We start from the raw sequence: 72,089 nt of genomic DNA, 5'->3' as shown, positions 1-72,089 counted from the left end.
TGATTATTTTATCAGGTACAGCAAGTTTCTACTGACAAAAGTGCAATTTCTGTCATCTTCAAAACCAAACTGTATTTTCAGAGAAAAAATTGCTTGTTCGTCCAAATCAACATCCTCATAATCATGTTAGGGCAGAATAGCACCAGTGAAAACTTATTTGATATCATTGATCCCCAATCCCCACCCCCCCACAAAAAAGTGTGTAATTATTTCAGTTGTCTCCTCCGAAATTGTTAGAACATCTGCACATTTATGCTTTTATTGGGGAGATGCTGCCATTTAAATGCAAAAAATGTTGCATTTTGAACTTTGAATACTACAATATAAAATAAAGAACGTGATGTTTTACTGAACTTGTTTTGCAGTTTTATTCCCATTATATATGAGATATTCTGTTCTTAAGCTAGCTATCATTGTTGAATATGTTTGTTAGAATGTTAAAACTTTTGTTACTGCATTGCTTTGGGCTTTTTATTGAAAATAGAAATAAATAGTTAAATTATTGCTTAAAAATCTGGTTTTTATTTTTTTAAACATAATCAAATAAGCTGTTACATTTTATAGTGGGGTATAGGAACAGGTGGAGACCATTCAGACCCTCGAGACTCTTCTTCAATTCAATAAGGTCAGGGCTGTTCTATACCTCAACTCTACCCAGCTTTGATTCATATCCCTTGATATCCTCACCTAACAAAAACCCATCAATCTTTGTCTTCAAAATATGAATTAATGTAAACTTTCCAGGAAAACTGTTCCAGATTTTCAATGAACTATTGGAGAAATTTTACCTCCTTATTTCCTAAATGTTGTAGCTTTAATTTTTTGCCCCTTATTCTTGATTCCTGCATGAGAAGAAGTATTTTCCATATGTCTACACTCTAGATCACTCCTCAAAGTTACAGGGCTTTAAACTGGTTTGTGCCATTTGTCGGGAGCGAGAGTTATAATTCACCTGTCCATGCCAGTTCTAATGGAGGTAGGTAACAAAGAAAATTGCTGCTGCCACCTCATTTATTTGATTGCACTGCAGAACCAAGCATTTCCATGCAACTGGTTGCTTCTGCACTCAACAGGGAGCCAAGCAGTATGGGTGAATTGCAGTGGTGAAGCCAGTTTCTTCTCTTAAAGGCAGTCTGTCCCTCTTAAAGGGAAGTTGCACTGAATTATAGGTAGCTGCTGGTATTATTTTGATTCTTGTAATGGTGTCGGTTAAAGAAGATGTTTGTTAAGGAAGTCTTTGTAGTCTTCTCTATGTTAACAGTAAGTCTCCTCTACATTGGAGAGACCAAACGTAAACTGGGCGACCGCTTTGCAGAACACCTGCGGTCTGTCCACAAGAATGACCCAAACCTCCCTGTCGCTTGCCATTTTAACACTCCACCCTGCTCTCTTGCCCACATGTCTGTCCTTGGCTTGCTGCATTGTTCCAGTGAAGCCCAACGCAAACTGGAGGAGCAACACCTCATCTTCCGACTAGGCACTTTACAGCCTTCTGGACTGAATATTGAATTCAACAACTTTAGGTCGTGAGCTCCCTCCCCCATCCCCCCCCCCTTTCTGTTTCCCCCTTCCTTTTTTTCCAATAAGTTATATAGATTTTTCTTTTCCCACCTATTTCCATTATTTTTAAATATCTTAAAATCATTTATGCTCTCCCCACCCCCACTAGAGCTATACCTTGAGTGCCCTACCATCCATTCTTAATTAGCACATCCGTTTAGATAATATCACCAACTTTAACACCTATGTGTTCTTTTGTTCTATTGTTGTTGACATCTTTTGATGATCTGCTTCTATCACTGCTTGTTTGTCCCTACAACCACACCCCCCCCCACTTCTCTCTCTCTCTCTCTCTCTCCGCGCCCCCCCCCCCACACACCTTAAACCAGCTTATATTTCAACTCTTTCTTGGACTCGAACTCAAGTTCTGTCAAAGGGTCATGAGGACTCAAAACGTCAACTCTTTTCTTCTCCACCGATGCTGCCAGACCTGCTGAGTTTTTCCAGATTCTGTTTTTGTTTTAGTCTTTATTAACTACTGTTTCTGTACAAATACATACGGTAAAGGGTACAGGCAAGGAGCTAATCCGTGTCTATATCTTAACATGTCTGGCAAACACCATATTGCCCCTAGATCTGGGTCATGTACCTTCTTTACTGTGTGGGCAGTACTGTATTCAGTCCCACTATAACCCTGTACATACCAGATCCTTAGACTACAATTCTAAACAAGGAAAATGGAACAGCAGGGCAGACAGAGGGCTCTAGGATCATGGATGAGGTGCAGAAGACTTTAGTGATGCAGGTGGACAGGAGGAGAGACACAATGGCTATATGGGCGAGTGGGGGGTTGTGTGGGTAGGAGGCCCTCAAGGACAATCTTCAGAAGGGATTGTAGGAGGTGGCCAAGGTGATCAATTCTTTGTGTCTGTGACTCAAGGACTTGGCAGCATTGCCACAAGAAGTCTAATGACTTAATATGAGTGATCAAAGTTAGCGAATGCCTCTTTATATCACATCTCCTACCCATTGTTGTACCAGCCTCTAACTCTGCTAATGCAACACATCCCAAACATTGAGCTAGCAGCAGTCCCTGACACTCTGGACGCATGCATAATATCCAAATATTCCAGTGCACTCTCATATACCTACCAATGCTGCCAGCCTTACGCTACCTTCCTGACCCCACACACCTCCAGCTATTCAGCCATGCCAGGCACATCATCCAGTGTAACCTCTGACATTCTTCTCAGGACAAGGTGGCACTTAATAAAAGACAGCAGAATAGACTGGTGGGGGACAAAGACACTTGCAGCTTTCAAGACAAGTGGTTCTCTGCATAATGGGATCAACTGCAATGGAGCCTGTTGCGTACTGTGGATGATGGTATGTTATGCCACTTCTCCACCCCAGCACATTCTAATCCTGCTATCTGGCATATTGAGAAAGCTGAAGATCGTGTGACCATGGACCTCTTGTTTTCCACCCCATTCACCTCTTTCCTCATTCCAGCCTTTTTCTTCTGATGTTCTGCTTTTAGACAGCAAAGAACGGCAACCTAAGATCACAAGATCATAAGCAATAGGAACAGGAATAGGCTATTCAGTCCATCAGGCTTGTTCCACCATTCAATAAGATCTTGGTTGATAATGGATGGTGCCAGCTCACTGGAGGGTGAAGTCACAGTTGGCTTCTATTTCAGGGGACTTGGGTGAGAACCTCGATGGGGTGGCAGATAGCAGAACACTAATGGTATGCACACTGAAATGCTGAGTGCATTGACTTGTCTGCCTGATAGGCCCCTGTCACTGTTAAGGAGCACAGAAAGCTCCAAGTTGGCAGAGGGCATCATGCAGATCTTGCCTCATCCACAGCCTCTGCTTCATCTCCTTGTCATATTGCAGATCCAGAGGCACTACAACTCAATACTTGTCATGGCCTTTGAGTGGACAGTTCACCTACTCCTCTGCAACACTCCCTTTCATCAGAAACTCTCCAGAGTACTTTCAGGCACATTACAATAGCAGAACTTTTTCAAAATCACTTCATTTGAAATTTGGGACCTGACCCTTTGAATAATGTTAGTGCTCGGCTTCTCTTGAAGTTAAACATTTGATCTTTGGTGAGTGGTGTACAAATTCATTGAATGGATCTGCACATTCCAAATCTGGAAAATGGGCATTACATCAGCCAGTGTGAAATTATGGGCAGAATTTTACAGCCTATTTTGGTGGGGACAGGGCTGTAAAATGCGGCTGGCCCTTATAAATGCCATTGACGACAGCGGGAACGTAAAATCCCGCTGTCGTAAAATTCTGCCCTATGATGGAGCAGTTCAATTACTTGCAGCATATGCAGAGGATGCCTGTGTAAATTCCCTTCCCAAGGTGGCCATGCTGGAAGCCTCAGGAGGTGTAACACACATCCTCAGGAGGGCATTCAGCTTCCATAGTGTGCTTTGTTCCAACAGTACTATGAATACAAATTTCATCCCCATAAAGCCAAGTTAAATTTAGGCAACTTATCCACAGAACTTAACCCTTTAAGTCATTACAAGGGAGAATGGTGCTAATATGGTAATGTCACTGGACCAGAAGCCCAGGCTAATGTTCTGGGGGAACAAGTTCAAATCCCCCTATTCCAGCTAGTGGAAGTTAAATTCAATTAATTTTTAAAATCCTGGAAGTGGGTTTTTGGAGACTAGCAAATCCCTCTCAGTAATGGTGACCATGAAACTGTCATCGATTAGCATAAAAAACTCTTCTGGTCATTAATGTCCTTTAGGGAAGGAAATCCACCATCCTTACCTGGTCAGGCCTACATGTGACTCTAGATCAACAGTAATGTGGCGACTCTTAATTGTCCTCTGAAAAGGCCTAGTAAGCTATTCAGTTCAAGGGCAACTACGGATGGGCAACAAATTCTGGCCTTGCCAAAAATGTCCATATCCCATGAAAGAATAAAGAAAAACAATGAATCAGCACTCATCCTCCCCCAAAGTCAACATGTCCTTCCTGAGGTATAGCACCCAAAAACTTAGGCTTGAAACTTTTTTCTCCATTTCTGTCCTTGCTTTTATGGAAATAGTAATTTGTGAAGAAGTACAGGAGCACTGACGCTGGTAAGTTGTCCAAGTGACCAGTGTTCACGTTCAAGCCTAAATAGTGAGTGGCAAAAGGGAATGTGACTGTTAAGTTTTCAGATGTAAGTAATGGTTCAGTTGGTAGCACGCTTGCCTCTAAATCAGAAGACTGAGCGAGAGCTGACACTGTTGGGTGTACTACTTTTCAGACGAGATGCTGAACCTTTCAGGCAGCATAAAAAAGTCCCATGGTACTTTTTAAATAAGAGCAGCAATGTTTTGAGCAATATTTTCCCCCCACAGTTGCTAAAACAGATTACCCAGTCATAATCACACTCCTGTTTATGGGATCTTGCTGTGAGTAGACTGACTTCCACATGCAACGGTGTCCACACTTCAAAGAAAAAAAATACTTCATAAGCTCAGGGACATCCTAAGCTTATGAAAGATATCATGCAGAAGTCATTTCTCATTAAGAGGTATCATTATGACATCATACCCAGCTTTCACACAAGTAAACATTTTCCAGTTGTGGATGGGACACTGGAATGCCATTGGTTCTTCCTCAATGGTCCAGACTGCTAAATCTTCTTTATAAATCAGGGCCCATGAGTGTTACGTTCTTATATTCATTGTAAACATACCAAGCATACTACAAGAGCAATAATGTGAGTTTATTATTTAAAGATAAGACTATATGCATTGGGAGGCCTTGTAGGTGCTGCTGCACTCTGAGCATAGAGTGATGGGACTGCTACGTTATATCCTATATAGAGGTGATTAATGATTGACAGCATTTTAAGATATGCTCTCTTATATCTCTTACATGTATGTCATATCAAAATATCCCACTTTTTTCTAAACTAGCTGTTTACCCTTAAAAGAATCAAACTATATGCTATTATGCCTAAATATACCCTGATACAAGGCAATAAATTTACAAGTCTCTGAAACATATTAGCAATTTGCTTATCTGCCCAGACTTAGGCCAGGATTTTCCAGTCCCATCGTAGGTGGGACGCACCGCGGGCAAGGCGGCGCCCCAGCCAGAAGTCCATTGGCTTGTGGTGAGACCGGAAGATCCTGGCAGTGGGCGGATGCGGGAAATCCCGCCCTTAGTGTTACAATCCCAGCTGAGGTTACCTCTGGATAGGCCTGATCCCAGACTGGAAACCAGCTTGACAGACCCTAACTTTTATTTGTTAGTTTAGATATGCGGAGAGTAGCTACTGAACAGAGGCACAGGAATCAGCTGATGAACTTTTAACAAAAGAATAAAACATTTATTCAACAAGAAAAGATAAACCATATTACACTACTCCTTCACCCACAACAATATCTTTACAGATTTGTAAGGATAGCACAAGTTATGAAAGCTATCTTATACTCTAATGTAAGCAGTAAGTATCCAGTCCGTATAAGCCTATGGCACCCTGTGGTCAGACACACCACACTCTGAAACCAAGTGACAGGTCCCAAGTCAAACAGATGCTATGAATCTCTCCCCTCAGACGCTTATTATACCTTGAGCCAACCAATCTCACTGAATTTTGTCTTTCAGATGAGGGTTTCTGACCTCCACTCTCTGACACCTCGCCTTGGAATCTTCTCCTAAACTGATACTTTCAGATGTCTTCTGAAAGGGTTCACCTCCAGGGTTTCGAACTCTTCTTCTGATGCTCCTCTTCCCTGGGTCACCACATGCATTCAAGTTATTTTCCATGCACTCTGTCTCTCTGACTCAGCAGTCAACAGTACACCACTGCTTCACATACCTATAGCAAAGAGTTACAGAACTTTAATTGTCTCTTTGGACCTTCTTGCCTCTTGCAAGCTGTTCTCGCTTTAAGTCTACTTTTTGCAGCTTATGTCTCTTTAAATCTGAAGCTTGGAGCCTTTCCATCTGTCACTCATCCTTAATTTCACTTAATAGATCATTTTCCCAGGTTCCTGTCCTTCCTTTGACTAGAAGGTTTTCTTTGGACTTTCCCCTATTCCACTCCCCTGGATTTTTGAGGTTTTTCTTAGCTTGGGGCTGCTCTCTGTCCCTTCTAGGCTGCTTCTGCTTCACAGCTGTCTTCAAACCAACTGAACTCCAACAGCTTCCAAAACAAACTGCTTTTTCTCTTCTGTGTGTCTGTGAGAAGGACCTGCCTCTATGGGCCTGCGTTGCTGGGCAACAGTCCAATCCTTCGACCCTTCTCTTTGGGGGTCATAAAACACCTCATTAGAAATGCAAGCACCTTTCTAAAGTAAAATTAAAACTCAGTATGGTCTTCCTTAACACAGATGCAGAAATACAAATCAAACATAAACCTTAAAGCTAAAACTGATTCCTAACACCCATAAATGCAAATATAACTTACTTAAACTATTTCTATTTCTGAACAGTTAGCTATAATGAACCTTGGCCAGAGGCTGCTGTACATTGTCAGAATGTTGGTTTGGGATGCTGTGTTTGTGTTGCATGTTAGATCGTGCTCTGTTCATAATAGGATTACTCAGTGTTTCTTGTGGTGTTGTAATTTGGCATCTGTTTTGTTGCACTATCATGCCATTTGGTGTTCGTACTTGATACCATCTTGGACCTGGGCATATGCTGATGATTTCTGCTAGATTGCCTGTCCTATCAGTTGAGTGTTGTACTCAAACTTTTTGTCCGCCATTGAGGTTGGGTAATTCATTACCCATATGCCGGTCATGGACTTCTTCCCCTGTTATTCAATTAATGCAACTTGTGCACCTGGGAGTATCAGTGAGTGATAACTGGGAAGGGTTGTCTCCACTTCTCTGCTGAATAGTAATTCCTCAGGTGAGGGAACAGTTGCACTGAGCAGTGCCACGCTAATATGCAGCACGGCTGCATGTAGATTGTGTTTCGTTTGATGGTGCTACATGATTAAAGATCCTATGATTCAAATCATTCAGTCCTCCATTCCATTAGATCTGGGATAATGTGGTTGACTCCCCATTTCTCACACATCGCCTGCAACTGTCGTCAATTGTATTGGGGCCCATTGTTGGAAATAACCTCCTGTGGTGCCCTGAACAATCTGAAGATTTAGTTGCTGTGCCTGCAATGGTTGCACTAGATGCATTGTGTAATTAGAATATAATTGAAAATTTGGAAAAGTAATCCATTACAGCCAAGAAATCTCCAAGGACACTGAATCAGCCAGTTGTGAGTCTGGTCCATGGATGTGAGGATACCTTATAAGGCAATATTGGTTCTTTCTGGTTGCTAGGAATGCAAGTTTGATATGCCCTGCATTCCCTCATGGCCTTTTCGATGACTTGGTGGATTCTTAGCCACTATATCATCTCTCTGGTCAACCTTCTGATTTAATCAATTCCTATATTTGCCTGGTGCAACTATTGGAGGATACCAGGTGTCATATACACTGGGATGGCGACTTGCTTGGGGTATTCCAAGCTCATCTCTACTGGGCCAAAATGATCTTATAGCCTTTGGAACTCCGAGAAGGACTCTGGCCATCCACCAGTCACTGTCTTCCATAGCTGCTGTGGTACAGTATCATTGGATGTTTCCTGCTGCAGAGCTTGGCACCTAGATTGACCAAAATGCATAAGGTCAATGTGCAGAACTTCTTCTATTTCAATGTCCATAAGATCTATTTTCAGATCTCGGGAGATGTTTGCACTTTTTGATGGGTTAGGTGTCAGGCTTAGGGTATCGGATATAACCATGGATCTACCCATGTGTGTCACAGTCATAGCCTTGTATTTTGACCAGTTGGCACAGCAATCTTGGTGGGGTAGAAATTCAGGTTTTGTGATAGATTGTTTCAAATGGTTTATGGTTGGCTTACACAATGAGCTTCTTTCCAAAGAAGTGTGAATGGAACCACTGTATGCCGAACACCAGTGCTAAAGTTGCACATTCTATATTTGAATAATTAGTTTGGGCAGTGGAGAAAATCTTGGAGACAAAAACAATAGGCTTCTCTTTCTGAACATGGCAGACTCCGAATCCTTTTTGGGATGTATCAACCTCATACATTGTCTCCTCAGTCAGGTCGTAAAACTGGAAAGCTGACAGTCCTTTGGTCAACTACTTCTTAAGCTCATTAAAAATATGTCGGTTATCCTCCTGCCAAATATAAGGTACTTCTTTTTTAAAGTTCATGAAGAGATGGGACTTTCTGGGCAAAGTTAAATATATAGGGTCAAAGGAAGTTAAACAAACCAAGGTACTGCTGCAGATCTTTTTTTTTTTGCAGAGTGGGCATTGCAGTGAAATCTTCTAGCTTGATAGGGTCAGGATGCATGCCTGTGTAGAATAATTAGATCCAAAAAAAGTTGATCTGTGCTGTGTTGAAGTTACATTTCTGATCATTAAACACAAGATCTTCCCTGCCTTCAGATTTTATCAAAAGGTGCAAATTTTGATCGTGCTCCTGTCTGGTTGTGCAGATGCATCCTGGGATTTCGCATGTGATCCTTTCCATATGTTGCTGGAAAATAGCCTGGCTTATGGAAAGGGAACCTTCGGAAACAGTGTTGCCTGAAAGGAGTATGCAACGTTGCTAGCTCCTGGAATGTCTCCTCCAATTGCATTCACCAATAGCCATTTTTAGTGTGAATTTAGAGAAGAATCTGGCATTCACAAACTTGGGGTTTAGCTCCTCCTCAAATGTGAGAATTTTGTGCGGGCATCATTGTACAGCTGCATTCAGATGCCTTGGGTCTAAACAAATGCATATAGAATCATCTTTCTTGACAACATTCATGATGAAGCTACACCAGTCTGTGTGGTGCTGGACTTTTTGAACGATGTCATCTCGTTCCATTCTATCCAGTTCGGCTTTCATCTTAGATAAAATCAAAAAACTGCGGATGCTGGAAATCCAAAAGAAAAAACAAAAATACCTGGAAAAACTCAGCAGGTCTGGCAGCATCTGTGGAGAGGAACACAGGTAACGTTTCGAGTCCGGATGACCCTTCAACAGAACTAAGTAAAAATAGAAGAGATGTGAAATATAAGCTGGTTTAAAGTGGGGGTGGGGAGGTAGGGGGCACAAATAGAGCTGGATAGAGAGCCAGTGGATAGGTGGAGATAACCAAAAGATATCACAGACAAAAGGACAAAGAGGTGTTGAAGGTGGTGATATTATCTAAGGAATGTGCTAATTAAGGGTAGAAAGCAGGACAAGCAAGGTACAGATAGCCCTAGTGGAGGTGGGATGGGGTAAAGGGATCAAAAAAGGCTAAAAGGTAGAGATAAAACAATGGATGGAAATACATTTAAAAATAATGGAAGTAGGTGGGAAAAGAAAAATCTATATAAATTATTGGAAAAATAAAGGGTGGGAGGTAAAAAAAAAAGTTGGTGGGGGGGAGGGGAATCAGAATGGGGATGGGGATGGAGGAGAGATTTCATGATCTAAAATTTTTGAACTCAATATTCAGTCTGGAAGGCTGTAAAGTGCCTAGTCGGAAGATGAGGTGCTGTTCCTCCAGTTTGCGTTGAGCTTCACTGGAACAATGCAGCAAGCCAAGGATGGACATGTGAGCATGAGAGCAGGGTGGAGTGTTAAAATGGCAAGCGACAGGGAGGTTTGGGCAAACCGTCCAAAGGCCCAAGCATTCCTTTCAAGTGAAGCAGCATTTCACTTGCACTTCACTCAACTTAGTCTATTGCATTCATTGCTCCCAATGCGGTTTCCTCTACATTGGAGAGACCAAACGCAGACTGAGTGACCGCTTTGCAGAACACCTTCAGTCTGTCCGCAAGCATTACCCACACCTCCCTGTCGCTTGCCAATTTAACACTCCACCCTGCTCTCATGCCCACATGTCCGTCCTTGGCTTGCTGCATTGTTCCAGCGAAGTTCAACGCAAACTGGAGGAACAACACCTCATCTTCCGACTAGGCACTTCACAGCCTTCCAGCCTGAATATTGAGTTCAAAAATTTTAGGTCATGAACTCTCTCCTCCATCCCCACCCCCTTTCTGATTCCCACCCCTTTCCCCCCACCCCACTTTTTTTTTATTTTATTTTCTTTTTCCAATAATTTATATGGATTTTTCTTTTCTCACCTACTTCCATTATTTTTAAACGTATTTCCATCCATTGTTTTATCTCTACTTTTTAGCCTTTTTTGATTCCTTCACCCCACCCCAGCCCCACTAGGGCTATCTGTACCTTGCTTGTCCTGCTTTCTACCCTTAATTAGCACATTCCTTAGATATTATCTCCACCTTCAACACCTCTTTGTCCTTTTGTCTGTGATATCTTTTGGTTATCTCCACCTATCACTGGCTCTCTATCCAGCTCTACTTGTCCCACCCACTGCCCCCCCACCCCCCAACCCCACTTAAACCAGCTTATATTTCACCTCTCTTCTATTTTTACTTAGTTCTGTTGAAGGGTCATTCGGACTCGAAACATTAACTGTGTTCCTCTCCACAGATGCTGCCAGACCTGCTGAGTTTTTTCAGGTATTTTTGTTTTCATCTTGTTTTGGATGTGAATGTTATGCTTGTGCAGCCGATTGATGGATGGAGTAGCACCTGCACGTAGATGCAAATCTGGATCACCCATGAAATTTCCAATCCTCTTGTACCTGTCTGGGTATAGGAATGTTAAGTCTGCTGAGGTGATCTGTTGTGTTCATCATTAAATTGTTAATGCATTGGATGATAAACAGGGCTAGATTGCTGCAAGCCAGTAAACCTTTGAGCACTGGACCTGTGGTGTCCACAATTTAAGCTATCTGGGGTGAGCAGTGTGAGTTGTTGTAGCGACACTTGAGTGTAATGGATCCCAGGGATGGAAACTCTGAATCATTGTATGTACTGAGTTTAGCTGTCATTGGTTTAATCATCACTTCTGTGGCTACATACATTTCAGTGTGCAAAGTGGAAGAATGTTTGCATCTGCACCGGTACCGAGTTTTGCACATAATTTGTGCTATTGCCAGATCTGTAGGCATAAAATCTGAATGGTGGAAAAGGCTTCTGCTGGTACAACTGTGCCAATATATTCTTTGATGTTCATCACATGGAATGTCTCCTCAATTTGTGTATTAATGGTCTGCTTATCCTCTTCATCTGACCGTATAGCTTGACTAGACATTTCATGGATTTTGTTTTGGCAATGTCTGCTACGTGCTCTTCTTCGTTTGGAATGTTGTGCCTGACTGGCCCCTAGTTGTGACTTTCCATAGTGTGATACAACTTGTACTGGCTGTTTATTTCTGCACTGGCACTTCTAGTGTCCTCTGGTGCCACACACCTTGCACATATTGTTAAAAGCTGGACAATTTCTAGGTGCGTATATGAAGATCCATTGCCAGCATTGCTTACTTGGCTTGCCTGAATTGACTATTGTGCCAATGGTGTATCTACATAGCCTGTAGACTCTGTCTACCTAGTATAACAGCTTTGTACTTGCAGTAGTGCTTTCACTCTGTAATTTCTGGGTTGGCCCAAGAGGTCTTTTTGGGACACTTCCATTGGGGTAGATATTATTATGGGCTCAATTATTTTGTATGCTAGCTCTAGCACTGTAAAGTCACAATCGTGCCCTTGTCTTGGCTTGTGAATTGATCAATGGTCTCTGTCAGTTTTTGACTAAAAGGACATGAATTCCAGGAAATGTGTTCAGAAGCTGAACTTCACTTGTAATTGATCTTCGAGTGTTGACCATATTTTATCTGGATCTTTAAAGTTATTGTGTGACAGACCTGAAATGTTCATTCAGTCTGTGGAGCCTTCATTGCTTATAGCAATTTTAATCTTAATCTCTGATTTATCTGGTACAGAAATGCTGGCCAGGATTTTCTGTGCCTGCTGGCATTGGGCCTGTTTGGCAAAGTAAGTGGACAATATGGCGTGATTTGTTTCACAACAGCATGAAAGCAGTTTGCGGCCATCCGCTCAGCCCGCCAACTGCGCACAACGTTTCCTACCATCACATGTTGGGAAACTCATCGTGATACATTTACATTTCATTATTAGGCCAGAATTGTCCACCCCACACCACCGCCCCCCCCGCCCCCCCACCCGCCCCGCCCCCATCGCTGGATCATCCGTCCACATCAGCGGGAAAACACACTGATGTGTTTCACAACGGCACATAAAAAGAGTGTACTTGGCAGGCTGTACTTTGAGGGGAATTCAGAGGTGAGTACACAGCAACGATGTGCTTGAGGAACGTTGAGAGGGGATCAAGGGCAGTCCTGCTGTTGAGGTGATTTGTAACGAGGGGTGAGGGGAGGGCGGTGGGGGAGGTGGTGGTGGCAAAGGCAGCCCTGTCAATGAATATAGCACACAAACATTTGGGGGTGGGAGTAGGGTGGTTGAGGGAAGCGGCCATGCATGAGATAAACTGTTCTTCGGGCGCAGCCACATTGATATGATTGGGGTTGGGCTTCTAACTGATCTGTACACTTGACCAACGAAGAGGCATCAAAGTGCCACCAAGTGCATTTTAATGGGCTGCAGAACAGTTGGACGACTGGGCACATTGTACAATTTCCTTTCTAAAGCTGGCCATAGAGCAGTCACTGGTGGAGGTGCTCACAGCCTCTTGCAATGTTAGCATCCCGATTTGGACAAGTCTCCTAGATGGTTCAAGCTAACGGTGCAGCCTTGCAGTGGAGGTTAGGAGAATGGCTGCACCTGAGATGAGGGCACAGCATGCAGTCCAATGGGCAGAGCTGCTGCCAATCTGTCTAGGGGAGTGGAGCGGAAGAAGGTAGGGTATCGGGCAGCCATGCAACACACTAAACTCTAGCCATCCAAGTGGTGGCCAGCACTCTCCGGGAAGCATTAAGCGGTGTTCACACTTAACCAGGACCAGTTCTTAGTATGCCCATGCTAATCTATGTGTCGCTCTCTTTCATTCTGCAGGAGGATTATATCAGGATGGTGATCTAGCTGAATGCCTGATTGGCCTTCAGAGAGTGAAGATGCCGGAGGAGAGAGCAACTGAGTCTACTGGCATTGCAGAGGCAGGAGCAGCAATCTCAGGAAGAAGGGGTGGCTGGAACTCCTGCACATGCAACTGAAGAGCCACAGTGAGCTGTCGCTGTTCGGCACCTAGCTAGACCCAGGGTCTATAGATGCTGCCTTTCATTCCTGCAGATGACCAAGAACCAGTGTCACCGAAGACTGCAAATGTCCTGGGAACTGGTCGGTCACATCAGCCAGCTACTGCAGGATTTAGTGCCAAGGGGATATGGAGGGCATCCACTGCCAGTTGCCATGAAAGTGACTGCAGCGCTCAATTTCTATGCCAGTTGCTCCTTTCAGGGATTTACATGCTTTCATGGGGAGGTAGTAGCATGGTGGCATTGCCATTGGACTGCCAATCCAGTGGCCCAGGGTAATGCTGGTGACCCGGGTTCAAATTCTACCATGGCAGATGGTGGAATTTGAATTCACTAAAAAAATCTGGAAAGTCTGATAATGACCTCGAAACCATTGCCGATTTTTGTAAAAACACATCTGGTTCACTAATGCCCTCTGCTGTCCTTACCTTGTCTGGCCTGTGACTCCAGACCCACATCAATGTGGTTGACTCTCAAATGCCATCTGGCAAGGGTAATTAGGGATGGGCAATAAATGCTGTCCCAGCCAGCAAAACCCACATCCCATGAATGAATAAAAAAAACCTCAGGGGTATCACAAGCCTCCACCCACAAATACAACCATGAGGCCATAGATGCCATCTTTGCAAGGGCACAAAACTTTGTGCATTTTGCTCAGGACCAGAACAGCCCGGATGCATGGGGAATTGGATTTGCCCAGACCTCAGGTTTCTCACAGGTGCAGGGTGATATCGACTGCAGCCAGATCTCTGTTGCAACACGCGCTGAATTACATCAACCACAATGGGTTCCACTCGCTGAATGTGCAGATGGTTTGCGAGCACCAAAAACACACCCTGTAAGTGTGTGCAGGGTTTCCAGGGGCTGTGCATGACTCCAACATCCTCAGTTGGTCACAAATCACTGAAGTCTTCCAGGGTCCGCAGAAGCTGCAGGGATGGCTCCTCCAGGATAAGGGCTACCTGCAGGTGCCATGGCTGATGATACTCATGCAGCGGCCTCAGTCTGCACAGCTTACAACTTAGTGGAGCAGACCATCGGGATCTTGAAGATGAAGTTTCAGTGTCTGGTGGAGCCCTGCAATGCAGTCTGCAGAGGGTGTCACTAATGGTCGTTATCTGCTGCGCCCTTGACAACCTGGAAATGCAATGGGGAGACTAGCTGGCTGAGGAGGAGATGGAGGATCTGGAGGTCTCCTCCGATGAGGAGGGCGTCAACGGGGATGAGGATGAGGAAGTCCGCAAAGGTGAAAATGACAGGGATGAGGACCTCACGCCCATGCCCTGGCTGTGCAAGTAATTCTTAATTACTGTAATTAAGTAATTAATTAATTACTTAAGTAATTCGTAATTACTGCTGCACCCTGTATGTGAAGTCTTTGGTGGGCATCCTCTGGAGGGCAGGGACTTGGAGGGCCCTGTTCTGCTTTTGAGGTCCTGCTGTGTGGCAGTGGCACCCTCTTCGGCCTGTGGAGCTGGAGATCTCAGCTGGAGCTGCTGAGGTCACAGGAAGAGGGGATTTGGATGGGCTGGACACTCCTGGAGTCACCTGGATGGATGGTCCTAGGGTGTACACCTGCTAATCCTCTTCCCTATGGGTCCCCGAGGGCCCCAGGCTGACTCCGTGACAAGGGGTAACTGGAGTGAGATCAAGCTGCCAACTATGGCATCAGTGATGTAATTGGGCCGGTGCAGCAGTGCAGGACTAATGACCTAGGACAAGGTCAGCATGGCGGCCACCACCCTACCAGTGTTGACCTCGGTGCACTGGTATGCCGGCGCTATCACCTCTGAGTGAAGGCAGGCGGACTCCTCCATCGTACCTTGCAATTTGAGGGGTACAGTGGACATCCCTTCCTGATGTTCCCGAACTTGCCTTTTCAGCTCCAGCAACTGTGACATGACCGAGTCCAGAGGCTCGTCATTTGATTCAGGCTCAGTAAATTTCTGGCCTCCAGCAGTCTTCCGAGTGCCGGAAACCAGGGAAGTCCCTGCTGCCGCCTGCTGTTGATCAGGCAGTGCAAAGTGCTCACCAGATTGTGATCCCGAGGCTATCCTAAAGGTAGCTCCCACTGAGGTGTGTGTCTCTGCACTGGTGGAGGGTATGGGTGAGTGCTGTAACAGGACTTCAAGGACAGTGCCTCCAGATTCCTCTCTAGAGGTTGCTTCAGGGCTTGATTGGAGGCCCTGGGTCATGGGCTCTGTCGGCTGTTTGGCAGATGTGCCTGCGAAAGTAAGGGGAGATAATTAATGCATGGCAGAGGCCTGTGAAAGAGGACACATCGCTCAGCTTGGCTGTCTGATGGATGTTGCACTGCTGGACCCTCACTTGCTAGAGGAGTGCCAACCTCACTGTCAGCAGTGCACCAGTCCAGATCATCACCGGCCAGCTGGATAGTCCAGTTTTCAAAGTCCGTGAGGACCTTGATTTCACGCATTCTTTCACCGGTCTGCAACCTCTCCCTGTCGTTGTGTGCCAGCTTTTCTTGCATGAATAGAGATGGATAAAGCAGGACACCTGTCAGGCCAGATTATAAACACACCTGGCATGTGTGGGTGGTGAGTGGTCCCATGGACGGGATGAGGAGAATGAAGGTGTGTGTGAGAGAGTGAATGGTGATGTCCCTTTAAGTGGAAGTGAGTGAGATTCCTGTGGATGTGTGATGGGTTTGTGAGTGCATGAGTTGAGTGATGGGAAGAGTGACTTCCCCTGGCAGAATGGAAGAGATCATTCATCCTCTTGAGGGACTAGGTGGCTGTCCTCTTTTGAAGGGCATTGGTGCTGACCACCACTGCCACCGCCCCCAAGCCTGGTTGCTCACACTGACGCCCATCCTGCAGCCAGAGCAGGCCAGAGGACATCTCGGCGAGCCCCCAGGGCATCCAAAAGGCATCCTCGTGGCATGTCAGTGAACCTGGGGGCTACAGCCTTTTTGCCTTTTGTGAACATCTTCCCTGCAGAAGTCATGGGCTGGAAGCACTGAGAAGTGTGCATGCAGCTGGACTTTAAACCTGGCATCCGGCTTGATGAAGTAGTGAGGGGATGGTGGGCAAGCGAATGAGACCCTACCCGCCATGTAAATGGCGTGTTTCCCAGGAATGCAAAACTAACGTGGCAGGTTTGGGGATGAAAAGCCGTTTAACCCACCGGTTCCCATGCTTAGCGCAAATCTGGGCCGATTCCGTGTGGGAGAAAGGATCATAAGGGAGCCTGCAAGGAAATTGGAGATATAGGAAACCTAGTAATGGGAAAAGTGCTGGCAATAAAGACCAAATTGAAGGTCGCCAGTCTACTAAAGATGAAATGGTAGGAAGCAGAGTTGAAGGTAAAAAGGTAACACTTTAATAGCGCAATAAGGCTGGAAGTTAAATGATGGATCGATTGCGGTGATAGTAATGCGGAAGATTTCTATTTATACAAATGCTTTGTGCTTTGAGTCCTAAGTGAGAAATAAACCAATAGCATTCAGACAGGTAAAAAAGGAGGAGTCGGAATTAGCCAAAATGCTCTCAGGCTACCTAAGGAAATTCTAAAGGGCAGTTTGTTGTGATTTCAAAAATATGTGAGGGCAAAGTATATCCTTGTTTTTCAGAGAAAGAAGGAAAGCCTGTCAAAATTTGGAGGGATACAGGTGCCAGTCAATCACCAATATTATGGGCAGAATTTTCTGCTTGATGTGCGGGGGGCAGGCCCCGCATGTCAGTGCGTAAAATGACGCGTGGTGAAGTCGGACAAGCGTCTCGGCGTCACCACGCGCCAACGTGATATTTCACTGGGCGGATGCGCAATGAAGTTCAACGTGCGCCCGCCATTAATTAACAGGTTAGTTAAGGCCCTTAATTCATCAATCGACTGTGATTTTCAGGCGCCTGTGCGATCTTCGGCTCAGTGCATGGGCACAACTGGCAGGCGGGTAAGAAACTTTTTAATAAAACTCATCCACGGGCGGGATAAGAGGGCTCAGTGGGGTTGTCAGTCTGGTCTGTGAGTATTTATTACAGAAAGCCTGTGTGATCTGCTGCAGTTCAGAACAAATTCCAGCAGCTTTCTGTGTATTTTGAACTTTCAGGTCAGCACTCTGCAATCAGGAATCTTTATCAGGCCTGCAGTTTTCCGGAGGCCTCCCTTTAGGGTATGGGTTCTAACATGTCCATTGGAGGCAGTTCCTCTGAGGAGGAAGGGAGGGATAGAATAAGGAGGAGGCCAAGAGTGTACAATCAGCCTCCAGGGGAGCCACCTTTGGGAGGCCAGGCGCAGGCACAAGGGGCGCAGGGCCAAGAGGTAGTCCAAGGTGGAAGGGGCCTCAGAAGATGACACTATCCTACTGCCAGGGTATACAGGTGGCGAAGCAGCTACCTCAATATGACAGAGATGCAGTGCTGAAGGAAGCTTTGACTGCCAAGGGAGACAGTACACTACATCTGTCAAATGATTGGCCCTGAGATCTCTCCTAACTGTGTGGGTGGACAGCGGCTCTGTAGGTCACAGTTGCCCTCAACTTCTATGCCTCTGGCTCCTTCCAGGGCTCGGTGGGTGACCTTTCCAGTGTCTCCCAATCAGTTGTACACACTTGTGTCAAGCAGGTTACAGACGCTCTGTTCAGGCATGCATTGACCTTCATCCACTGCCGCTGAGGTCAGGCAAGTCAGACACAGCGAGCCAGAGGCTTCGCGGCCATTGCTGGCTTCCCCCCTGTCCAGGGTACAATAGACTGTACACATGTGGCCATCAAGGTGCCAGCAGGTGAGCCCGGTGCCTTCATCAACAGGAAGGGATTCCACTCCATGAACGTGCAGATAGTGTGTGATCACAGGATGCTGATTCTACAAGTCTGTGCAAGGTACCCAGGCAGCTCCCATGACACCTACATCCTCAGACACTCCTAGGTGCCGGGGCTCTTCAGTGCTCCAGCTCGGCTTGATGGATGGCCGCTGGGTGACAAGGGTTATCCCCTCAGAAGGTGGCTTATGATGCCTCTCTGCCATCCAAGACCAGAAGTTGAGCAGCGGTATAATAGGAGCCACACCTCCACAAGGGTGGAGAGAGCCATCGGTTTTCTCAAGATGCACTTCCGATGCTTGAACCACTCAGAGGATGCACTCCAGTACCCCCCAGATCGTGTGTCAGTGATAGTGGTTGCATGCTGCGCTGTACACAATCCTGCACTGGAAAGGATGGACGAGGTGAACAATGAAGATGTTGACGCAGTGGATGCGGCTGCACACGATGAGTCCAGCACTGATTCTGAGGATGAGGAGGCACAGGGGAATGCTGAGGGGCTAAACGCTGATCCGGGACCATACCAAGGAGGCAGGGACACCAGGGACACTTTAATGCAAAGAACCTTCAGCTAGCTCCACACAAATGGATCCGGAGGACCAGCCTTGCCCGGCACCTAAGTGCTAAATCTGTCAGGTCATCAGCTGCAACTAACAGCTTTGGACATAAACCTCAATGTCCACTCAAATACTCATGATATATATGTAAAACATACAAATGCAGGACAAAGGAGCCACCCTCAGCCATGGTAACACATCTGGTTTTAATTTTTTCCATCATAAGGTCACACAAAATGAAAGCAAAACGTTTTTTCAAGCATAAACAAATAATAATTCCCTAATCTAGGACCAACACAAAAGTACCAGTGAGAAACCCATGGAGTGCCTAAGGTGCCTTATGCTTACGTTTCCGGGTTTTATGTCTTGGTGCCACCCCATCATTTGGAGTGGCTTCTGAGGCAGCCTGCTGACTCTGCTGTCCTGTTGGCCCCAATGACCTTGGCGGCTGTCCTCTGGCCCGCGGAGCCTGTGCTGGACCTGCCTGGGAGGGGTCTGCCAGGTCCACATCACTCTATCACAGCCTCACCCAATGAAGTGGTCACTGGGAGTGGGGCGGAGCGGCTGTTGCTCTCATCTGGAGCGCCATGAGAGGAGCCCACAGATACAACAGGCAGCTGCTCCGCCGATGTGAGGTCGCCTCAGACCCCCCTGCTCACCGTCGATGGATGGGCAATGAGCTGGGAAGATTGAAGCCCACACCATCTCCCACATTGGCAATGACCAGCTGTGACTTCTGGTGTTGTGAGGACTTGTAGGTCTGAGCCTAACTCCAGGAGAAGCTATTTGGTCTCCTAGAAGCCCCTCTCCAAGAGAGTCACCACTCTCTCCATGGAGGAAGTATGACGCTCTGCCATGAAGCTCATTGCATCACTGATGCTCCGCATGGACTCCTCCACCATGGACACCAAGCGAAGCATAGTCTCATGCAACACTCCCAGATGCTCCTGCACACCCAGCCGCATTTTCTGCAGCTGCTGCATCGCGGATGACTCGAGGCACATCATCACGCCCCGACTCAGCATGTGCCTGGTCCCCTCCAGTCCTCCGGCTGCTGGCGCCATCGACGATTTCTGTCTCTGCCCGCTCCTCCAGCAATTGTGAAGTGCCCTCACCACTGTGCCCTGGGACACTAGCTGTTGTTGCAATGCCCACAGAGGTGCTAGTATCTGCGCTGGTGCCTGCCTTGCAGAAATGGTGTGACACAGTTGAGGGCCCTCAGGTGTGAGAAGGGGCATCTAGAATTCCTCCTGGTGGACAGGATCTGATGATGCTGAAAATAACAACAAGGACAGTGGATCAGTTAGCGTGCACAGAGTGACACACTTCACCCCTTTCCCCCTAGCTCATTATGCGCTCAACCTTCCAAAGTGTATAGAGATGAATATTGATGGGGTGACAAATAGTCAGGAGGAGATCCAACAATTACAGGCAGATACAGATGGGCTGGTCAGATGGCCTAAGGAATGCCAAATGGAATGTTATGTGGTTAAGTGTGAGGTGATGCATTTGGGCAGGAAGAACAAGGTACGGGAACACACGAAGAATGGTAGGACCATGAAAAGAAAGAAGGGTCAGAGGGGCCTTGCTGTGCATGTCAACAGGCCCATTAAGGTAGTGGGGCAGGTAGATAAGGTGTTTAAGAAGGTAAATGCCATACTTGCCTTTATTAGCTGAGGAATAGAATATAGGAACAGGAAGGTCATGTTGCAAGTCCTAGGCTACAGCTATAGTTCTGTGTGCAGTTCTGATATGTGCTTCACGGAAGGGATATGATTGGAGTGGAGAGAATGCAGAGGTCACTGAACAGGATGCATGCCGGGCTGGAGAGTTGTTGTTATGAGGAGGCATAGCATAGACTGGGGATATTTCCTCTGGAGCAGAGGAGATTGATGGGTGACATTATTGAGCCTTATAACATTATGAGGGGCATAGACAGGATTTACAGAAAAGAACTTTTCCCCTTGGTGGAGGGATGAGTAACCTGGTGGCATTGATTTAAGCTAAGGGGCATGAGGTTGGCAGGTGAGGTGATGAGGAACTTTTGCACACAGTAATATGGGACGCACTGCCTGAAAGAGTGGTGGACACAGAAATGCTCCTAACATGTAATAAGTATTTGGATGTGCAGCTGTGATGCCATGGCATCCAAGGCCATGGGGATAGTGGCCGGAAGTGGGATAGGGTGACTTTGGAAGGTGGTTGACACAAGCATCTTTAAAGGGCTGAGGGACCTTTGTTTATGACCCATACTTCTGAATCTATCAGTCTGTGAATGAGCAATGTTGCATCAATAATGATTCAACCAATCATCAGCGCTATGGATGGTGGGAATTCAGAGCGGATGTTACTGTGGATCTCAAATACCCAGCCACCGCACCCAAGTCTCACTGACACCCATGGACCTGGGTGGATGGCGCCACTCAAGCTCCAGGGCCTCCTGCTCGAATCAGCTCAAAATCATCAGCTGGGGCTGGCTGCCTCCAGTCCGTGAATGCTCAGATACATTGTGATCATTTTCCTTCTGAAAAACAGAGAAGACAATTCATTAGGGTTAATCACACATGGACTCTGTACATGCACACCGCACTCCAACCACAGTGGCCCATATTAGGCCTCCAGTTTCTCCTCTCCACGCTACTGCTGATCAGTCACACAAAGATAGTACTCCTGCTCCCAACCCACCCACCCCACAACAGCCACCTTGGACACATTCTGTGTCCATCACTTTAGGAAACACGGTCTTAGCTCCCATAGCAAGGAGGCGCAACAAGGTGCAGCGCCGAGGGCAGCAGGTGTTTCTTGGCCACGACACCTTGAAGCTCCCGTTCTACAATCTCATCACCGTGAATAGGACATGTGTAGGAGTTCTGAATATGCACCTTCCTGCCTCTCCTGCAGGTTGCCCTCAGACTAGTCATGTGCGACTAAGACCAACACATGGTGCGGGGGAGAATCCATCTCCTCATGAACCACTCAGGCTGATGTAAGCATGGGCACCAACTGCTTGCCCACCTAGCATATGAGAAATGCCCAACATGATTCAATGCAGTTACGACAGTAAGACTTGGCGGGGGTGGGGGGGCCTCAAAAGCCAAGGCTACCTGCTGGGTTAAATGCCTAATGCCAACATGGTACTCATCCTTCCAGAGCACAACAAATCGTTGAAGTGCTTGCGACACTGGACCCAGGTGCGCAGCACCACGTAGTGGGAACTCACCACCTCTGCCATTTCCCCCCAGGCACGTTTAGTCATGTGGGGGGGCCTCCTCCTTTCATCTTGAGGGACCAACACCTCCCGCTGTGCTGCCACCTCCTCGAGGAGGGCAGCAAGCAAGGCATTCATCAGAAAAGCGAGGGGCACATTGACCCCCCCCCCCAACTTTGTCCTACCCTGCAGCCTGCTCTGCTCCTGTGGCAGACCCTGCAGCCTGCCCCGCTCCTCCAGAGTGCCCTGCTGAGAAGACCCCCTGCTGTTGGGTCCCCAGGTGGCCATTGTGAGCAGCCTTCAAGAGGCTGCCAGGCCTTCCTTTAAACAGACTGTCGGGTCGTCATTGGACCCGGTAGTCTGTGCACGTCCGCCGCAGCTCGTACACTCCCGCTATCCACGGGAGTCGGAAATTTACGGGCCAGGCCTAACTTGTCCCACCCACATAAAATGATGGCGCGGCCCCGATCGTTGGCGCTGACTGGGTCCGTGCCCTTCGGCATCCGCTCCTGCTCCACCCGCCCGCCAAATGGAAAATTTTGGCCTATGAAATGGTGCTATTTGTGTCCAGTAGGGTTATTGCAGGAGAAATTGTTAGTTAGTGGAATACATGGGGAATTTAAGCCTATCTCAGTAGGCAGAATACATTTGAAAAGTGATTTGAAAATGAGAAGTAATTGTTGGAGTGGTACCGAGATTGACAATTGCAGAGTTCAATTCATTTTAGGTTAAAATAAACAGAGCTCTATGTATTGTTGGAACAAAATAACCTCAGACAGGAAGCATGTTGCCTTCCAATTGGGTGTTTGAAATGTTGTGGTCATTTTGAGTTGTTTTACAGGCTTATTATTAACTGGAACAGGAACTAATATTCAGGCCTTTTTTTTACAGCCCTTTGGAACTTAATCTGCCTCCCTAAGATGCAGTACCTTAAGTGGCAACTGATTTAGCTGGACATAGATTGTTGCTTGACTGCAATGATGGCCTTGTTAAGCTATTTCTGCCTCACAGGGTTTACCTTAAGCTCTGCCACAAAACAGGGCTTTTGGCATGGAAATGCACTGCAGACTGTCATGAAGATTGTTAATGTCTATAATGTCATTGGAAATTATATTTAAATTGGACTTGTAGTCGGGCCTGTGTCTATGTGTGTGTTTTAACTGGATTAAAGCTGGCTAGGCTGGTTGCTTTGATGTACAGTAGTTTGAGATGATGATTGGGTAAACAGTAAGTGAGGAAAGAAGATAAGGAGTATATTTGCATTTGCTGAATAAACAATTCAAAAGAATGGATGAAATCTTGAACCTAGCTAGAAGACACCAGCATTGTTTTTTTCAGGTTGCTAATAAAATTGGTGAAATGAAAGGGTTCATTGTCAGAAGTAAAATTTAAAAACCCAGTAATGCAATGGAAAGTTTACATTTGAAGGGGAAGCTGGGCATAAACAGAAATAAGTTTGTGTGTGTGAGTCCGAGGCAGTTAAGATCTAATCAGCCTGTAAGGCTACAATTGTCTGCAAAGGAACCAAATTGCAAGGGACCTCAAATTGAATTTGTATGATCAAATGTGCTTTGCCTGTTGTCTGTTTAAAGTCTATGGGTTATTATTGCCTTAGTGAAGATTTACCTGGGAGCGATCAATTTGGGGATTTGTTCAAAAATTATTATGGTAGTAATTTGTGGACATATGTGTTTAATTTGTTGTTAAATTAATAAATGTTTAATTTAGTTTTATATATAAAAACACCCTGGGGCCTTGTGGTTTTATTCCTGAATTCAGAGCTGCATCTCAAATATGCCAATTGAAAATGTAGGTTATAACAGTTATTCAAGTCTCCCTCTGGGATTTAAACATCTCAGCCTTTACCAATTGCTGCATCATAACAATTGGGGCCCCATCCAGGATAATATTTGTAATTCCTTGACTGGTTTGGAATTGGTAAAACTTAAGGTTATGAGTACGAGAAGCCCTTTGAATTCAGGAGTTGGTGAGGTTTTTTGTGAGTGATTAGGCTGCAGTTGGCTTTGGCAATTGCTAATACTTGTCTGGGAGTAGAAGATATAACTCTGGTTGGGTTACAAAAAATAATCAAGGGTAGAATTTTGCCCTTGGTTTGTGGGCTCGGCGGGGGCAGGTGGGGGCAGTCTGGAAGCCGACCACCACCCGTGAGTGGGTCCGGGAGGCAATTTCACGCAGGCGGGCCAATTAAGGCCCACCTAGTATGAAAAGCGAGCAGCAGCGCTGCCTGTACAGACGGGTTAGGAGGGTGAGTCGGGCGAGGATGACCTTTGCGCATGCACACGAGTATACGCCACATAATATCCCTGAGGTAGCTTTCTGCCTCAGGGAGATTAACAGATTTTTTTTAAAAATTAAAGCTTTTGTAGAGTTTATGAAACAAGTCCCCACATGTGAATCTGTCACGTTAGCATGGATATGTTATTAATGCAAAATGAAGTTGTTATTTGATTTTTATATGCTTTTGGGGATCCTCACCCCGCCCATGGATGAGGTTTCCAAAAAAGTGCAAAGGCTGCTCGGTCTTTTCTTTCAATTAACTTTTTTAATGGCCTTAGCAGGCCTTTTAGTTGTCAGCAGGTGTGCTGCCAACTGCAGCACACGCCCACCAACCGAAATACCGCATGAGCGCGTAATGACATTGGGATGCTTGCCCGACATCATCGCGCATCATTTCACCCTCAGTCAAGTTAGGCATATGCCCACCTACCGAGGTTAAATTTTTACCCCAAGATTAAGTTAACAGAGTTGGCGGATAAGTTAAAATTGGGGTTACAGGCTAGGAAATCAGCTATAATTAAAAACATAGCGTAGCATCTACAGTTGAAAGTGATAGCTGACACTTGTGAGTCACAACTGGAGGCAGTGAGACTTCAGTTACAAATGAAGACACTTGAACAAGCAAAAGATCTGAAAAAACTTGAAATACAAGTGAAGGGAAGAGAAAGGGAATTTAAAAGGAAGCAAGCAGAAAGGCAGGAGAAAGAAAGGAAGCTGGAACTGGAATTTCATGCAAGAGAGAAGGAAAAAGAAAGAGAGACAAGGGAAAGAGAGATAGAGAAAGAGAATACCTGCTTAAAAGGCTGGAAGTTTAAAAAGAGATCTCAGATTCTGAGGCGAGTTCTGAAGATGAAAAAAACATTTCTTGTAAAACCCACTGGGGAGATGTTTAGATTTGTACAAGCTCTTCAAAAGTTTGAGGAAAAAGATATTGAAGCATTCTTTATTTCATTTGAGAAGATAGCTAAACAGATGAAATGATCACAGGAAAACTGTACGTTATTGTTACAGCCGAAATTGGTGAGTAGAGCGCATGAGGTAAATGTTCGCTATCGGAAGAAGTATCGGTGAATTATGATGTGGTGAATAAGGCTATTTTGAGTGCACATGAGTTGATTTCTGAGGCATACATGCAGAAATTTAGGATTATGAGAAAACAGCCTGGACAAACTTATATTTAATTTGAGAGAGTAAAACAAAGTAATTTTGACCGGGCATTAAAAATAGAGACAACATATGAAGCTCTTAGGGAAATAGTTCTTTTGGAAGAATTTAAAGATTCAATCCCTTCAGTAGTGAGAACTCATTTGGAGGAACAATGAGTTCAAACTGTAAGGCAAGCAGCAGAGATAGCTGGTGATTATGAGTTAGTGCACAGAGCTGAATCTTTTTTCTTTGTTCAAATTAGAAAAGGATAGAAAGTGGGAAGGTGAAAGGAAGATAGGTAGTCAGGGAAGAAAAGTAGTAGCTGGAAATCCCGGAGTAAAAAGGAAGGTGCTGAGGGTATTGGAAAGTTGAGGCGTTTTCATTGTAATTAAGTGGGGCACACAAAGTCAGTGTGTTGGAAATTGCAGGGAAAATCTGTTGGAATTATTGTGGTGCAGAAAAGTTTTGGAAATACCAGTACTGTTGGTTCTGAGGTTCAGGCACAAGAAAAAAATAATTGTTTGTGTACAAGTATAACAGAAAAAATCACTGATGTGTAAAGAAGTGGGAATGTGTTCACAGTTTACCCAATCAAATTCTGAGGAGCAGGTTGAAGAAATGTTTAAAGGTTTTGTATGTGAAGGGAAAGTTTTTCCATGTGCATAGGATGGAATAGGTATAGATGTTCAAATTTTAAGGGACAAAGGGGATAGACAATCCTTAATGTTGTGGGATAGTGATATTTGCTATTCAGAAGGAGTATTACAGGGGCAGGTGATAATAAATGGGGTTCATGGAGATGATAAACCTATCCCCTTGTGGAAGATAAATTAAAGAGCAAATGGAAAGCAGGTGAAGTTATTATTGGGGTGGTGGAAAAATTGCCCACTGCAGCAGTTCAATTTATTTTGGGTACTGATATAGCTGGGTCACAGGTGTGGGTGATGTCTGTGGTAGTTGAGCAGTCTGTAGAAGTGTTTTAAACAGAAGTATTACAGAAAGAGCATCCTGGATTGTTTCCAGATTTTGTGGTAACTAGATCACAAGCTCATGGATTGAAACAAGAAAAACATGAAGAGCAGGCAGTTAAAAGGCAAGAAGAAGGTATTGAAACCCAAGTAGCTGGCACAGTATTTGATGACATTGTTCAGGAGGAAAGGCTACAGGACAATTTAGCTGTGTTTAACTCAAGGAGGTTGTGGAGTTACAGAAAAAATGATTTGCAATTAAATCAGTTATATCAGAAACAGAAGCAAAATATATTCCAGTATGATACTATCTTAAGGGTGACATTTTAATGAGAAAATGGAGGATGAATCATGCCTCAGAAAATGAAAGCTGGAGTGAGGTTCATCAGATTGTTATCCCACTAGGGTATAGAAAGAAGAGTCTGAGAATTGGTCATAAAATTCCAGTGTGGGGATATTTCGGAATTAGGAAAACACAGAAAAAGATACAGAGGTATTTTTATCGGCCAAGATTGCATGTTGATGTAGTCAAATTCAGTAGAACATGTCACACTTGTCAGGTAACAGGGAAACTACAAGCAATGATTAAGCCAGCACCTTTACTCCCAATACCAGCGTTTGAAGAACATTTTTTACTAGTGTCATGATTGATTGTGTAGGACCCCTCCCTAAGACCAAAAGTGAAAATCAGTACTTACTGACAATAATGGATGTGCCTATAAGGTTTCCTGAAGTGATACCTTTAAGAAATGTTACAACCAAGAAGATTGTGGAGGAGTTAACTATTTTTTTTTTTATAAGGTATGGTTTACCTAAGGAAATACAATCAGATCCGGGTTCAAATTTTATGTCACAGCTGTTTAAGGAAGTAATGAACAGTTTGGGGGTAAAGCAGTTAAAGTCAATATTTTACCATCCAGAGTCACAAGGAGGTTTGGAAAGGTGACATCAAACTTTAAAAACTATGATGAGAGTTTACAGTCAGGATTATCCACAGGATTGGGACAAGGGAATTCCATTCTTGTTATTTACCATTAGAAACGCTTCTAATGCATCGACTGGTTTTAGCCCTTTTGAACTAGTTTATGATCATGAGGTAAGGGGATCACTGAAATTGATTCCTGAGAAATTGGTGGGTCAAAATTCAGAAACTATTCTTGTAGATTACCTATCAAATTTCAGGGAAAAATTGAACAGAGCATCTGCGTTGGCTAGGGAACATTTAAAGATGTCACTGCAAGTGATCAAATGAAGGCTGACAAGAAAGTGACAGCTCGCAATTGTTGCTGGGGAAAATAGTGCTAATTCTGCTACCAGTAATAGGTAATTCATTAAATGCAATGTTTAGTGAAAGAGAGGAAATGGGTGAGTGGGGGATGGTAAAGGATGGGGGAGTGAAAGTAAAACCGAATTAGTACCATGCTGTCCAAATCGAAAGTGAAAAGAGAGTCAAGGTGTTGAGATCAGGTGTTGCATGGGGATCTGATCATTTGGTGGAAGGAGATGCAGGTCAGTTCAACTGAAAGCGAACCCCAACAGGCAGCTTTCAAAATGCTAAGGACATTGAGATGTGTGTGAAACATGAAGGATTCACTTGCATGTGAGAGTGCTTGAATGAGGCGCCGAAAGGTATTGCCACACGTGCACTTTTCCCTCCAGAATCACACATGGGCCGGCTGCTCCCTCTGTGGTGATGGGTCTTCTGGGCTGCTTATTTCCACCTCTTCACTGGAGGAGGAATCCTCTTAGCTGCATATGAGGGCATGAATGGAGCTGAGGGGCCGGTTGGCTGAGGGTATCGGTTACTTGGCAGAGCTCCCTGTGAGCCAAAGTAGAGATAATTAGCGCATGGCAGCAGTCAAACTCAGGAGAAAGAGCACTCACAGTTGCGTTGAGGGAGGGATGATGTGGTTCAGGTTCCTCAGGTAGGTGTTCGCTGCCGATCTCACTGTTACCGAAGGCAGGGGCCACATCCTCATCAGTCAGCAGGAGGGCACACTCCTCACAGTGAGTGAGGGGCCTTATGTGGGCCATGCCAGCCACCTCCCCCCAACCACCCCTCCCCCCCCCCCCCCCCCCCCCCCCCCCACCGGCCTGAGACTTCTCACTGTTGTTGTGAGCAGGCTTCTCCTGCATGGGAAGAGATGTGAGCAGGACACATGCCACTGTGTGGAATGTTTGTGTGGTGAGCGGTGTCATGGACAGGAATGAAGATGTTAGCTCGAGAGGATATGAGCCTTATAGAGATGTGAGGGTGTGTGTGAGAGTTAGTGGTGTTGTCCGTTGAGGTATGAGATCCCTGTGGATGTGTGATAAGTTTGTGAGTTGAGTGTGATGAGAAGGGTGAGTTAACCTAGTGGAACAGATGAGGCCATTCATCCTGTAGTGACACCGGGTGGCTGTCCTCTTATGCAGGGCATTGGTGCCAACCACTGCCTCCCAAGCCTGGTTGGTAATGCAGCTGCCCATCCTGCAGCCAGAGCGGGGGTAGAGGACATTGCAGAGATCCTCAACTGCATTCAAAAGGCATTCCAGTGACGCGTCATTTAACCCGGGGGCTGCAGTCTTATTGCCGTTGTGGACATCTTCCCTGCAGTAATCGTGGCCTGGAAGCACTGAGGTGTGTACGCACGGCTAGACTTTAAATATGGCGCCCGGTGTGATGAAGCAGCAAGGTGATGGCTGGTGGATGAATGAGAACCAACCCACCATGCAAAGGGCATGTTTCCAGGGAATGCATAAATAACGTGGCGGGACTGAGATGATACGGTGTGAAAACCACCATTGCTGCTACACTTTATGCAAATCTAGGACCATTCTGCCCATTGTGTGATCTTGAGAAATGGTGGTGCTAAAGTATTACTACGAGACCATCTTCGACAACCACCCCACATCTCCACCCCATGGCTCTTGAAACCCCTCCCATTGTGCTTGAAGAGCATCATGTGCAGGTTTCCCTCCCTCCTGATGACTCTCCTTTCTTGCCCTCCAATCCTGGAGCCCATTGTGATTGTCAATTATGCCCCTATCCTCCCCCACCGAACCACTTGATGTTGATGTCACGATGTAGGCTTGACCCCTCCCCAACCTGAGGTACATTGCACTGTGACTTACTGAGGCTGCACACGCCCCACCAATAGACCATCGAGTGTGCCCCCAATATTACCTGTTCTACAGCCTCTATATGCCTCTCCTGACTGCGACTATGCCATCTGCAGCCCAGTATCAAGCCGCCAACCACCAATCCCCAGAACTGACCTGTGTGAGGGAATGACCATGCCCTGCACACCATGCAGTATGCAAATTCAAGAGGATATGAGCCTGATGGAGGTGTGAGAATGTGTGTGAGAGTTAGTGGTGTTGTTCCTTGAGGTGTGAGATCCCTGTGGATGAGTGATGAGTTTGTGAGTGTGTGATTTGTGAGTGATAAGAAGAGTGAGTTAACCTGGCGGAACGGATGAGACCACTCATGCTGGGTGTGACGGACACAGGACTAACAGCCCACCCACCAGCCAGCCACCCACCCACACATGGTCAAACCTTTGCCTTCCAGCCCCTTCCCTTGCCTCTGTCTTGTTTTAACAACCACACCCCTCCCACAGTCAAGCCTTCGCCCTTCAACCACTACATCCTCCCCCACACCCCCCCATGCCTTCCTGCTGGTCTCATCCAAGCAGCCTTGGCCCTGACCCCCCCCTTCCCCCACTGCATCCACGCTGGTCTTGCCTGAGCAGCCTTGGCACAAAGTTAGCAGCTGCAAGCTCAGAGAAAGGTAGGCAAGTGCTATGTGCACACACCTCAAGGTCACAAGTGAAATGCAGTTTGCCAGGTACACGTCAATTATATGCAGTCGTGAATCACATTGGTCTAATTTTCTGCTGGTGTGGGCATTGGATTTGAAGTGGGGGCGTGATTCCAGCAAGCTGGGCTTTTAATGAGTGATTATAATTTTCAAATACATGCAAATACTGTTGTTGAAATAGTGCAGCAGGCTACCCAACCTGCTGTGAAAGTTGGGAGTGGAAAATGTCAAGCTATTTGTAGGTCGGCGGGAAACTGAATTTTGGCTGGACTCCACATATTCCCGTCCTTCCTGCTATGATGCCTACTGCTGGCAGGACCAGAAAATCCCATCTATCCCAGCAGGTTTCCATTTAAAGACATGTTTATGATAGATGAGCTAGCAGCTAATAACATTTTTTAAAATTTCAGTGTTTTAATTTTTTTTTTGCCCCCAAACTGCCACGGTGAGATTCAGATTCATGGGTCAGAATTTTGAATCTGGGCTGGGAGCCGAACATCATTTCCCCGTCCCAACCCTGTGGTGCGTCAGTGTCCGATATACAACACAATTTTAGACAAGCAGGTCAATTAGTAGCCAGGGAATGTGGTGGACATCTAATTAGGGACAGTGGAGGTGAAGTCATCTGACACCTCTGTGCATCCCAGCGCGAGTGTGGGCAGCTACTACTCACCGTTGCTTCGTCCTCATATCTGAATAGCTCAGCCCCATCTCCACATTTGTCCTCCTTGCCCACTGAGGCGAGTGGCTGCCTGGACCCCCTGGTATGCCCTTGTAGGGTCACTATCACCTCTGCGATGCTCCTGTGCCTACAGTGTTACATCTATGTTACATTTGCAGACCCACTGGCCACCCTGTGCCTCAGCAGCTCTCTGAGCCATTCTGTTTTAATTCACTGATGTTAAATGAAACCGGTCCTACGGCTGTCTCCCCACTGGGCTGCTGCCTCTTACTTGGGGCATCGTTCTTCACGGTCCCTGTACCTGAGGACGAAATTGCTTACAGCCTGTTGTGTTCAATGATTTAATTGTTCTATGCTTGATTGTGTGAGTCCAATTACTGATCCATGCTCACTGTGCTTGATTGGTTAAGCCTGGGTGTGGACTCAGAGACAAGTAAACAGACAACACAGAAGCTACGAGAAATTAAGGTAAAAGTTTGGCGTAGGCATTTTAAAATATTGTATAAAACTCTGTGAATAAAGTTCCTACACATTAGGGCAGAATCGTTCCAGATTTGCACTAAGTGCGGTAGAGGGCAGGAAAAAGAACGTTGTGCTCGTTGGCCGCAGTGGCAGCTTTCATATCGTATTATCCCAATCCTGACTCATTAATCATGCATCCCCAGGAAATATGCCATTTCAATGGTGGGTGGGCTCTCATTTGCCCGCCATGCCATCACATCACCACTTCCTCATGCTGGGTACCATATTAAAAATGTAGCCGTGCACATTCCTCTCGGTTCTTCCAGCCCAGGCCTGCTGCACAGAAGATAAGGCCCCAAAAGGCAAGACAACTGCAGCCCCCCCAATTCAGTGACACATCCCTGGAACACCTTTTGGATGCCGTGGAGGCCTGCCATGATGTCCCCTTCTCCTGCTCTGGCCACAGGGGGTCCAGCAATCTCACTGCTCCAGCTTGGTGGGTGATGGCAGTGGTGATCAGTGCCAATGCTGCTCAGAAGAGGTTGGTCACCACATGCAGAAAGAGGAGGAATGATCTCATCTGCGCCACCAGGGAAAGGCAGCTATCTCATCACTCTAAACTCACACATTCAAGCCCATCACACATTCACTGGCATCTCACTCACTGCCAGCTCAAGGGACATCACCACTCATTCTCTCACACACATCCTAACATCTCTATCTGGCCTCATGTCCTCTGGGGACTGCGTTCTCAGCTCTCACCATCTTGAAGCCACTTGGACAGATCAACATCTGCCCCAGCACACACCCTGGGATGGGTCCCGTTCCCAGTACAGCCCAAGCCCTGCAGCCTCTTCCCTTGCCTGGGGCCACTTCTCCCCCTTCCCCAAGCAAGCCCTAATTCTTGTAAGATGGGAATCCCCTCTAAACTTACTTTACAAAATAGAAAAACCCCAAAACTGATGGACACAAGTACTGCAAATAAACAAGCCAAATCTCAACATGATAATCACACAGAGGCAGGCTATAGCCTCAGGGGTTAATTCTCAAAACATTCCAATATGGAAGCAAAGCCGATACTATGAAAGGACATTGGGACATTATCACAAAAATGACTCAAGATAGCTGCCATCAGATAACTCAGTTAAGAAGCTGGGAAGGCCATTGTAACAAATTATCCCAGACAACAGCTATCATACAAACAACATCAACAGCAGCCAAGGAAGAGAGGAACCTGTTACATGCATATCAGCTTGGGAGCCAGAGATACTTCACTTGAATGAGGCCCATTGTTTCGGTTGTGGAAACAACATCAGCGATGAATGGGTCTGTCTGGACCAAGACATGTAACAGACTAAAGAGGTTAAAGGGTGCTAAGCACTGACCATCTGCTAGGATGGCTGCAGGAAAAAATTATTCATCATTCACCCTTGGTGAGGCCACAGCTGGAGAACTGTGTGCTGTTCTGGTCGCCACATTATAGGAAGGATGTGATTGCATTGGAGGGGGTCCTGAGGAGATTCACCAGGATGTTGCCTGGGATGAAACATTTAAGTTATGAAGAGAGGTTGGATAGACTTGGGTTGGTTTCGTTGGAGCAGAGAAGACTGAGGAGTGACCTGATCGAGGCGTACAAGATTATCAGGGGCATGGACAGGGTGGATAAGGAGCAGCTGTTCCCCTTAAAGGGTCAGTCATGAGGGGACATAAGTTCAAGATGAGGGGCAGGAGGTTTAGGGGGATGTGAGGAAAAACTTTTTTATCCAGAGGATGGAGACGGCCTGGAATGCGCTGCCTGGGAGGGTGGTGGAGGCGGGTTGTCTCACATTCTTTAAAAAGTACCTGGATGAGCACTTGGTACGTCATAATAGTCAAGGCTATGGGCCAAGTGCTGGTAAATGGGATTATGTAGGTGGGTCAAGTGTTTCTCATATGTCGGTACAGACTCGATGGGCTGAAGGGCTCTTCTACACTATGTGATTCTGTGATTCAGGAATTGTGTTCTGATATTTTCGATAAGGATCATCATAAAAGGTCAAGGTTGAAGGGTCTGGCAATGCAGTCAGAAGGAGTGTCAGGAACGATCAACCTGACTCACGGACCTACATCTTTTGCCGGAAGGACCAACCATGTGGAGAGTTGTAAATTGTCAGCCAAATTCGAGGGGCATTGGGGCTGAGGTTTAAAGGGTAGTTTAAGGGTAACAACCAAATCCTGAGGGGTTAGGTTGAATTGAGAAAGGTTTCAGGCAGAAATATGGGGCTTTGCCTGTGATTTTTAATAAGCTGTGGTTTTTTTTATGTGTTTACTGGAAGCTGAGGTTCAATCGTGGAGGGATTTAAGCCAGGCTAATTAATTAAGTGTTGTGTAGTGTCATTTACACTAGCTTAGAGCTCTTGTATTAGGGTGTTAGGAGTGTTTTAATAAACAGGTTTGTGATTGAGCCAAACCCCATGTCTGTGTAATTTTGTCCGTTATAACATCCTAAAGCTAAGAGCCACTAGTAATGGGAAATGGGAGTGGAAGCTGCTTGCATATGTGGCAATTGCAGTGGGACTTTAAGGTCAAGGACAAATTTTGGACAGGGTCAAGGGCAAGAAACCCTCAGTGGGGGATAGGCTATCCAAGAACTTTTTTTGTATTGTGGCTGCAGGAGCTGTTATGCAATAACTGTTTGGAGGAGAAGGCAGTGGAATGGGCAGGTAGTAGTGCACACAAGAAATCAAAGGAAAAGGCATCTTGGCTACTGTGTTTGCAGAGGTGAAATCAAATTCTAACAGAGAAACTTAAGCAGGCACAGGAGGAAAAGGAGGAGTGGGAGAACAGGGCAAGTGGTAGAGAAGCCATGGTGAATCAGGTGGCAGCAGAATTAAGCAGCAAAAGGCAGGAAAGGAGAGCACAGGTAGAGCATTTGCAATGCCTGGTTACGGAGTGTAAGAGGGAGTGTCAGTCTCAACAGGAGAAAAGAGCCAGGAATCTGGAGAAGGCTGACAAGGCTGAGGGACAGCGGAAAGATGTTAAGGTGGCTTACAGAATAGTGCAGATTTGGGCACGTGATGAGGCTGACCATGGACTCTGTAGGGAAAAGTCCTGGAAGCTGACATTAACATTATCAGGGCCCAGGGCTAACCTCATGGCACCAGGAGACGTTGGTATGGGCTGGGATGATGTGGGGAAAGAACTGATGATGGAACTCAGGATAGTGAGAGTCAGCCGATTCACAAGGTACTGGGCCCACCAAGACCTATGTGCCCTCTGCGGCAGCATAATTTCGGCCCACCTCCAGCAGGCAGTGGGCCGGCACCATTGCAAAGTGATTATGTCGTCCCATTTACAACCCTGCAGTTACAGGAGATGCTAGCCAGCATGCCAAAGCTAAAGTACAGAGGGGACACTTCCGTCCATTTCGCAAGTATAGAACAGATAGGGGTGATTAAAAATTGTGATGAAGATGAGATGAAAAAACTGATCTTGTTCTCCCTGGAAGGGAAGTTATATCAAAACTTATCTGCAGCCACTAAGGTGGGAGGAGGCAATACAAATGGTCTGAATGGTGAGATTTTGATTGTGTTGGGGTATGGTCAGGGCAGCCCATTCTTGCAGGTCGAGCAGACCCGGCAGCAGTGGGCCTGTGTGAAGGCTACTGGAGAAAACCAGGGCCGGCTACAACTGTTAGGGGCCACTAGAAACCATTGGCTCAGGACCCTAGTAGTCCACAGCCTGCCACAGGTTAGAACGATGACAGAGTCATGGCTTGACCCCGAGGACCTGACGAATGCAGGGGCAGGGATATTGAGACTGACTGGGGAGAGGAGCTCAAGCAAAAGGGTAAGGTTCATGGGCTGAAAGGGCTAAGAAGAGAATGGAAGCAAGAAGAGGCAACGTGAAACAAAGCATGTTTGAATTGTGGAAGAAAGGGACAGTGGCTCAAGGAGTTTAGGTTTCTGAAAGGAGGAAAGCCAGGATATGATGGTTCCTCAGGAGTGGAGCCTCATGGAATGGAGGCAGAAAGGGAGAACCCAGTAAAAATTCTGGTAAATGTTTTATAGTGGCTTATGGGCATGGGACAGGGAAAACTAGACACCGTTGTACGCAGTGAGATGCCCAGCACCCTGGCTCCCTCCCAATGACTAAGCCGCACCCAGCCTGAGCATCTGTGCCCGCTTAGACATGATAAGTGGGGAAGTCCTGTGTAAAAGTGAAGGTGCAAGACATGAGTGGGGAGTATTCAGTGGATACCAAGGCTTCCAGCACTGTGGTCCACATGCCTAATCCAACCACTTCTCCCTGGTCGAGTGGGACTCAGTTTAAGTTAATAGACTTCAAAGGGAAAGAGCAGGCTGGGACAGTATTGAACATCTTATTGCTAGAGTTAGGACTCTTTGCCATTAAGTGTCTTGCTGCAATGGGAACAGGTTGGTGTGGGTGTCCTGGGGGCCGACTTCAAGTTGGCCCACCATGTCATTGTAGGTGCAGTGTGGCTGCCGAAACAGACAAAACGGCCCCATATTAACTAGTGCAAGCTCTATGATCCCAGGGGAAGGAAGGTAAAACAAACCAGGGATCAAGAAACGATCATGAGCCTAATGAATATGAGCCCTTTCCCCATGATCTGGGATCATGATGAGGATACGGACAATAGGGCAGCAAAGGGGAGCAGCCGGACCCCCCCAACCCAAGGTACTCTGGACAGTTCCTTCTATACCAATGCTGAGCCGCAAGAGACCCCACCCTAGGAGATAGGAAGGGAGAATGCGGTAAGAGGGACACACCATTAGTTTGCGTAAGGTTGAGATACAAGATAAACTTTCACTTTGGACTGGGGTGAGTAAGCAGCAGCGTTCACCACAGCTCGCCCATTGATTACAGGCCTCAGGGGTGCCAGGGGGCAGGGGCAACTGATGCCTGGCCCTGGAGGCAACTGCTGAGGTGGGATGGTGTGTCTTGGGGCAAGTGCTGGCCTGCCTCAGAAGCAACCGTTGTCATTTGGGGTGGGGATGGGGGGTGGGGGGGTGGTCAAGTGCTGCCCTGGCACTTCATCCCGCACACAGGCAATTGAGGTGGGAGCAGGGTAAGCAAGGGATGTGGCCACATATTAGGGACACCTGTATATACTGACCATGCCTCTGCAACCTCTGCAACAGGCGCAGCAACAGAGATGTGATTGGGGTCAGCCTCCTAGCCTGCCCGCCCATGCAAGCAATGCAGAGGCACCAAAGGGCCACCAAGCGCTCCATACCCTAACCCCCTCCTCCCACCCCCCTGACCATCCCCACCCCCCACGGCACAAACTTCGAGTCCACCACCACTTTATTGGACTGCGGAGCAGTTGAACTGCACACGTTATACAATCTCTTCACCCACACTGGCCATGTAACAGTCACTGCTGGAGGCCCTCACAGCCCCTTGCAATCTCAGCATCCCAATTTGGGCCAGTGTCTCCCATGTTGCAGGTTGACAGGGCAGCCATGCAGCGCACTCATCTCTGGCCATCTGAGGGGTGACCGGCACTCTCCGGGAAGTGTTAAGGGGCCGTCACACAGGGCCAGGAAAGGTGCCAAGTACAGCCATGAGAATCATGCCTCTCTCTCTCTGTCTCTCTCTTTCTCTTTCATGCTGCAGGAGGACCATATCAGAATCATGGATCCTGGTGACCTAGTTGTATGCCTGATGGCCTACAGAGACAGTAGCAGGCTGAGTCTCCTGGCCGCGTAAAGGCAGGAGCAGCAATCTCATGAAGAAGGGGCAGCAGGGGCTCTCGCACAGGCTACCCAGGAGTGACAGTGAGGCGTGCCTGGTTGGCACCTAGCAACACCCAGGGTCTATAGATGCCGCCTGTCATTCCTGCAGATGAGTGAGAACCACTGTCGCCGACGTCTGTGCATGTCTAGGAACCTGGTAGCTCACATCCGCCACTTACCACAGGACCTGGCACCAAGGGGACATGGAGGGCATCCACTGCCAGTGGCTGTGAAAGTGACCGTGGCGCTCAATTTCTATGCTGGTGGCTCCTTTCAGGGCTCCACAGGTGACCTCTGTGGAATTTCACAATCCAGCACCCACAAATACATCCATGAGGTCACGGATGCCACCTTCTCCATGGCACACACAACTTTGTACATTTCGCCCAGGATCGGGGCAGCCTGGATGCAAGGGCCATTGGATTCGCCCTGATCTCGGGATTCCCATAGATGCAGGGTGCAATTGACTGCACTCATGTGGTGCTCAGGTCTCCGTCGTTACACTCAGTGGACTTCATCACCCACAAGGGCTTCCACTTACTGAACGTGCAGCTGGTATGTGACCACCAGAAACACATCCTGCAGGTGTGTGCACAATTCCCAAGGACTGTGCACGACGCCTACATCCTGAGTCACTTGCAGATCCCTGCAGTCTTCCAGGGTCCACAGAGGCTGCAGACTTGGCTCCTTGGGGACAAAGGCTACCTGCAGGGGCTGTGGCTGATGATGCCCATGCAGCAGCCTCAGACTGCAGTGGAGTGGTGCTATAATAAGGCTCATGCAGCAGCTTGCAACTTGGTGGAGCAGACCATTGGGCTGTCTTGATGCTCCCCGGACATCCGCAGCAGAGGTGGAGGCAGCCTGCTGATTGTGAGGCCCTGTCTGTGATGACTTTGGTGGGTGTCCTCTGGAGGGCTGAGCCTTGGAGAGCCCTGGCCTGCTTTCAGGTTCCTGCTGTGTGGCGATGGCACCCTTCTCGGCCTGTGAAGCTGGAACTGCAGAGGTCACAGGAAGAGGGGATTCGGATGGTCTGGTCACTCCCAGAATCACCTGAATGGATGGCCCCAGAATGTACAACTGCTGATCCTCCTCCTTATGGGTGCCTAAGAGCCCCTGGCTGACTCCGTGGTCAGATTGGGTAGTTGGAGTGAGTTTGAGCTGTTCAGCTCTCCTCTCGCGTAAACACTGTTGGAGGCCAACTATGACATCAGCGATGTAGTTAAGCCTGCACAGCATTGCAGGAGTGATGTCCTGGACTAAGGTCTCCATGGCAGATGCCATCTTGCCAGTGTTGACCTCAGTGCATTGCAATGCCGGTGCTATCACCTCAGCCTGAAGGCGGATGGAATCCTCCATCGTGCCCTGCAATCTGAGGAGTGCCGCAGACATTCCTTCCTAATGTTCCCAAGCTTGTCTTTGCAGCTCCAGCAACTGTGACATGACCGAGTCCAGAAGCTCGTCATCTGATTCGACTCACCAATATTCTGGCCTCCAGCAGTCCTCTGTGTGCCAGGGACCTGGGAAGTCCCTACCTCTGCCTGCTGTGGATCAGAAAGTGCAATGTGCTCACCCAATTGTGATCCTGAGGCTATTCTAAAGCTAGGTCACATCGAGGTGTGTATCTCTGCACTGGTGGAGGATGTGGGTGAGCGCTATGACGGGACTTCAGGGAGGGTGCCTTCAGGTTCCTCTTCAGAGGTTATTTTGGGGCTTGATTGGAGGCCCTGGGTCATGGACTCTGTCAGCCGTTTGGCAGGTGTGCGTTTGAAAACAAGAGGAGATAATTACTGCATGGCAGTGGCCTGTGTAAGAGGACACATCGTTCACAGCTTGGTTGTCTGATGGGTGTTACACTGCTGAATCCTCACTTGGTAGAGTAACGCCGACCTCACTGCCAGCACAGGACCGGTTCTGGCCAGCTGGATGGCTCTGTTTTCAAATTCTGTCAGAACTATGATCTCCAGCATCCCTTCACTTGTCTGTAATCTTTCCTTCCTGTTGTGTGCCAGTTTGTCCTGCATGGAAAGAGATGGGGAGAGTGTATCTGGATGCCTGCCAGGCCAGATGATAAGTATGCCTGGCTTGTGTGGGTGGCTAGTGATCCCATGGATGGGTGAGGACAATGAAGGTGTGTGTGAAAGAATGAATGGTGATGTCCCTTGCTCTGGCAGTGAGTGAGGGCCCTGTGGATGTGCGATGGGTTTGTGAACGTGTGGGTTGGAGGTGATGAAAATAGTGACTTACCCTGGCAGAACGGAAGAAATCATTCATCCTTTTGTGGCACTGGGTGGCTGTCCTCGGAAGGGCATTTGCCCTGACCACTGTTGCCACTGACCCTGAAGCCAGGTTGGTGACTTTGCTAAAAACAAAAAAACTGCGGATGCTGGAAATCTAAAACAAAAACAGAATTACCTGGAAAAACTCAGTGGGTCTGGCAGCATCGACGGAGAAGTTCTGTTGAAGGGTCATGAGGACTTGAAACGTCAACTCTTTTCTTCTCCGCCGATGCTGCCAGACCTGCTGAGTTTTTCCAGGTAATTCTGTTTTTGTTTTGGTGACTTTGCTGCCCATCCTGCAGCCAGAGCGTGGAAAGAGCACATCCCGGCAGGCCTCCATGACATCCTGCAGTTGCTCGAAGGACCCGTCATTGAAGCGGGGGGCTGCAGTCTATTTTCCTTTGCTGGCCTTTTCTCATGGCCAGCGGTGGTGAGTTGGTGGCAATGAGCCTTTTGCTGGCAGCTAAGTTTTAAAGATAGGTGCCGGAGTGATGCAACAGTGGGGTGATGGCGAGCGGGTGAATGAGATCCTGCCTGCCATGGAAACTGTGTGTTTCCCGAGAATGAATAAATAATAAGGCAGTCTCGGGATGATACAGCATGAAACCCATCATTTTCGCCGGCGAGTAGGATTCCATTTTGCTACCGCACAGTGCAATTCTAGGAAAATTCTGCCCTGTGTGTCTGTGCTCCTGTGCTCAGTGCTTGCCAATGTTGGAGGTATTATACTAATTGTGTGGTATGTTTATGCTGAGTGAGAGAGGGAGACAGAGAGAGACCTAAAAGTTGCTTAATCCCTTGTGGTCTGTTTGCATATGTGGTCTTCAAACAGTTGGTGTTTCAAAAGTTATAATATTGTGTTAGAATATGTGTGCAATAAAGATTTTGTGTCAATGAGTATGTTTTAAAGTTTCTCCTGAAACTGTGATATCTATCTTAAAAGGGGAGGACCCCTCACAGAGTAGTGCTATTTTTCTTTTGTTTAAAATTATACATAACCAAAGGCTGACCCGTGGAGGAAGGACTCATAGTAGACAATGCCCTCCCAAACATCCAAGATTACAAAGCCCAGTTTGGATATGATATTCCACCACTGCCCAAGCACCTCCAGGGATCAAAGATCCAGCTCATGTTCTCTGGAATATTAGTGCAGTAACATAACCATTAAACTACTGTATCCATCTTTAACCAAAGTTCACAGAAACACAATTTCCAACAAATGTTGATGGATACTAATTAGAAGTGGGAATCTTTGTCAATGTTTCCACCCTTTTTTCCCAATGCACTTGCCCCAATACCTACATTTCAATGTTTTGAAGTAAAGCCATTTCATAACTGAATCATATGATATTCATTCAGTATAGTTCAACTATTATTTATTCTCCTGCTGGTGCCTGGAGAAATAAGCAAAGAGAAGAATAAAATGAAACATAAGATAAAGAAATAATGCCACAGGCTATGAAATAGTAATGGGAATAGAAGGAATATATAAAGCACTAAAACAAAAACAAGGGGGCAAAAAAATTAAGATAAATATCAGAGCTGAATAGATGGTTTGTCTTTTTTTTATTTTATTTTCTTCGTTTAATAAAACAGTGAAAGGAAGACAGAAAGTAGATTAAGAAAACAGCTGAAAGAAACTTCAAAGATGTCTAGTGAGCTTCGCTATGGGCTGGTGCTAGGCCAGCTTGTTTGGTTATTTATTCCATAATTGATTTTTATAAGATAGCTTCCAGTAGGTTGAAGATGGTCCTTTTTACTTTATGAACAAACTTTCTTTGCTTTTTAACTGTTTTAGACATTCTGTGTTAATAATGTCCCATAATACCACTCAGGAAGGCTATATAAGCATTTTGGTACATTATGAAAGGCAAATTAATAATAATCATTGAAATTAAGAATTTCTGATGTGTGGGGTGGAGAGTATGGGATGGTGTTTGGGGGTGAAATGTTATCAATTCAATCTGCTGCCAATGCACATTTCTATTATTTAATGGCATGTCAACTATTTATGATGCAAGGACGTCATAAACAATTTAAGCATATTGATGGATGTAAGAATCCCATAAAACATACATTTGCTGACTACTAGCTTTTGGTTCAAAACTCAGTTTATTCAAAGTATATGTTAAATGAATCTGCCTGAGTTACCAATGTTAGTAGTCAAAAATTTAATGCATTTGACTGGCATTTGTTTATCTGCTATCTTCGTAGAAATAAAAGAAAGATTAACTTATAAGTTGAAACAACAGGCAGAGGATTGCCACATGAATATATTAAAAAATTGTTAATCCATAATTATCACCAACAATATTGTCCAATAGAAATCATTAATTCATCACAGGTGTGGTCACGTCGACGCCATTTTAGCCACATGCCCTAAATTTAGTCAAAAATGCCTTGCACACAAATACACGTAAATTTTCTTGTGCGTATTGGTGTAACTAAAATTCAGTTCAAAACTTGGCAATTTATCCATTATATGGGTGTTTGCAATCTTGTTACAAATGCATTAGATGTGGCACATTATTCCTATGTTGACCAATAGGAGCATCAGAACAAAGGGACAGGAAGAGGTTATTCAGCCTCTCCAGCCTGTTTTGCCATTCAGTGAAATTATAGATGATCTGTGACTTAACTCCATATACCTGCCTTTGCCACTTTTATGTATTGGGTAAATGAGCTTGGTGGCCAATTGAACTCTAACTGCACACCTTTCCATGTTCTCACCAATTGCTGTTTGCAATCAATAACAGGGAGAGACTGATGTAAGAATAAACAATGATGGCTTATTGAGATATTGGGCAGAGCACCAGATCATAAGTGCTCACTCGGAAACCTCCAGAACTGGACTTACAGTTCCCCGTTTCCCGTGCTGTACAGTGATTCATCAGTGCTGTCACATGATCAGCACACTTGCATTATCTTAAAGGGTCAAGGTACCTCACTTTACATAGCCACATACCTTTAATATATTTGGGTAACAAAGTCCTATCAATTTCAGATTTAAAATTAACATTTGATTTAGCATCCACCGCCTTTTGCAGAAGAGAGTTCTTCCTTTATGTGTAGAAAGTTTCCTAATTTCACTCCTGAAAGGTATGGCTCTAACCTTTAGACAATTCCTCTGAGTTCGAGACTCCCCAGCCAACAAAAATAGTTTCTCCCCAGCTACCCTATCAGTTCCCATTAATATGTTTTTGTTGATGCATGGGGACAAGCTGCTTTTGAGTCATCAAAATTGGATCGCATTTGGAAAAAAATGGCAAACACTAATATGAAGAATCAAATTTACAAGGAAACTACAGAAGCGCAAAAGCAATAAGCTGTATTTTTCAGCCAGGTCATAGTTCCCGGCAGTGGCACCACAAGTGGGCATTCAGCAGCTGACCACAAATGATTTCATAGTGGTCAGCCAGTTAACTCAAAGGAGGCAGAGGGGCCATCCAATTTAAAGCCCCAAGACAGGAAATTAGGAGGCAAAGTTGATGTCAGCTGACTCAATGGACTGAATGGCCTACTCTTGTTCCAATGTTTCTACGTCCCTAAAGTAAGATGAAGCAGAAAAAAGATGCGCATAAGAGATGTCAGGATAATAATATAAGGATGATTTATAAAGATGACAGCAGGAATGTGTGGGTATGCTCTTCAAGAAAGGATTGACAGGCTGGATCTCTTTTTTCCTGAAAAAAGAAAGCTGAGGGCTGGCCTAATAGAGGTCTTTAAAATTATGAAAGGTTTGATAGCATGAAGACTGAGGGAATTTTTCCTCTTGTGAGGAAGAGCATTACTAGGGGCAATCAATATAAGATAGTCACCAAGAAATCCAATAGGGAATTCAGAAGAAACTTCTTCACCCAAAGAGTAATAAGAATGTGGAATTTGCTGCCAAAGGAAGTGGTTGAAGTGAATAATAACAATGCATTTATGGGGTAACTAGACAAGCATGTGAGGAAGAATAAATGGTTACAATGATAGATATAGATGAGAAAAGATGAGAGGAGGCTTGTGTAAAGCATAAACACCAGCTCAGACTGATTAGGCTGAATGGCCTGTTTCTGTGCAAAGTATTCACAGGGGTGAATCCTGGTGCTTGGATTAAGTGCCTTGTGGCTCAAGAGCCACAACTTAGATTTGGCCTGCGAGGTGTTCCTCAGCTGGGGTTGGCCAGGCTGCAATGGCGCTGCAGGTAGAGAGTGGATTAATCAATGTTCCTCGGTCCCCTTGAGCTCGAGAGCCAGCACGCTTTACGTGCAACCGGACATGGAGAGGCAGGGGTGCCAGACAAAGGTAAAAGCGCAGCTCACCAAGTGCTTCAGACTTTATACTCCCCACACCACCACCACCAGCACCCCCCACCCCACTCCACCCCGCCACACCACACCTCCACATCACCCCCGGCACTGATGTCAAGTGCACCATCACTTTATTGGACCACGGAGGAGTTGGGTTGCACACGTTGCACAATCTCCTCACCAACGCTGGCCATGTAGCAGTCACTTTTGGAGGCACTCACAGCCCCTTGAGATCTCAGTATCCCAGTTTGGACCAGTGTCCCCCATGTCTCAGGTTGACAGGGCAGCCATGCAGCGCACTCATCTCTGGCCACCTGAGGGGTGACCAGCACTCTTTGAGAAGCGATAAGGAGTGGTCACACAGGGCCAGGAAAGGTGCTAAGTACAGCCATGATAACCATAACTCTCTCTCTCTCTCTCCCTTTTTCATGCTGCAGGAGGGCTACATCAGGATCATGGATCCTGACAACCTATCTGAATGCCTAATGGCCTGCAGAGACCGTAGAAGACAGAGGAGAGAGTGACTGAGGCACCTGCCTTCTATCTTGTGCAGAAAGGTTTCACATCTGAGTGACAAGAACACTGCTCATCAGAACAAGGAGCCACAGGCAGGGTGACATTCTTAAAAGTTTATTGACAAGAGTGAACAGTATGTACAAGTGAGCAACACCCATGCCCAGGCTGTGCAACTACTTTTGCCTAACTTTCCCAACCCTGCCACTACGTTTTGGTGCTCCCTGGACATCCACAGCAGAGGTGGACGCCTTGTCTGTCAAGACTTTGGTGGCCATCCTCTGGAGGGCCAAGACTTGGAGGGCCCCAGTCTGCTTTTGGGGTCCTGCTGTGTGGCAGTGGCACCCTCCTTGCCTGTGAAGCTGGATCTGCGGAGGTCACAGGAAGATAGGAATTGGACGGGCTTTTCACTCCAAAAACCACCTGGGTGGATGGCCCCAGAGTGTGCACTTGCTGATCCTCCTCCCTGAGAGACCCAGGCTGACTCTGTGAGTGGAAGGGGTAGCTGGAGTGAGATCAAGCTGCCTAGCAACCCTCTCATTTACACACTACTGAAGGCCAACTATGGTGTCAATGATGCAGTTGAGACCACACAACAGTGCAGGACTGATGCCCTGGACCAAGGTATCCATGGCGGCCACCATCCTGCCAGTGTTGACCTCAGTGCATTGCAATGCCAGTGCTATTACCTCAGCCTGAAGATGGATGAACTCCTCCATCGTGCTTTTCAATCTGAAGAGTGCAGCAGACATTCCTTCCCGATGTTCCTGAGCTTGCTTTTGCAGCTCCAGCAACTGAGACATGACCGAGTCCAGAGGCTCGTCATCTGACTCGGACTCAGCAACGTTCTGGCCTCCGGCAATCCTCCCAGTGCCAGGGACCTAGGAAGTCCCTGCTTCAGCTGGCTGTGGATCTAAAAGTGCGAGGTGCTCACCAGATTGCTATCTGGAGACTACTCTAAAGCTAGGTCTCACTGAGGTGTGTGTCTCCGCGCTGGTGGAGGGTGTGGGTGAGTGCTATGGTGGAACTTCAGGGACGGTGCCTTCAGAGATTTCTTGGGAGCGTGATTGGAGGCCCTGGGTCATGGACTCTGTCAGTTGTTTGGCAGATGTGCCTGCAAAAGCAAGGGGAGATAATTAGTGCATGGCAGCGGCCTGTGAAAGAGGACACATCACTCATGGCATGGTTTTCTGATGGATGTTGCATTGCTGGATCCTAACTTGGTAGAACAGCACTGACCTCACCATCAGCACAGGACTGGTCCGGGTCATTGCCGGCCTGCTGGATGGCTCTGTTTTTGAATTCTGTCAGAACTTTGATTCCAGCACCCTCCACCTTTCTGCGACCTTTCCATCCTGTTGTGAACCAGTTTGTCCTACATGGATAGAGATGGGGAGAATGTATCAGGACTCCTGCCAGGCCAGCTGATAAGGATGCCTGGCCTGTGTGCGTGGTGAGAGGTCCCTTGGACGGGATGAGGATAATGAAGGTGTGTGTGTAAGAGCGAGTGGTGATGTCCCTTGCACCGGCAGTGAGTGAGGCCCTGCGGATGTGTGGTGGGCTTGTGAGTGTGTGAGGTGGGAGTGATGAAAAGAGTGACTTAGTTTGGTGGAACAGATATTTTATCCTTTTGCGGCACGGGGTGGTTATCCTTCTCTGCAGGGCATTCGCGCTGACCACCTGTGCCACCACCTCCCAAGCTGGGTTGATGACATTGCTGTTCATCCTACGACCAGAGCGGGGGTGGAGCAAATCCCGTCGGGCCTCTATGGCATCCAGCAGCTGCCCAAGGATCCCATCATTGAAGTTAACACGGGTGTGGAGGAGTAGTTTGGGGGGGGGGGTGCAATCTTTTTCCCGTTGCTGGCTATGTCTCCCTCTCAGCGGTGGTGAGCTGGTAGCGATGAGTGCTTTGCTGGGGCCTACATTTAAAGATGGCGACCGGCATGATGTAACAGCGGGGTGAATGCCAGTAGGTGAATGAGAGCCTGCCCGCCATGGAAATGCCAGGAATGCATAAATAATGAGGCGGGCTTGGGAAGATACAGTGTGAAAACCCGTCATTTTCATCGGTGGGTAGGACTCCATTTTACCCGCCCACTTCTGCACTTAAAACCAAAAGACATAGCAGCAGGAATTAGGCCATTCTGCCCATCGAGTCTGCTCCGCCATTCATTCATGGCTGATAAGTTTCTCAACCCAATTCTCCTGCCTTCTCCCCGTAACCTTACCAATCATCTTTGTACCTCGATCTTAAATACATTCAATGACCTGGCCTCCACAGCTTTCTGTGTCAACGAATTCCATAGATTCACCACTCTCTGGCTAAAGAAGTTTCTCCTCTAAAAGGTCTTCCCTTTACTCTGAACCTGTGCCCTCGGGTCTTAGTCTCTCCGACTAATGGAAACATCTTCCCCACGTCCACTCTATCCAGGCCTTTCACTATTCTGTAAATTTCAATCAGATCCCCCTCATCCTTCTAAACTCCATTGAGTATAGACCCAGATTCCTCAAACGCTCCTCATATGTTTAGCCCTTCATTCCTGGGATCGTTCTCGTGAACCTCCTGGACCCTCTCCAGGGCCAGCACATCCTTCCTGAGATATGGGGCCCAAGATTGCTCACAATATTCTAAAGGTGGTCTGACGAGAACCTTATAAAGCCTCAGCAGCACATCCCTGCTTTTATATTCTAGTCCTCTCGAAATAAATGCCAACATTACATTTGCCTTCCTAACTACCGACTCAACCTGCAAGTTAACCTTAAGAGAATCCTGGGCTAGGAATCCCAAGTCCCTTTGCACTCCAGATTTCTGAATTCTCTCCCCATTTAAAAAATAGTCTATGCCTCTATTCCTCCTACCAAAGTACATGTCCTCACATTTCCCCATGTTGTATTCCATCTGCCACTTCTTTGTCCATTCTCCTAATCTGTCCAAATCGTTCTGCAGCCTCCCCACCTCCTGAATATTATCTGTCCATCCACCTATCTTTGTATCATCTGCAAACTTAGCCAGAATGCCCTCAGCTCCTTCATCTAGATCATTAATGTATAAAATGAAAAGTTGTGGTCCCAACACTGACCCCTGCGGAACTCCACTAGTTACCGGCTGCCATCCTGAGAAGGACCCCCTTATCCCCACTCTCTGCCTCCTGCCAGACAGCCAATCTTCTATCCATGCTAGTACCTTGCCTCTAACACCATGGGCTCTTATCTTACTGAGCAGCCTCCTGTGTGGCACCTTGTCAAAGACCTTCTGGAAGTCCAATTGGATAACATCCAATGGCTCTCCTTTGTCTAACCTCTCATTACCTCCTCAAAGAATTCTAACAGACTTGTCAGGCATGACCTCCCCTTGATGAAACCATGCTGACTTTGCCCTATTTTACCATGCACTTCCAAGAATTCTGAAATCTCATCCTTAATAATGGACTCTAAAATCTTACCAACGACCGTGGTCAAGCTAATTGGCCTGTAATTTCCTGTCTTTTGCCTCACTCCCTTCTTAAACAGGGGGGTTACCTTAGTGATTTTCCAGTCCTCTGGGACCCTCCCTGACTCCAGTGATTCCTGAAAGTTCACCACCAACGCCTCCACTATCTCTATAGCTATCTCCTTCAGAACTCTGGGGTGTAATCCATCTGGTCCAGGTGATTTATCCACCTTCAGACCTTTCAGTTTTCCTAGCACCTTCTCCTTGGTAATGGCCACCAAACTCACCTCTGCCCCCCCGACTCTCTTGAACTTTGGGGATGTTACTCGTACCTATTCAGTTCCTCTGCCATTTCTTTGTTCCCCACTACTACTTCTCCAGCATCATTTTCCAGCAGCCCAATGTCCACTTTTGCCTCTCTCTTACCCTTTATATATCTAAAAAAAACCATTGCAATCTTCTTTTATATTACTGGCTAGTTTACCCTCATATTTAATCTTCTCCCTCCTTATTTCTTTTTTAGTTGTCCTCTGTTGGTTTTTGTAGGCTTCCCCATCCCCTGGTTTCCCACTGCTGTTCGCCACATTGTATGCTTTCTCTTTAGCTTGTGTGCTGTCCCTGACTTCCCTTGTCCATGGTTGTCTTGTCCTCGCTCTAGTATGCTTCTTCTTCCTAGGGATGAATTTTTGTTGTATCTCCCAAATTACTCCCAGAAACTCCTGCCATTGCTGGTCCACTGTCTTTCCTGCTAGGCTCATTTCCCAGTCAATTCTGGCCAGCTCCTCCCTCATGCCTCTGTAGTTGCCTTTATTCAACTCTAATATCATTACATCTGATTCCAGCTTTTCCCTCTCAAATTGCAGGGTAAATTCTATCATATTATGGTCACTTCCTCCTAAGGGTTCCTTCACCTTAAGCTCCCTTATCAAATCTGCCACATTACACATCACTAAATCTAGAATTGCCTGTTCCCTAGTGGGCTCCACCACAAGCTGCTCCAAAAAGCCATCTTGTAGACATTCCACAAATTCATTTTCTTGGGATCCATTACCAACCTGATTTTCCCAGTCAACTTGCATATTGAAATCCCCCATGATCACTGTAACCTTGCCTTTCTTACACGCCTTTTCTATCTGCTGGTGTATCTAGTGCCCCACATCCTGATGACTGTTCAGAGTCCTGTACATAACTCCCATTATGTTTTTTGTTACCTTTGCGGTTCCTCAACTCTACCCACACAGGTTTTACATCATCTGACCCCACGTCATTTCTTGCTATCAATTTAATTTAATTTCTTGCTAACAAAGCACCAAACCCCTCTGCCAACTTGCCTATCTTTTCGATAGGATGTATATCCTTGGATATTTAGCTCCCAGTCCTGATTCCCTTGCAGCCATGTCTCCATGATGCCCACCACATCATACCTGCCAATTTCAATCTGTGCCACAAGCTCATTTACCTTATTCAGATACAACACCTTCAGTCCTGTATTTCCCGTCCCCTTTCTCATTGTCGTCCCTTTATCTGATGTGCTTGAAGTTAGATTCCTAGCCCTTTGCAAACACCCTGTCCTATTTTGTGTTCTGGGGACTTTAATAACCTCTCCTAGGCTTCCTTTTCTTTTCAGTTTTTTCATAAATTTCCATGAAGTTGGATCCAGCCCCACCCCCCCACCCCCAACCCCACACGCTAACCTGCTGCTTTGTTTCCCATTAATCATACTTCTTGGAGTTTTACCCTTCCCTTCCCCCCCACTTTGTAGTTTAAAGTCCTGTTGACCACCCTATTTACCCTTTTCGCTAGAACATCGGCCCAGATTGGTTCAGGTGGAGACCATCCCAATGGTACAGATCCCTCCTGTTCCAATACTGATGCCAGTGTCCCATGAAATGGAACCCCTCTTTCCTGCACCACTCCTTTAGCCACGTGTTTACTTCCCTTATTCTCGCATCCCTATGTCAATTTGCATGTGGCTTGGGTAATAATCCGGAGATTATAACCCTTGAGGTCCTGTTCTTTAATTTAGTTCCTAGTTCCTGATAATCCCCAAACAGGTCCTCTTTGCACTTAGTGCAATTCTGGCAAAATTCCACCCAGCAACTTAATAGGATCAAGGAATCTATTCATTTTGGCTCAAGAAGTACAGATGTGGTCTATCATGAAACATTTAATGTTTCAACAAACACTGGAAATACAAACATTGACACTGGAAATGTACAAGATATTGGCTTTGACACTGATGGTTAAATATTTTAACAAACGCTGAGAAAAAAGGTATTGATTTAGACATGGATTTTGAGGATTTTGAGAGTGAACCTGAGGAGGTAGAGAAAGTTAGTAGAAAACATATGACAAAAATTGTAAATCTAATTAAACTAGAGTCAAGTCAAATAAAGTAAATTGAGGTACATTAATTGGGAAAATAAATATTTTTTGTCAAATAATACTTTGGAGTGGGAACCATGTTTTAGAAGGATGTGAAGGCTCTAGAGATGGTGCAGAAAAGATGTATGAGAATAGTTTTGGGGATGAGGGACTTCAGTTATCTGAACTGATTGGTGAAGCTGAGACTTGTCTCCTGAGAGAAGAGAAGGCTGAGAGCAGACTGGATGAAAATGTTTAAATCATTATGAGCTGGACAGAGTAGATAGAGATAAACTGTTCCCCTTGATGAAAGGGTCAAGAAGCAGAGGACACCAATTTAAGATGATTGGAAAAAGGACCAGAGGTGATGTGAGGAAACATTTTTTTTAATGCAACGTGTGGTTACGATCTGGAATGCACTGCCTGAGTTGGTGACAGATTCATTTGTGGTTTTCAAAAGGGATTTGAACACTTAACTGAAGAGCAAAAAAATTGCAAGGCTACAGGGAAAAGGCGAGGAAATGGAACTAGCTAAATTGTTAATGCACCGAACCAGCACGGATATGACAAGCCAATGGCCTCCCTCTGCAGTCAGAACTATTCTATGGTTCTATGATTGTTTGAAATGGAAATAGGTCTAAGTCAAAATCTCATCCGAATAATAACGTATATATCTATTAAATTAAGTAAGAGCTGCTTTTGAGAAGTCACTAAAACCAAGCCACTTCAGTAAACCTGTGTTATTAAGAGAAGATTTTATTTAAGTCAACTTGTATCATGAATTGATAATGTGCACATCACACTATGGTGGTTTACAACAGTTCCAATAGATGGCAGCATGTCATTGTAACATCCCTGAGGAATCCTCATGCACAACATCCACCAACATCAACAGCCCCGATAATCTCAAGTGCAGCCAAAGCAGGGGTGGTTCAAAATTGCATGGGTAACCTGTAAGAAATGTCAGCGTGTTAATCTGTGGCGTTTTCATGCATTCACCACTTACAATGTTACTTTTGGTTTCTGTGTTGAATGCATGACAGCGGACCTATGACAAAATCTAACTTAAGCAGTTAAAGGCCAAATCCAAAAATGTAATTTAGAGGAATTTGGTTACTTTGCACAGAGACAACAAATGTAGAAGTTGGACTCATGACCTTCAATGCTGGACTGTTCCCAATAAGACTCTTGATACAGATCTTTCCCTCAGTATATTTGCACTGGTCAACATAGTACTAAAATAAATCCAACCTCCGTAATTCATGTGTTACTTCTCTATTTGTATATCTTCATAAAGCAAATGCACAACTTCAAACACATAGGCTTCAATATTAATGCTTCGAGGGGGATAGGGTTGAAAAATCATGTGAAAAATGTGGAAGAAGTGTCTGTCTGGGGCTTTTTAACTCAGTGATCTCATGGTCATTTAACTTACAGATTTGGCATTCCATTTGTGGCAGTGGAAATGATGAGGATGCCTATGACACAATCCAGTATTTAAAAGGAAAATCCGAAAATGAAATTTGGAGGAGTTGGAGTTGGAATCAAGGATATAAGAACATAAGAAGTAGGAGGAGGAGTTCAACTCTTTGAGCTCACTCCATCATTCATTAAGTTCATGGATAATCATTTACCTCATCTGCATCTTTCTGCAACTATATCATATCCCTTGACCCCCTTGGCATTCAAAAATCTATGGACCTCTGCCTGGAATGTACTCAATGAGTGAGTTCGCTGGGGCAGAGAATTCTAAGGATTCTCAATGGTTTGAGTGAAGTGATTTCTCCCCATTTCAACCCTAAATGATTGCCTCCTTATTCTGACCCTAGTTCTAGACACCCTAACCAGGGGGAGCATCCACTCCAGGTGCTACTCTTTTAAGCCTTTTTAGAATTTTATATGTTCCAATGTTATCACTTCCCATTCTTCTAAACTCCAGGGAATATAAGCCTAATTCAGTCAATTTTCTCCTCATGGGATAATCCTATCATCCCACAAATCGGTCACCCTTCATTGTATTCCCTAGGCAAATGTATCCTTCCTCAGGTAGGGAGTGTAAGTGGAGTCCAGGTGGGAAAAGGCTGTGCAACAATAACTTGTTTGATGTGCTGCTGGGGCCAGTGAGAGGTCACAGAGAGATTTTCTTGCCAGCAATGAGAGGAAGAAACCTGCTGTTAACATCAGGAATGTGGGGCTGAAGTGCCTCCGGGGATTCAAGCATAGGCATGGTAATATACTCCTGGATTCAGTAAGCAGTTAAGTGATTTAAGCAGGTCAGGAAAGGTGAGTACAGTGGGACATCTTGCTTTGGCATCACTCACACCTTACTCTGTCTTCACAAACCTACTTCATCACATTCCTTCTCACTTACATTGCAAACACAATGCAACCTTATTTTTCCTTGTTGCTTCTCACATCCCCATCTATCCATCCACCACTCCCACTCAACCTTATCCTGAAGCATTTGGCGCCTCTCCCTATTGGCTACCCGTTTCAAATGCACTCCTTCTCGGGCAAGCACACAGTCACTTGTCGTCTGTTCCTTCTTACACTGCAGCAGACCTTGGAGAGGATGAGAACCATAGGTGGGCATCGGCAGATTTCCCAGCTTGCAAGTAGAGGAGACATTGGAGATGAGTAGAATTTTGGCATCCATGGGAGAGATGGGGACATAACTGCAGATGCCTGCCGCAACCTGGCATGTCAACCTGAATCACAAAACATTTCTATTTGGATTTATTGAGGAAAATCAGTCTCCTACAGGCTGTTTCCCTTTATGCTGTTGTCCTCCCTGCTGCTTCCCTATGTTTTGCTCCCCTCTCTGTTGTTGCTCCCTGCATTGCTGTTCTCTCTGATGCTGCCCTCCCGGCTGTCCAGCTACATGTATCTCATAATAGCGCCCTCTTGTGGTATGTGTGTATGTATGTAGATAAGCAAGCCAGAATAAACCAGGTTCATTTGGGTACTTAAACTCTGTGTGCATCCATTAGTCTCTTTTGGTCCTGCAAAGATATCACAGTCTGGCAATGAGGATGGTGTTATACATTTTCTAGCCAAACAAATTTGGTTGGAGAAGCTTTCAGCAAACGAGTAAAGCAATTGTGAGGTTTTTTTTTACTGAGGAATAGGCTTAAAAATCCAATCTTAGAGAAAAGACTGTTTGCACACATGGGCAGACTGAACTTCAAAGATGGCTGCATCAACAGATATTATTGGGGGACTGAGAGAGAAGTCAGAATTAACAACCACCAGTCATCTGCTGAAATAAATAAGCTGCTACTGAGTAGGCAGAAGGCCCCAATGAAAGCAGTTAGTAGCAGCAGAGGTATAAGAAAATTCTGTTGCCAGCGCTTAGGCCATCAGTGGACGTAGAATTGTCCATTTGTAATAATTGAGTTCTACAAATGCGAGAAGCATCATCTTACCAAAGCAAGTGGGAAGAAGGTAAATGGAGAAAACACTGGCTGGAGGAAGTGACAGTCACTGCATACAGCTGTCAAACGGCATCAGGTCGATGAGGGTCAGTTGAGACTCATACAATCTGAAGCACGAGGATGCTCAGTGGAAATTCTCAGGGCACCATAGTAGCATTGGGTGAAGCTGTGGTAAACATGGAGATTGACACAGAAATATCAGTTAGCATGATTCCTGATCCCCTATGTCATGCAAAGTTGAGAAAACATCAGCTTGAAAAATCACACATAAAATTACGAAGTTACGGAAAAGCAAAAGTCTCCATAATTGGAAGTATGTTGGTTCCAGTCACATACAAGCAGCAATGTGCAAAATTGCCCATCAATATAGTGAAGGGTGACAAACTAGCCTTACTAGGAAGGGACTGGACAACAACACTTAAATTAAATCAGCAAAAGCTATTTTGTGCAGAAGTGAAATTCACAAGGCAAGATGGTGCGATCACAAAGTACCCTCAGGTGTTTCAGTAAAATCAGCAAACCTATTCAAGGTTAAAAGACCAATATATGGGCCCAGCACATTGCAAGACCAGTTTATAGCAGGACTTCGAGTCCAAGAAAGAGTTGAAATATAAGCTGGTTTAAGGTGTGTGTGTGGGGGCGGAGAGAGAGAGAGAGAGAGGTGGAGGGGGGGATGTGGTTGTAGGGACAAACAAGCAGTGGTAGAAGCAGATCATCAAAAGATGTCAACAACAATATTGTTGTTGACATCTTTTGATGATCTGCTTCTATCACTGCTTGTTTGTCCCTACAACCACACTGCCCCCCTCCACCTCTCTCTCTCTCTCTCTCTCCGCCCCCCACACACACACCTTAAACCAGCTTATATTTCAACTCTTTCTTGGACTCGAACTCAAGTTCTGTCGAAGGGTTATGAGGACTCGAAATGTCAACTCTTTTCTTCTCCACCGATGCTGCCAGATCTGCTGAGTTTTTCCAGGTAATTCTGTTCTTGTTTTTGTTTTGGATTTCCAGCATCCGCAGTTTTTTTGTTTTTATCTCAGTTTATAGCAGGCCTCGTCCAGTACCCATTGCTCTAAGGGAAAAAGTAGAGCAAGAGCTGAAAAGATTTGAGACTGAGAACATTACAGAAACACATAGTACAGAAGAGGCCCTTTGGCCCATCGAGTCTACACCGACACATGAGAAACACCTAACCTACCTACCTAATCCCACTTACAAGCACTTGGCCCATATCCTTGAATGTTATGACATGCCAAGTGCTCATCCAGGTACTTTTTAAAGGATATAAGGCAACCGGCTTCCACCACCCTCCCAGGCAGTGCATTCCAGATCATCACCACCCTCTGGGTAAAAAAGTTTTTCCTCACACCCCCCTAAACCTCCTGCCACTAACCTTGAACTTATGTCCCCTTGGGACTGACCCTTCAACTAAGGGGAACAACTGCTCCCTATCCACCCTGTCCATGCCCCTCATAATCTTGTACACCTCAATCAGGTTGCCTCTCAGTCTTCTCTGCTTCAATGAAAACAACCCAAGTCTATCCAACCTCTCTTCATAACTTAAATGTTTCATTCCAGGCAACATCCTGGTGAATCTCCTTTGCACCCCCTCCAGTGTAATCATATCCTTCCTATAATGTGGCGACCAGAACTGCACACAGTACTCCAGCTGTGGCCTCACCAAGGTTCTATACAACTCCAACATGGGTAATGGTCGATGGATGCCCTTGTGAATGGAAATTTGTCTCAAGTGGTGTTCCACAGGGCTCGGTGTTGGGACCCTTGCTGTTTGTGTTATATATTAACGATTTGGACATGAACGTGGGGGGCACAATTGGGAAATTTGCAGATGACACAAAGATTGGCTGAGTAGTGGATAGTGTAGAGGATCGCCATAATCTCCAAAACGGTATAAATGGGTTGGTGGAGTGGGCGCTAAAGTGGCAGATAACATAAAGAAGTGTGAGGTCATACAGTTAGGGAAGTCAAACAGTTACAGGGATTACACAATAAATGAGAATATACTAGGAGGGGTAGATAAAGTGAGAGATCTTGGCGTACAAGTACACAGGTCCCTGAAGGCAGCATTTCAAGTAGACAAGGTTGTAAAGAAGGCATATGGAATGCTCTCCTTCACTGGCAGAGGTATGGAATATAAAAGTAAGGATATAATGTTGGAATTGTATAAAACACTGGTGAGGCCACAACTGGAGTATTGTGTGCAGTTCTGGTCACCATATTATAGAATGGACATAATAGCTTTGGAGAGAGTACAGAGGAGGTTTACAAGAATATTGCCTGGGTTAGAAAAGTGTAGCTACGAGGAGAGATTGGATAGGTTGGGGTTGTTTTCCTTAGAACAAAGAAGGCTGAGAGGTGACTGATGAGGGGAATAGATAGAGTGGACAGGATAAAATTGTTTCCCTTGGTGGAGAATTCTAGAACCAGGGGACATAGATTCAAGATAAGTGGCAGAAGGTGTAAGGGGGACATGAGGAAGAACTTTTTTACGTAGAGAGTAGTGGGTGTCTATAATTCGCTACCCAAGTTGGTGCTAGAGGCAGAAACTGTAAACAATTTTAAAAAGTACCTGGACTTGCACCTTAAGTGCTGTAAGCTGCAGGGCTATGGGCCGTGTGCAGGAAGGTGGGATTTGAAAGGGCACCTGGGTGTCCTTGGGCTGGCATGGACAAAATGGGTCAAATGGCCTCCTTCTGTGCTGTAACTTTTCTATGGTTCTATGCCTTTTTCACCACCCTACTAACATGCCCCTCTGCCTTCAGAGATCTATGGACACACATGCCAAGTTCCTTTTGTTCCTCAGAACTTCCTAGTATCATGCCGTATTACCCCTAAAGTAGAACAGATGGACTACTCCATCATGATAGCACTAAAGTCAGGTGGCAGTGAAATAATATGTGTGGATTAGAAGGTAACTGGAAATCAGGTACTAGAATACATTGTCAACATGGGGAATCTGTTCAGCGTTGTTATGAGGCCAGATTTTCCAAGGATAAATCTGACAAGTTCGTCTCTGCAGTTTGAGTTGGACAATGAGTCTAAATCATATTTGACTATTAATACACACATGGGCCTATTTCAGTTTCATATGCTGCCATTTGGTGTTTATTCAGCCCCTGGAATTTTCCAAGGGGTGATGAACCAAATCTTTCAAGGAATTCAGGGAGTGTTGTGTTATTTGGATGACATTTTTATTTCAGCTCCAAGCAGGCAGACCCATGATGACATGTTGGTAAAGGTGCTACAATGTTTGGAAAATCAGGAAATTCAGGTAAAGGCAAGCAAATGTGAAATGTTTCAAAACTCAGTAGAGCATTTGAGTCACAGGATAGACAAAGATAGCTGACAACCCACCAAGTAATAGAAAATGCACCATACGCTCAGAAGGTCCCTGATCTCTGTTCTTCCTTGAGTTTAGTGTGATGAGAGATGTAAATTTTAATATGTTTGTGGTTATGTAGAAAGCTGTGGGGGTGTGTGCGTATCCACAGTTAATTAAACAGGGGGAGGGTTACAAGAGACAAGTTATTAGTGAGGTCTATGAGATGAAAGGATAAAGGTGTTAGGTTTGTGCATTTTAATGAGAGGTTATCGTGGGTTTGAGTTACAGGAAAATAGGTTGGATCTGAGATAAGTTGGGGAATTGATTTTTCAGCTTTTGAATTTCAAAAGGGAGTTCAGAATTAACAAGGAATGTTTGCACCTTAAAGAGGTTCAATGAATAAACAGGGGAAGGCATATTAAATTTTCTTGACCCATAAGAAGAGGCAAAATAGAAAACATGAAAGATTTTTATACTTGGAGAATTGGAGTTTCAAGAAAAGAAAAGGACAGCTTGAAAGAAATAGAAATAAAAACGTTTGCATGGGAAAAAGAGGAGCAAGAAAAGGGGAAAAAAATTGTAAGGAATAGAAATATGAAGGCTTGAACTTGAACTTCAGAGATAGAAGTTGGCAAGGGAGGAAAGGGAGAAGGAAAGGGATAGAGAGCTCCAGGGAAAGAAAGAAACACAGAGAGAGGGAGAAGGGCATTTGTAGATGGTACAATGCTTGTACTTTGTACAATGTGTCCAAAAAGGTAAAGCTAGCATTTGAAACCTTTCCTTATGAAGTAGGTGCTGTGATCTCTCATGTGTTGGATAATGGTGAAGAGAGATCTACTGCATTTGTCTATGCTGAGATGGAAAGTGAAGCTTTGTCCTTGATTTTTGGAGTAAGACGATTTCATAAATGCTTGTCAGGTTGTAGTTTCACAATCAAAAGTGATCATAGGGCACTGACAGCTATTTTGACTCCAGAGTCACCAGTATTTATTTTAGCTGCAGCCTGAATGCAGAGATGGGTTTTGATTTCATCTGCTTTTCGGTACAACATTAAATATAGACAATTGGAAGATGATTGTAATGCCTATGCAATGTCTAGATCACAATCCTCATTAGAAATAGAGCCCAGTGTTTTCCCACATGTAGAAGAGTTGCCAGTCACAGCAAATGACATTGGTGGAAAAACTCACAGGAATCCTGGATTGGAAAGTGTGTATGACAACATTGCATATGGAAAGCCAACACAGATACTGGATTTAGAAATCAGGATTTTTTTTACATGTAAGGGCTGTCAGTTGACAAAGGTTGTGTTATGTAGGGAGCCAGAATTCTGAAAGGTATAGTTTGCAGTTGCTATGAGATCTTCATGATCAACATCTAGGGGTGAGCTTGACAAAAAGTCCAGTGAAAAGTTGTCTTTGGTGACCAGGGTTAGATAAGGACATCGAAGATACAGCAAAACAGCGTAGAGTGTGTCAAGCAGGAGAAAATAAGCTGCCATTGGTACTTTTGTAACCATGGCAGAGGCTGCACATCAATTTAGCAGAATTCGAAGAGCATCAGCTCTTCATTGTGATAGATAACCATTCAAAGTGGGTTTAGGGGTTTCCAAAGAATCAAATAACTAGTCAAAGTCCCGATGTTTTTCATAATTGCTTTACTTTATGACCAGGATGGGACGAGTGCACAGTTTACCTAGGTCCACTACACTGCAGGTCATAACATTAGTTTGAAAGTTTAATTCACTCAACAAAATGGCCAATTATTTACCTTTGATATTGAATAAAAGAGACTTTAACCAGGCTTCTTTCAATAAACTCAGAATGGTTGATTTTTTATAAAGCAAACCTTTTTTTAACAAGTTGCAAGGACTGGTTAACACACAAAGTAATCTGGAAGTATAACTATCCCTTTTAAAAATTCCCCAGCACACACACAGACATACACACAGACAAACAAAATACACACAAGAAGCCTCTGCAGAGATAGGTGATTGGGAAGAACTTTATAAGGAAAGGATAAAGTTTGCAGGGTTTTGGCATTGTCAATCTGGTGCCCCTACCCTCCACCACACCACTCCGGCCTTGTAGGAAGATTCTTCACTAGTCACTATAGTTGTTGGGACATTCTTTCCAAAGGAGCCATGGCATGGATGTATATAGGGCCGGACCAATCTTTCTTGTCCCAGCCTTTCAGGTGCAAATGCAGGAAAGCTATATGCAGATGAGAATTCTGTGGCTGTGGGTTGATAACCACACAAGGGGCAGGATTTTATGTGTTGGGGAGCGGGAGCGGGGTCCGCTCGCCAACGTGTAAAAAGATGTGCAGTGACGTTGGGGGGAGCTCTCGACATCACTGTGCCCCGTTTAAATTTTGAGGAAGGCAGGGGCGCAGCAAAATCAGCTGCGTGTCTGCCGACTTGTCAATGGCCAATTGGGGCCATTGACAGCGTCAATTAAGTGATTAAAGGACCTGCCTGTCCAACCTTAAGGTTGGCGGGCAGGCCAGGAGGCTAGGCGGGAACTAGAAAAAACATGAAACCTCATCCACGGGCAGGATGAGGTTTCACGTAGGCTTTAAAAAATTTTAATAAAGGTTTTGTAAAAATCATGGACATGTCCCAACTCATGTGACATTGTCACATGAGGCAACATGCTAGGGAAATTTTATTTTTCTATTTTTATCTTTTTGACATTCATAGCGCACTATCGATTTTGGGTTTTACACCCCCCCCCCCCCCCCCCCCACCCCCACAACACTGCCCACACAGGGAGTGCATAGAGCTTCCGTGCGGATGTCACGTAAAATGGCGGCGTGCCATCGATCAGGGGTGCTGATCGGAAGCGCACCTGTAAGCGGCCAACCTTCACCTTCCCCCCCCCCCAATGGGGGGAAAATTCATCCCAAGGCATTTCAGGCAAGGCAGGGAGAGAGCCAATTAGGATAGCCTTCCTTCTTAGCTTATTCCCCAAAGACTGAGTTCACAAACAACAGGTCCACAACTTAAAGCTTGTCCCTGCCACGTTATTTCCAGTAAATCACTTGCCCTTGCTTTTACCAGTATTTTTTACCCCATCAATTAAAGTGATTGCAGTTCAAAACAAACAAACAGCTCTTCACCTTCAAGTATCATGCTGGTGAGGTGATTTCTTGGAAAAGTCATGCTTGTTGACAGCTCCAAGGTAAACTTGGATCTTTTTAAAAAAAACACTCTGAGTCAGCATCCAAAGGTCCAGATAATGCAATGTTTTTCCTTATTTTAAAAGAAGAACACATTTTTAAAAGATATGATTCTAAGAGCTGCTTATGGGTTCCCAGGCGGTATTGCGTCCAACAATAGACACAGCTTTACCTGGAAAAACTCAGCAGGTCTGGCAGCATCGGCGGAGAAGAAAAGAGTTGATGTTTCGAGTCCTCATGACCCTTCAACAGAACTGAGTGAATATTAGGAGAGGGGTGAAATATAAGCTCGTTTAAGGTGGGGGGTGCGGGGTGGGGGGAGAGAAGTTGGGGGGGGGGAGTTGTTGTCGTAGGGTCCAGCAAGCGGTAATAGGAGCAGATAATCAAAAGATGTCACAGACAAAGGAACAAAGAGGTGTTGAAGGTGGTGATATTATCTAAACGAATGTGCTAATTAAGAATGGATGGCAGGGCACTCAAGGTACAGCTCTAGTGGGGGTGGGATGGAAAGACTAGCAGGGCATAAAAGATTTAAAATTAATGGATAGGTGGGAAAAGAAAAATCTATATAAATTATTGGAAAAAACAAAAGGAAGGGGGAAGAAACGGGGATGGAGGAGGGAGTTCAAGATCTAAAGTTGTTGAATTCAATATTCAGTTCGGAAGGCTGTAAAGTGCCTAGTCAGAAGATGAGGTGCTGTTCCTCCAGTTTGTGTTGGGCTTCATTGGAACAATGCAGCAAGCCAAGGAGCGGTCTCCTCTACATTGGAGAGACCAAACATAAACTGGGTGACAGCTTTGCAGAACACCTGCGTTCTGTCCACAAGAAAGACCCAAACCTCCATGTCGCTTGCCATTTTAACACTCCACTCTGCTCTCTTGCCCACATGTCTGTCCTTGGCTTGCTTTTGTTCCTTTGTCTGTGACATCTTTTGATTATCTGCTCCTATCACTGCTTGCTTGTCCCTACAACCACCCCCTCCCACTTCTCTCCCTCCACTCCCCCCCCCCAACCTTAAACGAGCTTATATTTCACCCCTCTCCTAATATTCACTCAGTTCTGTTGAAGGGTCATGAGGACTCGAAACGTCAACTCTTTTCTTCTCCACCAATGCTGTTAGACCTGCTGAGTTTTTCCAGGTAATTCTGTTTTTGTTTTGGATTTCCAGCATCTGCAGTTTTTTGTTTTTATTAATAGACACAGCTTTGTTCAGAAAATGTATAAAATTCATGAGAATGAATGGGGTTAAGCACCCTAGAGTTCCATCGTATCATCCTCCTTCAAATGGAGCAGAAGAGTGCACAGTAAAAATTGTTAAGCACGCTCTTGTTGAGAAATACCAGATAAAAATTGGAAGCAACTTCAGATGTCATTGAATCACAAACTGGCGATTTTCTGTTTATTTACCGTAACAGACCTCACACTACCACTGGCATAATGCCAACTGAATTGTTCCTTGGAAGACAGCCTAGAACAAGGTTTTCATTGCTGAAGCCACATCTCACGCAATCAGTAGAGGACAAACAATGCAGGCAGAAAGAGAGTCAAGATTGGGGTAAAGTGAGAGAAAGAAGCCTGAAGTTGAACCAGAAGGTTAGAGTGGAGGAATATCATCGTAAGTGATTGGACTAGTTGCCAGGAAGTCTCATGAAAATATATGGTCCTCACCTATATTTGATTAAGATATTTGGTAATGGTAAAGTTAATTTTGTACATATAGATCATGTTTTACCTTCAAAGGCCATTAAGGAGAATAAAGTTCAGAAGGATCAAATGAATCTGATGAACTGGGTAATTGGGATATGAGTAGATTACCAATAGTTGCTCCAACACAAGTTGTACCTGAAACCAGTTCAGATCTGAATCAGAGTCAGACTGACATGTCTGATGAAGGGAAAAATTCAAGTGAAGGTCAAGGACAAAATTAGACTTTGTTGGAGGAAATTTCTCTTCATATTCAGACCAAAATGGGCCAAGGTCCTTCCCCAAGTTTTGAAAGTTTGCATCAAGAAATGAGTTATCTTTTTACAAAGAGAAACTAGTGTTTAAGCTGTAAATAAATGAAAAACAAGAAATGTATATAAGTTGCATGGAGCTTGAACTTTGTGTAACTTTTTCATTAAGGAGGTAGGAGTGTAACAGTACCATTTTGTGTCCATTTGTGTATGTATATAAGCAAACTGGAATAAACCAGTTTCAGTTGGGTACTTGAACACTATGTGCATGCACCAGTCTCGTTTTATCCTGCAAGGAAATCTCATCCCTCAAGGGCAAACTACAAGAATACCAGAGGGTGCTTCAGCTAGACAAAGTCCTGTTTAGACTACACTTGGAGTGCTGCGAACAGTTCCTGACACAGCACATGAGGAAGGATTGTAGGGATCACAGTGCAGATTTAACCCCTAGAATGATACCAGAACCCCAGGGTTTTGAGGCTAAGTTATACAAACGTGAGTGATATTGCCTTGAATTTAGCAGGTTAAGGGATGATTTGATAGTAGTCTTCAAGATGTTAAGGGGAACAGAAAGGGTAGAGAGAGAAAACCTGATTCTGCTGGTTATGGAGTTTAAAGCTGGGGACATAGTCTAAAAATTAGAACCAGATCTTTCAGGGGTAAACTTATATAAAAAAAAAATTCTACAAACAAAGGGTTTAACAGTTTAGAATTCTCATCCTCTTGATCAATTCTAGATTCTTAAAATAAGGTTCATAGAATTTTGTTACCCAAATGTATTAAAGGATATTGGGCAAAAGGGGTTACATGGAGTTAGTTCACAGATCAGATACGGTCTCATTTGATGCCAGATCAGGCTCAATGGGCTGAATGGCCTACTCCTGCTCCTATGTTCCAATGTTCCACCATTCTTCTGCCTTTCTCAGGTCAGATTTAGTCCATAAAGAACTCACAGCACTTGTTCCACCTCCACTTTAAGAGATGCAGATTAGCTTTATGTAATGCTACCCTATTTCAAGTTGGGCCTCCTGCTGAAGTGTGCAGTCAATCTACAGGATAGTTGGCACAGACTGCACAAGAGATCATTATAATGAGCATACAGCCCAAAGTTGGCATGCAGCCAACATCACACAGAATAGGGACAGGCAATATGCATTGCAATCCCCCCACCTGTTTTTCAGAGCTATCCAACTTAATTCACTTGTCTAGTCCTGTGATGTATTTAAGATGCAGAGGAGTTGTAGTAATTATGGTTTTGTTTAGTGTGCAATGTACCTGTAAGTGTAATACTCGTTAAGCAAGATCACATGATCTGTAGTAACCTATAGGAGAGTAGAGTGGGCTACCTCTTCAGTCAGTGCAGAGATGGAATTGAAGTTGAAAGTACATGTATAGTTTTTGTTGAATATATTGTTAATAAGCTTAATGTTTCCACCAACAAAGTGTCTGTGGATCAACTTTATCTATAGTACCAGCTCAGCCACCACAACAAATAGGCGATGAGGATTCGTGAGCTCCAGCATATTAGCAATTGGGCTAAAACAAGATTAAACAGAAGAAATCAGTTTGAAAACAAATCGGCACTGAACCTCGCCCAGTAATTGTAAGTAGAAGCTCTGTTTGAATCAAAGAAGCTATTCCCTATCAGAATTCAGCAATTTGGAAGAATTGATCCTTTTGATCCAGCAACAGATGATTGGTCTCATTACATTGAACACCTTGCATCCTTTTGCCAAGTGAATGAGATTACGGGGGAAGAGAAGAGGCGAGTGATCCTCTTAAGTACATGTAGAAATAAAGCCCACGGCTTGATTCATAGCTTGACGGCACCCAATGCCCCAAATTCAAAAAATTTTGATGAACTGCTGGACCTCGTGAAGGGTCATTACCAGCCAAAGCCCTTGGTAATGATGCAAAGGTTCAAGTTTAATTCAAGTAATAGGGCCTGGGGAAGACAGTTTTTTGTTATGTGGCAAGCTTCAAGCTGTTAACAGAACCTTGTGAGTTTGGTACATATCTAAATGACATGCTCAGAGATTGTTTAGTGTATGATGTGAATGAGGACGTGATTCAGAAGGGATTATTTTCCAAAACAAATTTGGATATGAAGAACGTGCTTGAGATAACACTGGCCTTGGAAAGCACAGTAAGAGATTCAAAGCCACACATGGACCGTACAATGCTGTCCTCACTTTGGGCTGGAATCTCCAGCCAAAAACTGTGCAAAAATACAAGCCTTTGCCAAAGAGCAGGAAACAGCCCCCGCTAGCAGGAAAATGAAAGAAAAATGACTTAGCAGCAAAAACAAAGAATAATTTCAATAGAGTTGGAAACAAGCCGTCTTATAACAATTGATGCTTCTAAAATATTCAAATGTTATTATTGTCAAAGAAATGAACACATATGAGACAGTGCGAGGAAAGATTCAAACAGGCTTTCAGACAAAAGGAAAAAAACCCAGTGAGATTTACAATGCAGAAGAGGCTGAAACAACAAATTCAGATATTTACTTGTTGTTTAATTTGAAAGATGTAAAGACAGAACCAATATTTGTAACAGGGAAAGTAAATGGCAGACATGTTAGAACAGAAGTGGACACAGGAGCTGCCTATATTGTAATTGGGGAACATGCCTTCAGATATCTGAATTATGGTGAACATCATTTAAATTTAGAAGAAACTGCTTCCAAATTAGAAACATACAGGGGTAAAAAACATTCAACTCAAAGGCATAAGCAGAGTAACTGTCTATTATGGAAGCCAATTGGTAAAGCTACCGGTGTTGGTATTGAGAGGCAGAGGACCAAGCCTCCTAGGGTGAAACTGACCAAGGGAAATCAACCTTGAGTGGCCACTGAAATTCCAAAAGGAAGCTGAAAGCATTCCTGTTTTGGGAAAGGTGTGTGTAAGGACTCAACAGCGTGAAGAAATGGAGGCTTTCTTAAGTCAAAACATGGTAGAACAGCAAAAGGAACTCAAAGAGACCATGCTTGATGACACAGTTCGAGACGAGATGATCAACGTTCGAAAGGAAAAAGAAAACCTGCTCGAAGACATTCACACACTACAAGATTCCCTCAGGTCTACGTTTGTACCTCTGGAAAATTATGAAGAGAAACAGAAATATTTCAGCCCATCTCTGAATAAATTGAAGGATGAGTTGGCAGAGAAGACACAGCAATGCTCAATTTCCCAGGGGGCAGCAAACTAATACAAAAAAGAGATGGAAGGGCTGTTAAGGAAGGTCATATGATCTGTAGTAACCAATAGGAGAGTAGCATGGGTTACCTCTTCAGTCAGTGCAGAGATGGAGTTGAAGTTGAAAGTACACGTATTGTTGCTGTTGAATATATTGTTAATGAGCTTAATTTTTCCATCCAAGGAGTGTCCGTGGACCAACTATATCTATAGTACCAATTCGGCCAGCACTCACAACAAATAGGCAATGAGGATCTGTTTGATCCAACAGGAGCCATTTCAGAGCAAGATTAAGCAGGAGAGGAGAAGATAAAAGGAGAGAAAATTGTGAAGGGAGATTGTCAGTGTTATGCAGTGAACATCTGACACAAATCCAAACAATTGATTACTATCCTGCCTTGTTCAAAAACACAGCCTGTGTCAGTACCATTGTATACAGCATTACGCGTATTTGAAAAAAATAAGCATCGAATTTTGCAAGGAAAGGTTATTATTCTGATGTGAGTAATTATTCTACAACTCCTTAAAGCAAATATGTTTATTTTGTGAAAACTAGAGCCACAGTTTAAACTATTGAGATTAAATATTCACCTCAGTCCTCTGAGATCCCTGTGCTACTCCAATTCCGGACACTTGAGCATCACTGATCTTAATTGCTCCACTATTGGTATCCTTGCCTTAATTTTCAATGGCCGTAAGCTCTAGAATGTTCATCCTTAACCTTTCTGCATTTCTATCCCTCTCTCCTCCTTTAAGATATTCCTTAAAATCTAACCCTTTGACAAAACTTTTGCTCACTTGGCCTAATAGCTCCTTGTGTTGCTCGGTGTAAACTTTTGCTTGACAATACTCTTATGAATTGCCTTGGGACATTGTTACTGCTTTAGAGATACTGTATAAATGCAGAACCGGATTTTACCAGCCCTTTGGAGTTAGGCGGGAAGGCTGGCAAGGTAAAGTGAGTAGGCAGCAAGTGGCGTTTCCACCATCTTCCTGCTGCCATGCCATACTGTCAGCAGAGGCAAGGAGACAAATGGCCTGCCCAGCCAGCTCCCAGTTCAGCCATTTAATTGGCCAGTTAAGGCCCTCTTCTCATCTCTGCTGGCATTTTGTCAGCATTTTGGTGGTGGTGGTGGCGGTGGGGTCAGGGGGCCCTGTGTAGGGGCACCACCAAGACCCCAAGGTAAAACCTGGCAGCCTTTTGGCAGGATGATCTGGAGGCAGTCTCCTTTTTAGGCACACTTTGATCCATGGAAAGATCCCTGTTGACAATGGTTGCCTCTGCAGCATGGCACTGCCTGCCTTCACCAACACTCCCTACACCAGCTCAGCCCCACGCCAGAGCCTGCCTACCTGGCTCTGGTGCCACCCAACTCCACTTTTGAGGGCTCGAGCTATCAATGCGCCTTCATCTTGCAGGTGCAGACCCAGCAGTGGCCTTTGGCTGGTGGTGACGGTGCTGAGCTGCAAGTCCCCTGATTTTCCTGCCACTCTTGGGGATTGGCAACCATCCTTAATAGGGATAGCAGCCATGGCAGTAGCCCCTTAATTGTCTGCCACTGGCACAGGCCCAGGGTCCTGTTAACCATTAAAGCGGGTTCCCTCCCCACTTCAGTGGGACCTATTTGTTGCTGGCAGCTCCAAAGTAAATGTAACTGCCATGAGTAATAGCTCAACTGAGACCATTAGCATCGAGATGCAAGTGTTTGTCATTCATCTGGGGCCAAGTTAAAGGTTGCCAACCTTTTAAAACTGCCCTGGAGTCTCCAGGAATTAAAATGTAATCTCCTGGATAGTGCTGCAAGTAATTAATGAGAAAAAAATAATGATACTTAAAAAAAATAAACAGTTTAGCCAATTAGTTACTAAAAATATTGGAAATGAAGGAAATAAACATTTGACTGGTTGGTGTAGTTCGAGATGGAAGGTTATATGATGAAATCTCCAAAAGTATGTCCAACCAGAGTTGGCAACCCTATAGGCCAAGTGGAAATGGTCTTCTCTTTATAAAAGATTAAGTACCATTTTTGTGGTAAAATTGATTCATACCTGGTATATTTACTGTTTGGCTGTGGTATCATGATTCAGGAGTAAATCTGTGAAAGAGCTGCAATCAGAAATCCTAGCACTTTCACCCCTGTAGTATAAATGCTCTATTTTAAAATGCCTGACAATAACCTTCTGTAAGTAGTAAAACACCAGTGTCAAAAAGAGTTAGCCACAGGTCGGTGGGTGGTGTTGGAGGCATTGGGCAGTCCGGTTGTCCTTGGACCTATTGAGGCCCTTAAGTGGCCAATTAATGACCACTTAAGCACCTCATCTCGCCCCCGCCGCTATTCACCTACAGCAGGAGGAGGCCCATGCCAAATATGCGGCCCTGCAGATTTTACTGACGAGCTGGTGTCGGCAAGAGGTTCGGGGGACCTTACTTAGGTGGGACCCATGTGCCTATTGGATGCATCCCACCCCAGAAGCTCAGAACCTCCCCTCCTTAGGCCTGTTAAACCCAGCCCCCCACCTCCCTCACCCCCTTCGCTGCGGCCTGCCAGCCAGCTCTGCCGGTAGCCTGGACTTTCTTGAAGTTCGGTTTCCATAGCCTCTCCTTCTTCAGGGAATGTCTGTAGTCCTAGCAGTGGCCACTGCTCAAACCTGGAACAGCTGGAACTACAGAGTGGCTGACCAAAAGATTGGCCAGCAGTACTGTAAGGCAGGGCTTCCTTCCCAGATGAGGATGGAAGTCTCGCCCTGAGCCAATTAACTCACACAAAACAAAATAGCTGCAAGACAGCCAGCTTTTAGTGGGTAGGTTCCTGACCGACTTTTTAGTCGGCAGTGGGGAGTTACATAAAACACTGCGCCCCATAAATTCCAGCCCAGGGAATGGTTGCAGCACAGAAAGAGGCTCTTCTGCCCATTGGGTTCACACTAGTTACATACAAGAGCAATTTATCTACTCCCACTCCCCTGCCCTTTCCCTGTAAATACAATTTATTTCCCTTCAGGTGCTTATCCAATTCCTTCTTGAAAGCTCCGATTGAATCTGCCTCCACCATTCTTTCAGATAGTGAATTCCAGGCTAGTACCACTCTTTGCCTATAACAGTCTTTTCTCATGTCGCCATTGTTTCTTTTACCAATCAGCTTAAATCAATGTCTTCTGCTTCTTGACCCTTTTGCCAGTGGGAACAGTTTCTCAATCTACTTGGACTAGACCCCTCATAATTTTGAGCGGCTTTATCAAATTTCCTATCAACTGTTTCTTCAATAAGAAGAGCATTACCAGCTTCTCTAACCTATCCACACAATTGAAGCCCTCACCTCTGGAACCATTCTCCTTTCCTGTATCCCTTCAAAAACCTTCATGTCCTTCCTAAAGTGTACTGTCCAGAATAGGACACATTACTCCAGCAGTTTATAAAGGCGTATCATAACTTGTTGCTTTTGGGTAGAATCTTTCTCTTGTTGGATGGGCGCGCACCCAACCCCGAACGGGAGAAAAATAGTGCACGACGACATCGGGCGAGTGTCCCGACATTATCGCACAATCGTGTGATATTTTGTTCGGCGGGGGCGTGCAGGGGTGGCAGCGTGCCTGCCCCCACAATTAAGAGGCCTATTAAGGCCCTTAATCAACCAAACTGAATTGAAATTTTTGTTGCTTGTCCAACCTTATGGTTGGCGGGCGAGCGAATAGGCCAAGCGGCTTTTGAATTTTTTCCGAAACGTCATCCACGGGCGGGATGAGGCTTTGACCACTGATTTTAAAAAAAGGCTTTTAAAACTCATTTTTAATGCGTCCCTGCTCATGTGACAGAGTCAGCCCTGAGGCAGCTCTGTGCCATCAGGGAGCTTTCACTGAGTGCACCTGCGCACATGCGCTGACTTCTGCTCTTACCATCCCCCCTCACCAGCCACCCAGGCAGCCCTGAGCATTTCAGCACGCGATTCACGCTGGCTGGCCGTTAACTGGCCAGCCAGTGTGAAATTGCTGTCAGGGCCTGATCGAGGGCGGTGGTCAGTTTCGTGGCCGCTCCCGGGCCCGCCCGCCACGCCTGCCTGACGAAGTAAAAATCCTGCCCTATGATTCTCTTTATAAAGCCTAGGTTTCTCTGTGCCTCTTTAACCACTTTCTTAACCTGTCCTGTCACCTTCAACAATTTGCTCTCAAAGGCCCTGCAACACCTTTAGAAGTGTACTCTTTAGCTTGCATTGGGTTCTTCTGACCAAAATATATCATTTCACACCTGTCTGCATTAAATTTCATCTGCTATGTATCAGTATATTGCACCAGCCTGTCTATATCCTCTTGAAGTCTATTGAAGTTTAGTGCCATCTAAAATTCTTTAAATTGTGACCTGTACACCCAAGCCTAAGTCATTCATTTATATCAAAAATAAGTGGTCATAATAATGAAATGTAATAAATTAGTAATTAACTGTGGTCCACGAAGGATCATAGGCAGTTATCTCCATCAGAGATGGACAATTGAGCACACTGCACAAGCAAGGGGCTAGGCAAGGAGGCAAGCCTCCATGAACCAACACAGCTGGTATGGAAATTGAAATCACACCATTGGCATCTTCCTGTACCACACATTAGCCATTTAAGATAATGTTTGGGATCACTACTATACGTACACCATCTTCCAGTTCAAAAGACAGCCGTTCACCGCTACTCTGTTTCCTGCTGCTCAATCAACTTTATATCCATGCTGCCACTGTCCCTTTTGTTCCATGGGCTTCAACTTTGCTGGTAAGCCTAGTATATGTCTCATTATCAAATGCCTTCTGAAGACAATATACAACAGGCGAACCACCTTAATCTCACTAACATTCTTTGTTACCATATTAAAATAACTCAATCAAGTTAGTTCAATATAATTTGCCTTTAATAAATGTGTGACTATTAATTTTGCGCCATATTATTATTCTGAAGTTTTTCCCGCCGCGGAGATTAAACAATCAGGTCTGTAGTTGCTGGGTTTATCTTTGCAACCTTATTTGAGCGAGGATATAACAATTGCAATTCTCCAGTCCTCTGACACCACCTCCATGTCTAAGGTGGATTGATGAATATGGTCAGTACCTCTGCAGTTTCTATCTTTGCTTTCCTCAGCCTCCTTGATTGCATCTGATCCGATCCTGGTGACATATCAGCATTAAGGCCTGAATGGTGAGCGCGCATGATCGGCGAGCCCAGGAGCGGTTGAGAAACAGGCCCATACCCATGATCGGCCCATGACCACAATTTCACGCTGGCTGCCCAGTTAAGGCCTGTCCAGTGTGAAACACCGTCTTCCCAATGATCGGGAAGGGCCAGGCAGGGGCCTTTCGGGCACTAGGTCCAATGGCGACCTGGCAGCCGGTTTAAAAATGGCACAGGCTCCTTGAAGGCTGACAGGGAAGAAGATACCTTCTATGTTCTGGAGACCAACTAAGGCTGAAGACACCAGGCGGGAGGGCAGGGCGGGTGGGCACTCAGCACCGCTCCCTCCACCCCGTCCCCCCAGTTTTCAGTGCCTCACGGTCCTCCTGGAGGAGGTGGTGCCAGGAAGGACACCCTCATCCCCAGAGATGGAAGGAGGAGGCCACTGCACCTGACGAAAAAAGGGTGGGAGGAGATAGCTGCCACGGTCAGCAGTCACAACGTTATGCGATGCACATGGATGCAGTGCCACAAAAAGCTTAATGACTTGCTGCGCTCGGGAAGGGCGAGTACCGTATTGGCATGGATCAGTGTGGTGAAGTGTTGAGTGCTGGCCATTCCCCTGTGGAGCTCAGGGGAAGTCTGAGTGCCAACTGTCAATGACGCCGGATCTAGCCAAGGGGGTGAGGCCTGGTTGCTTAGACTGAGCGCCTTTTGGCTGGATGGTCACGATTGAGATGTGCTCTGCAAGGTGTTCCTCAGATGGGGTTGGCCAGGCTGCAGTGGCACTGTAGGTAGAGATTGGTCTAATCAATGCTCCTCTGTCTTTTCAGGAGATGATGAGCCATAACAAAATTGAGAGGTCATGGACAGGTGGAGGCCTCTCAAATCTCCAAATCCTGACAAGATTTGAGCCGAACGTCTTGGAGCTGGGGAGGCACCATGCACCTCGATCAGCCGGTCATGGAGAAGCTGGGGTGTCAGACGAACATAAGAGAGCACGAAGGTGAGAGTTTCAGATGCTGCAAACATTCTTGCGTAGTCTCACCAGTGATGGGAGCCTCAAAACTGGAGTTCCCATTGATCATTGGAAGAGGATGGCACCATGATGCAGATCTCCATTTTCTCATCATGCTCATCAGGATCGGGGGCATGCACAGTAACAGTGTGATGGCTTAAACTAATGACATGCCATTGTTCTCCCTTGGATTTGCCAGCAGGGACTCATTCACAGGACCCTGAAGAGCCACCCCAACGCCAGAGGACCACCGGGCTTCATCTACGTCATACCCGCTCTCTGAACCACGCACCAGCGTAGATACCAGCACCTCGGTGAGCATTAGATCTTCAGATAGAATGTCGGACCACAGCAGTGAGGGCACTTCACACTCGCTTGAGGAGCAGGCGGAGGCAGACAGTGAGTGCCCAGGGTGCCGGCAGTCAGAAGAATGATGGGAACCAGGGCAATGCTCAGTTGAAGGCAGATGACGAGCCTCTGGAGTTGTCCATTAGGCGGCATATGCTGAATGTCCATTGAGATGTGCGGGAGGATCTGGAGGAGATACATGAAAGGTATGCATGCCATGGTCTCTTTTGGGGAGGAATCCATGTGGAGCATAAGCACTACCTTGACCCTCATGGCCGAGCG

Source organism: Carcharodon carcharias, chromosome 6, assembly GCF_017639515.1.
Source record: "Carcharodon carcharias isolate sCarCar2 chromosome 6, sCarCar2.pri, whole genome shotgun sequence".
NCBI lineage: Eukaryota > Metazoa > Chordata > Chondrichthyes > Lamniformes > Lamnidae > Carcharodon > Carcharodon carcharias.
The sequence above is the reverse complement of the archived record's forward strand: the minus strand, read 5'-3'. Positions refer to the sequence as shown.